Source organism: Sylvia atricapilla, chromosome 2 (genome assembly GCF_009819655.1).
Source record: "Sylvia atricapilla isolate bSylAtr1 chromosome 2, bSylAtr1.pri, whole genome shotgun sequence".
In the NCBI taxonomy this organism is placed as follows: domain Eukaryota; kingdom Metazoa; phylum Chordata; class Aves; order Passeriformes; family Sylviidae; genus Sylvia; species Sylvia atricapilla.
Window position 1 is genome coordinate 111,076,051 of NC_089141.1, and position 60,948 is coordinate 111,136,998.

Sequence of the window (60,948 nt, forward strand, 5' to 3'; positions counted from 1 at the left end):
TAAATTAATGTTTTTTTAACTATGTGAGACATAGCCTACATTCAATTGCTTGTGGACTTGGAGTAAGCTGAATATCTTCCACATGCTGTACAGGAGCTTGTAAATCTCTTAAGGTAAAACTCAGGGAAAATTGATATTGTCTTTCCTCTTTTCTGGGTCATCTTCCCAGAATCAGTGATGGCTGAATGACATTTCCTGTGGATCCCTTCAGTGGGAGGAAGATTCCTGCATTCCCTGAACCATAACTCAGCAACTTTTTAGGTTCAGCCTTTATATTCTGCATTTTTTCAGGTTAAATGTATGACCTTGCCCCCTCATGTCTCATTTTATTCAATAAACCTTAGTGTAAACACTGTTCTGGTGATAGAAAAGTACCTTACATGGACACGTGGCTTCTCTTCCCATCCAAAATACTCTGTGCCCATCAAAAGTGATAGAAACAGAATAACAGAAATAGAAATAATAACATAGAATAATAGAAATAGTGTATATATATAATATAGAATAATAGAAATAATAGAAATACGGCCACAATTAGGGTTTGTCATTTTTGCTGCACCAGCAAAATTAAAAGCTGTTATATAGATTAGTTTTTATTGTGAATTAGGCCAGTTTATGTGTCTCATGTAGTAAAGCAGATGGCTGAATATTATTCCTTTTGATAAGATTATGTCAGCATTGCCAATAAAACAATAAAATCAACCTGTAGAAGCAGTGCACGTGTACACATTTGGTCTACAATTCTTCAAATTTCATGCATCTCTTACCAAAAAAATGACAAATATTTCTGGGGATGAGATTTCTGTAGGTGTTTAAATTTGATGGCTGCCAAGCCTTTCAGATTTGTCCCATCAAAGAGTTGATTTGCAACATTACAGAGCAAATGTTGTTTTGTATTTTGCATTACAAAGCAAACATTTCAAGGGAATGAAAGATGAAGAACTAGGGAAGGGTGTTTTTAAACTTCTTAATATTTTGATTTAATTTACAGCAATTTGGAGGCTGAGTTACACACCTTTTAGTCAAGGCATGGAGGCCAGGACAAGTAACTCGCCAAACTGTGTTTGATGTGATTTAATCTTCACTGAATGTTTCAGGAAGAACTCTCAGAGCTCCCAGCCAGCATTTCCCTTGTCCTTTCCATCCTGTAGCTGGATCTGCTCCTGCCCTGACACGAGGCAGCCTCAGACCAGGAGGAGACAAGGAGTAGGAGCATTCCCTCGTTGGACTGCTCTGAGAGTAAGATGAAATTGCACCCTGAGCTGCTGCTGCTGGGTAGTGAACAAGAATGGGAATGACAAGAGGAGCTTTGTACTCTTGACATTCTGTAGTTTGCTGCACGTCAGGGGGAGCTATTTTAAGTGTCAGAACATGAAACTGAGGGTATGATCAGAATGTGAAAAGTAGCCTCTAATTTCTAAGTGAGTTTCATGTCTGTGTCAGGGTAACTGTTAATTATTTGTCTAGAGCCTAGGGTAAAATAGACTGCAGAATATTCAAACTGAGAGTAGGTTTAGATTCAATATTAGAAATAAATTCTTTACTGTGAGGGTGGTGAGGCACTGGCACAGGTTGCCCCATCTTTGGAAGTGTCCAAGGCCAGGTTGGGAGCTCTGAGCAGTCTGGTCTAGTGGGAGGTGACCCTGCCCATAGCAGAGGGGTTAGAACTCGATGGTCTTCAAAGTCCCTTCCCAAACCATTCTGTCATTCTGGGATTAGAAAATTTCTTTTTCTCTCCCTGATTCCTTCTTTTATACATCTGGAGGATAAATAGGTAGAAATTAGTCCATCAATTTCACACACCAGTAAGCATGTTATTTATCTGATTTTATGCCTGGCTTCATACCAGTGAGTCTCTCTGTGCTGCTGACCTATTGGAAATGAGAAACGTTTGTCTTCATGGAGAAAGTTCACAGTGCTGTCTGCAGTGGGAAATAGCAATAGCACTGAGAGATCATTTCATTAAATCCAAGATGACAACATCACCAAACTTGCAATAAGAGATTTAAGTATTTAGATAGGAAGATTATAGAAATGCAAACAATATTCCTATGTGGGTTTGCAACTTTTACCTACAGGTTTTGGGGGTATATAGGGGGATGTATAAATCTGTATGTGCTGTGGGAGAGTCTGTGTTGCAAAGGCTTTTGATGGGAGAAGAGACATTTTATAAACTGTTGTCAAGCTCAAATCATAAAATGCAGCAGTCCTTAAGTAGAAGCTTAAACACCGTAGTTTCTTTTTTCATCTGGATTTGTGATGAGTAAGGGAACTTTCTACTCTTCTGGTGTCTGAAACAGCACCAGAATTGTCAGAATCATCAGGTCCTCAGGAAAGCACTCAAATGGATGCAACATTCTTGCATTTTCTAGGAGACGCCTCAGAAAGTCAGTTGTATTTTTTATTTTTTGGCTGACTCTTATAATCCCCATTTCTTTGCTTTCTTTAGTGGGTTTGTCCCTGCCATGCTTCTTGTGGGTTTTCCCTGTTTGAACCCCTGCTCAGTCTCTGTCTCTTCTGTGTGTTTCCTCCTCCATCCTTGTATTCTCTGCTTCCAGCTGCAATTGCACAGCCCTGGCACCTCCTTGCTGCAATATTGCACCTCATGGAGGGTTTCAGGACATCGCCTTTCCCATCCACTGACCCCCCAGCATAATGTTAATGGAGCTGTAGCTGACAGTGATTTCCTTATGGAAGTCAGAAGACAACAGCAACATCTTTTCGTTGCTCATGTATTTGAGGGTGTAGCTGTTACACTGAAACCACACATAAATATCTGCCTGATTCTGTCTGTAAAGTTTCAGCTGTAAAGTTGGTGGCTCTGTTGTTTCTAAAGGTGATGGAACAACCTCCTGACAGAGAATGTGCAGGTGCATGGCTTCTTTTGCTGGAGCCCTGATGCTCATTTCACCTCTCAGTGAGCTGATTAAGCTCGCTATCCTAGAAAACAGCAAGCATCTAAAAAAATCTGGAATGATTCTATTTGTTTGTTTCCTGCTTAATTTGAGGGAGTTTAATCAACTCACTGGGACATCTCATGGGGAGCAGAGTTGGTGAAAGGAAGGGGAGAGTAGCACAGGGCTGGGAGGAGGAGCTGTGAGAGCAAGGAACAGGAAAGGAAGGGGAACTACCACTTCAAAGGGAGGCTGCTGTTGAAGATGAAGAAACTGTTGGGCCTAAGATTAAGCTTTTTTACCCTTCCCTCATGAAGAGCTTTCATGGGATTTCATTCATTTTACAAAAGTTGTTTTGAAATAGTAAAGGCATCTTTTTCTATCCTTGTTCAAAATATCAAATAAAAACAATTTTATACCAAATATGGTACTGAGGCTTTTGAAATCTAGTTTTCTGAGATCAGTGGAGGGCTGTTGAAGGAGAGGATTAGAGAACCAGAACCATCACAGACTGGAACATCTCTCTTATGAGGGAAGGCTCAGGGAGCTGGGCCTGTTCAGCCTGGAGCAGGGATGAGGGGTCCTCATTAATTTGTAAAAATATCTAAAGGGGAGATGTCAAGAGGATGGACCAGGCTCTGCTTGGTGGTGCCCAGAAATGGGATAAGAGGTGACAGGCAGAAATGATGCTCAGGAAATTCCACCTGAACATGAGGAAGAACTTCTTCCCTGTGCAGTGATGAGAACTGGGACAGATTGTCCAGAGAGGATGTGGAGTGTCCCTCACTGGAGATATTCCAGAACCATCTGGACACAATCCTGTGCTCAGGGGTGGCTCTGCTTGATCAGGGAGATTGGACCAGCTGACCCACTGTGGTCCCTTCCAGCCTGACCCATCTTGTGATTCTGTGAAGGCTGACGTTAAAATCTCTTCTAGGCCTCTCAAAGGTTCCTGCTGCACTGGCCCTTCCTGGGTGTGGAGTCTAAATTTAATCTCTGTTCCTCCCGAGGACCAGCAGCTGCTGTGGCATGAGGCACCTGCATACAGACAGTGGGAGATTTTCTGATGTGCTCCTGCTGTTTCCATGATGTCACCTGAACATCATGGAAGAAAACTTTGTTTCCAGTTCAGTAGCGAAGGTGGCTGGGAAAAAACGGTTAGAGAGAATAAAAGCAGATTATCTGGAGGAAAGATCTTGGGTAGCTAATCACAAAACAATCTCCAGCTGACAAGTAGGAGTACCCAAACACCTGGAACCAAATCTGGTATTACAGGAGACTGCCAGAGCTGTGCATCTACACACAGGGAAGCTTTTGTGTGGGGCTAAGCACAGACAGCCAAGCACTGGCCTTGGGGAACCAGTTCTTGTCCTCCAATGGCTGTTCCTATTGCTGCCTCTTCAGTTAGGCCACTGTAAAAACTGACCAGCATTTGAAAAGAAAGAATGTTGGGGGTTTATTTATTGTCTGTTCTGCTACGTCATACAGACCTGCAAATATTTGTACTGGCACAGCTGAAGGAGGAGTGACCTGCAGTGTGCAGGTAAGATGAGCACCAGAGAGCAGGAATGACTTGCATCAACTTTGGTACTGAAAAGTGTTCAGGTAGTGAAATTTTAACACACTATACTCTGACTCAAGTATTCTTTGGGTTCATTTTTTTTTTCTACTTTAGAATATTTCAGGCTTTCACATGATCTGGGTAAATGTCTTGAAATGGTTCTGCAAAACAGTTCTGGTGTGTTTCTTGCTATCGTGTGTTTAATTTCTGCCTGTTGTGTCTAAAGGCTATTAAGCTGAAAGTCAAGCGCTTGAATTAGGAAATACCAGGATTAAAGCTGCCTTTGGAGGATTGATTTGGTCCTTTGCCAGTTGTGTAGGTTGCAGCCTTGGTCACTGTTAAAGTGACAGAGGCACTGGAACCTCCTTCACTGTGCTCTGAGCGTGACAGGGAGGGATGTTTGTTTGCTGTGTTTAATGGGATGAATTGAAGATGTTGTAGGAGTGAAGAAGGAAACTGTGGCCAGAAGGATGGGTCTGGTTGGATTCTGCTTTAGTCCTGCAGATTTTACACCACTCTCTACTGGTTACACTTCACCACTGTGTTAGGTGGGCAGAGGGACACATAGTAATTACATGGTGTTTATTCTGCCAGTGTTAAAAACACAAGGGCAAAGCAGATTAAAATGAAAGATCTTAAAATATTTCAAAACACTTGACTAATACTCTCTTATTTCCACTGTGTCCTTGAAGTGTGGGTTATGCAGCAGCTTCTGTTGGGTGTCTCTACAACACAGTTAAAGTGTCCTAAGCTGTGTTGGTCTGCTACCTCTATTTACCTTCTGCAACTTGCATCCCAGAGGAATCACTTGAGTTTGCAAACTCACTTTCTTCCAGGTGAAGAGAAAGGAAAAGTGGCCCTCCTGGAGCACTTTTAACTCTGTAAGTGTTAATGAGTGCTCAGACCATGAAACTGGATTAGGGCCAGTCACACTCTGCCACTTTGAATTGCAGTGGCATCCACAAAGGAGGAGGGTAATGAACCATCATCCTCACACCCCCACCTCCATCCTCCCAGTATCCTGAAGTAAAACATAGAAAGCAAAACAAACCAGATTGCTTTCTCAAATTAAGATTGACTGCACTGCTTTTTATAGATGGAGGTGTGGGGGAATTATGCATTATAGCTATCCAAGGTGAATTAAGGATAAATTAGTGTTTATGAAATGGCACTACAAGGCACTGAAATACTCAGTAAAGACTGATCTGGTGAGGGAACAGCATTCTGGTTTTGCTGTTGCCATGTCCCTATGAACTCCTGGTATTTTTAGGTGTATAACTGGTAGCTCAGGCTTTGATGTAATCAGTGCCCTGAGACACTGCATACAGCATCCTTTTAGTCATTTCTCAATAATACCAATTTAGACTTTGATCACTTATTTATACCCATTTGTTTTAAGATTTGCCATCCTCATTTATTAACCATGGGGTTATAGCTTCTTAGTATTGGTTTGGGGTTTTTTTTAATAAACTTTACAGTTTTGCTTGTAAGCTGATGAACAGTGGAACCTTTCTGTTGTAATTGCATACATCATGTACAAATGAAAAAGTAGTCTCCAATCAGCTGTAAAAATAAGAGAAATACTTTTAACAGACACCTCATTGATTTGTTTGCAGCCACCATGGAGGTAGTGTAGAGAGTGTCTGTGAAAAAAATAAGATAATTTAATGTTGATTTCTCTGTGTTCTTGTGCACAGATATATAAATTGCAACTGCTGCCACAGAAGTTCTTTGTTTAACTTAAAACCTGGTTATCTTCTTTCGTTAAGCTCTCCTCAGGAGCAGTATATTGAGTTATCAGGACATCCTGCAGTATGGAGTGGGCTGTGTTTTGAAGCATATGGATCATGGAGATTTCTGCACTGCAGCTTAATTTGTGCTTATTGTACTCTTGGATGCAGCCAAGGGTAACTGTTCCTCAGATGTATGGGTTGTGGGCATAAAGTGCTCTTATGCTAATGAATGAAATGGGGATTTCAGCTCTCTGATTGCTTTTTATCCTGAGCGCAGCAGTGCAGGGATACTTCAGTGAAAACTGACATTTCCCAGAAACCAGATCCTGCCAGTGCAGTTTTAAGTGACATGTACAGTTAGAAGTAGATATTAACAGCTCTTATTAAGCATAAGTAAACATGATGAATTTAGATTACAGACAATAATCCCGTTTCCTTTTCCCATCCCAGTATAATGCCCTTTCCATCATCCTATTAAAAGTGACAACAAAACCCCCTTAATTTGTCTAGTCAGCAGGAGACTGTCAGAGTTGCTTAGCCTCAGAAAGGTGAGTTGCTATAACTAAGCTTTAGATACCTGATCCAAGAGTTTATCAGTCCAGTTGTCAAGATAGATCTTCATAAAGCTGAAGGAGAAAAAGAGATGATGAAGAGTGAAGTGATTGAACTGTTCCTCCCTGTGGAGAAGTGTATTACCGGAGTAATACAAGTGTATTACGGAGCACAGCCCATCCATCCATCCATCCATCCATCCGTCCCTCCTCCAGTTAGTTAAGTGTAATGTTCTTGGTGTAGGATTAGCAATTAAAAGGATATTTGAAAGTGGACAGATGAGCTGGTTCTTCCTGTGCCTGTGCTTTTTTGGAGCTACCAGTGGTGTTTTCATTCCCAAACCTTTCCTCCACACAAGCTTTTTCATTAATCACTGATGGTGGTTTAGCCAGTTTAAAAAGTACAGGAGATGTGTTTACTTTGTGTCTAATAGTTCATTTAAGGCAACCTACAGCTTTGTTGTTCTTTTTCAGGGACATCAGAATCATGGAGGGGCTCTTGCATTACATAAATCCAGCACATGCCATTTCCCTCCTGAGCACCCTGAACGAGGAGCGTCTCAAGGGACAGCTGTGTGACGTTGTGCTCATCGTAGGAGACCAGAAATTCCGAGCTCATAAGAATGTTCTGGCTGCCAGCAGTGAATACTTCCAGACTCTGTTCACAAATAAGGAGAATGAGTCTCAGTCAGTGTTTCAGCTCGACTTTTGTGAGCCAGATGCTTTTGATAATGTGTTGAACTACATTTATTCTTCATCCTTGTTCATTGAGAAAGGCAGCCTCGCAGCTGTGCAAGAACTGGGCTACAGTCTTGGAATATCTTTTCTTACAAACATTGTTTCCAAGAGTCCTCAAGCTCCTTTTCCTTCTTGTCCTATTAAAAAAATACTCTATCAGGATGAAGATGAAAGTAGTTCTCAGAAGAGAAGTGTGATTGTCTGTCAGAACAGAACTGAAGCACAAGCGAAAAGCGTAAATCAAACACAACATGACTTAAGCCATACTCCTAAACCTTCACCCTCCGTGGCTGTCAAAGCCAGCAGCAGACCACAGGTAACAAAACCAACTGAAACTCTTCACAACTTATCATTGACTGAAAGGAGGTGGCTGAAGGAAGGCCCTGTGAGCTATACAAAGGTTCATGAAGCTTCTGGAACTGTGGAGGATCAGAGCAGAGGTGCTTTAGTGAAGAGGAGCATGGTGCTGCCTCAGATGTCTTTAGCTGAGAAGGAAATGGCAGGCGGCGAGCCGGGGAGCAGCGCTCAGCTTCTGAGAGGAAAGGTTGCAGAGATGTCGTTGAAAAGACCACGTCCACCAGTCTTGTCTCTGCGTGGGGCAGCAGAATCCACGTTTTTGTTGCGAGAGGCAGGAAAAGGAGACGGTCAAGGGGAAGACAGGAATTTGCTCTACTACTCCAAATTAGGGCTGGTAATCCCATCTAGTGGGTCTGGCCCAGAAAACCAAAGTATTGACAGAAGTGGGCCCCTTGTAAAGAGTCTCCTTCGAAGGTCACTGTCCATGGACAGCCAGGTTCCTATTTACTCACCTTCCGTTGACCTAAAACCTGCACAGGTATCCTCATGCTCCTCACCGGGAACTAATGATTCCCAGAAGACATTTAATGTTGCATCCCAAAAGTCATCCTCGAAGGAGTCGTCGGAGAAGTCAGCCTTGGATGAGAAGCCACAGGTCATACACCCACATCGCCTTAGGTCTTTCAGTGCCTCTCAGTCAACGGATCGGGAGGTGGCTTCCCCTCTCTCGGAGGTGAGGATCAAAACCGAGCCCAGCAGTCCCCTCTCGGATCCTGCTGAAATCATCCGAGTTACGGTGGGTGATGCTTCAGCATTGGCAAACAAAGACTTTGCTTTTAAAGCTGAGGATGACCGTAAGGAACCAGGCAGACTTCCAGTGAAAAGGAGGTTCCAAGATGATAGGAAGCTACCATTCAAGAAGTTGAAGGTGGATGAGCAGGGTTCTCCTGGCTCAGAGGAGAACTTTGAGGAAGGCTCGAGCCCCACGCACCTTGATGCCGATTTCCCTGATTCTGATGTCAGCAAAGACGAATACAGCGAGATGGAAGAAGCAAGACCAAATAAAAAATTTAAATGTAAACACTGCCTTAAAATTTTCAGATCAACAGCAGGTCTTCATCGCCATGTTAACATGTATCACAATCCAGAGAAGCCCTATGCTTGTGACATATGCCACAAGAGATTCCACACCAATTTCAAAGTGTGGACGCACTGCCAGACACAACATGGAATCGTGAAGAATCCCTCACCAGCTTCCAGCTCACACGCCCTTCTGGATGAAAAATTCCAAAGAAAACTGATCGATATAGTGAGGGAGAGAGAAATCAAAAAAGCTCTGATTGTGAAACTAAGACGTGGCAAGCAGAGCTTTCAGGGCCAGTCTGCTTCACAAGCACAACAAGTCATCAAAAGGAATTTAAGGTCAAGAACCAAAGGAGCCTATATTTGTACCTACTGTGGGAAAGCTTATCGTTTCCTCTCCCAGTTCAAACAGCACATAAAAATGCACCCTGGGGAGAAACCCATTGGAGGGAACAAGGCTCCTAAGCAGAAAGATCACATTCATATTGAAAACCCCGTGGAAAACAAGGAGGTTTATCAGTGCCGTCTCTGCAATGCCAAGCTCTCCTCACTTATTGAACAGGGAAACCACGAGCGACTCTGTAGAAACGCCACCGTCTGTCCTTACTGCAGCCTTAGGTTTTCTTCTCCAGAGCTGAAGCACGAGCATGAAAGCAAGTGTGAGTACAAGAAGCTGACTTGCCTGGAGTGTATGCGCACCTTCAAATCATCCTTCAGTATCTGGCGTCATCAGGTCGAGGTTCACAATCAGAACACAATGGCTCCGTCAGAGAACTTTTCTTTGCCTCTCATGGATCACAATGGGGACATCACCAGTTCGTCACGGCTGCCTCCGCAGTCGGAATCCAATAAAATGAACAATTTTGTCGCTGCAAAGGAGGACGGCGTGTTCAGTGATTCGTCAGAACAAATCAATTTTGATTCTGAAGACTCTTCATGCCTGCCTGAAGACTTGAGTGTTTCCAAGCAGTTTAAAATCCAGATCAAAGAAGAGCCTGCGGATGATATAGAGGACGAGGTCACCGAAACGAGCAGGGAACCTAAGGACGTAGTCTCCAAGAAAGATCCCAGCTTGTGGCCCTGTGAAAAGTGTGGGAAGATTTTCACCTTGCGCAAACAGCTGGAGCGTCACCAGGAGCTGCTGTGCTCCGTGAAGCCGTTCATCTGCCACGTGTGCAACAAGGCCTTCCGAACGAATTTCCGCCTCTGGAGCCACTTCCAGTCCCACATGTCCCAGGCTGCAGAGGAGTCCACGAATAAAGAGCCTGAGATATGTCCACCAGCTAATTCCCCATCACCCCCACCCTTACCCCCACCGCCTCCACTCCCCAAAATCCAGCCTTTGGAGCCCGACAGCCCCACGGGCTTGCCGGAAAGCTCCGGTACTACTGAGAAGCTGTTCGTGCCGCAGGAGTCGGACACGCTCTTCTACCACGCCCCGCCGCTCTCCGCCATCACCTTCAAGAGACAGTACATGTGCAAACTCTGCCACAGGACTTTCAAGACAGCTTTCAGTCTCTGGAGTCATGAACAGACACACAATTAGCTTTAACAGAACCCTTGTAGAGCTGGTTTTGCGGGGGGGCTGTGTTCAGGTTCTCAGAGGCCTGCCACACAGACTACAAATTTAAGAGGATCAAAGCGATGATGATGGAAAATCTGGAATTTGTGATGCTGCTTGGGTTTGGAGATTAGGGAAGACTGTAACTCGGTTAGTAGGTAGAAAGCAGAGTTATTTAAAATACTGTGGTCTGGGATCTAATAGGAACAGAATAAATTGTATTTTATTTCATTTGACACTGAAATACAATTACATCTGGATTGTATGCATGGATCTTCATCCCGTGATGTTGGTGTGTGCGTGTGTATTATATATACAGTTATATATTAAATGAAAGAGAAACAACAATTTGGATTCTAACTGTGAGCTTATAGTAGTGAAATACTGTAACCAACGTCATAATTTGTTTTTCAAAAAGAAACCAACACACACAAGCTCCATGTAAGTGGTTGCCATGCACTGGCAGTTTGGGAGGAAGTGGATGGAGTGTCTTGCTGTATTGACTTAGGTCTTAGAAACCTTTAGCAATAACAAATAAACCTCAAGTTTGAGTAATCCTGATGTTATTGGATACGAATGTTTGCTATTTTAAGGGAACATAGAATTGTTTTGTTGTTGTATGGAACTTGTGCAAATTAAAATAGGATCTAAAATCAGCAATATTATTACTAAGATTTTATATAAGAAGTAGCAGCAAGCCTGCTTTCAGCCATTTAATTATAACTTTCTAAGGAAAAATGAGAGAGGGGGTACTTTGCTTTATATAATGTCCCAAAGACTAATTTCCTATGGATACTTGGGTAGCTGAAGTCATTGTGTAACAGCCATCATAATGCAAATGGTACTGTTTATAACATGAGCTGAGGTTGAATGGATGTCAGACAAGTTTCATAGTTTTGTTTCCACTATTTGTACAACTGTTTGTAATTTTAACTACAAAGGAATGTATAACTATTAAATCAACAAGAGAGAGCTCGTTGAGGGACAGGAGATGAGTTGTGTTTCTAAACACAAATAATAAGCTCGGCCACGAGTACAAAGAGATGTTTTAACAAAACCTAAAAATGTAAATATTTATATAGACACCTGTATAAATGAAGAAGTATGTATTTGGAATTTGTATTAAGCATACATATCCAGCTCAAAGCAGAGGAGAAAATCACACTACAATCACTGCATTTTATGGATACAACACATATAGAGTAGTTCTTTCTGCCGCTTTCATATGTGACTGTGTTGCAATTTTCCAATTTGTTGAAAATTGTGGTAATGATGGGCTGCAGATATTCTGTGTGGTTCCATTATTTTACCTCAAATGGCAACTGGAGCATTTAGTGTAAGTAGGATCACACATATTTACCAGGAGCTATAGTAAGGGTCCAATTTTTTTCTGTAAGTCAAGGAAATACTTACCCAGAAGTAGGAAGTGAACCAACAGCGAGAAATTCTTCTGCTAGGATTTAAACTTAGTGGAGGGGTGGTGGGTTAGAGTGAACATTAATGATGCAAACTGTGTTTATGATCCTGACCAACTTCCCCTCCCTGCAGGGTTGGGAGAAGGGGGATGAAATTCCACACTGCTGAGTCAGAGCCCAGTCTGTGTCCACTGAAACCAGCACTGAGTTTGGTCACCAATTTCAGGGGGGGGCAGGAGTGAGGCTTGAATTCCCTGTGTAACCATGTGTGTCACTGTTTTTTTCAGTATCCCAAGTTCAAAAGGTAGACTTGCAAGCTGAGATTCAGCAAAATCAAGCACAAGTGTAACTCTAAGAATCTGAGGATGGGCACCCTTAGGCACACACCAGATTTTTCTCCGTGAAAGCCAGGTGTGCCAACTTTTTTTTCCCCCAACAGCTATTTAATTAGTTTTCCTGTAAGTGAAGTTTAAAAGAATTAACTCAGGATGGACCCCTGGTTTTTTTCAGCTGCGAAAATAATTTCAGTGTTAGTTTCAAGCCTCTTCTGCTTCGTTTTTACTACAATCTAAAATTGCTACTAGACACCTCTGAAAGTAACATGTTGTTCTTTTTTGTCCTCTTTCAGGCAAACTGTGGCTGAGTATGATTAGGCTAATTTGCTTGAGTATCAGTTAAACTCTTCCAGTGGCATTGCAGTTTAAACAAGGTACTTGCTTAATAGTGGCATTTCCAGTTACTGACTTGTTTTTATTCCACCTAATACGACTAAAAATTTCTTTCTTACCAGAAATAATTTCAGAATAAAACGGTTATTGCACTTAAACCTGGTTTTAAAAATCAGAGAAACATAAAGCCTTGCTAAGTACCCTTTATATATATATTTAAGAAATCTGTGTGTATAAAATATGAACGTGTTTTTGTAGAACGGTTCCTAAGTTTTCCCCGGTGGTTCCTCTGCACAACAGCCTGAAAGTTGAGCTATAGCCTTTGAAAATTCAGTGTGCTTTCTGAAGGAAGGTGGCAGCCAGCTCAGCTGGGTCACAGCCATCTCACTTCCAGCTGGGATTCTGCTCTGTGCTATGGTCATAAATTCCACACGCTTTAAATCAAGCCCTCGTGCAACGTCTTTGAAGAAACTCTGACCTTTTTCCTAGTGTACTAGGTATTCTAAAGAATCCATAAAATATTTTTGGTCTAAGTAGCCTCCTAAGTTTTTCTTCAGTTGCTTTGGTTTTGTTTTTTTTTTAAATTTTGTTTTCCACTTTGCGCGTGTTCTGTGTGATTTTTTTAAATTTTTTTTTTTTTTTTTTTTTTTTTTTTTTTTTTTTTTTTTTTTTTTTTTTTTTTTTTTTTTTTTTACATTTGGTTCCTGTTGTTTAGTAAATGAATTCAGGATCTCTAAAATTTAAATATGAGATGTTTATATAGCAGTTCTGGTTTTCTATTAGCTTTTATACAGTATCTTAAAAAGCCCTTGATAGAAGTGTTTATTTTGGAGGATACGGAATAAATATGCTTCCACTTATATAACTTTAATATATGTCTTAAAATTTAAATTATGGGGGAAAAAAAATGTTAGTTGCTTGTTTATAAATAAAGGTCTTTTGCAGAGTGTCTAGTTTGGCCACAGCCAAAATAAAAGGCAAATTTATTAATACAAAAGCCTGTCTTCATCATATTTTGTTTAATTTTATAGCTGTGTATTGAAGTGACACAAAGTTAGAGGTCTTGTTAAATATAAGAAAGTGTTTTGCTTTTTTTTCTAAAATTTGTGACAGGAATGTGCAGATGTTTTAATATATAGATTAGAATCTATAATTCTGTCCTTTTTTTTGCTATTTTTATAACCTATCAGATAAATCTCAGAGAACTATCCTGCTTCAGTGGGAGTGGAAACTAGTGTCGCATTTCAGGGGAGCAGCGTTGAGCCATGAAATGTATTTGGGTTTGGGACTTCTTTTCCTTTCAGGCACTGTGTTGGCAAAGCCTCTAAGCCTATCCTAAGTCCATTAAGATCAGTCTTAATATTTTTTAAAATTGTTCTGTGCAAGTTCTTTGCTAAATTGGGACCATGACCAGCCTTGAAAGTGAGCAATGGCAGCAGAAAACACAAACCAATAATGAAATTGTTTTTAGTTGTGGGTTTTTTGGAAAGGGAGAGCGAAACACCCCGTGGCAGGTGATGGAGGAGATAAACCTGGTGACCCCAGAGCTTGTCTGGACTGTTTCAAAAATGAAGTGTTGTGTTACCTGTGACCCCAAACAGCTGTAAGAGGCTTGGCCTGCGTTTCCTTTGTAGGCAGGAACGTCCAGGAGGGTTTTTTTTTCCTGATCTTGTTTTTTTTCCCCCAAGTGGGACATGTGGGTTTGCTCCAAAGCTCTGCGTGTTCTCTGTTGCTTTTCCAGGCTTCCAGTGTTAAAACGAGTTCCTCCCATGGGATAAGGACAGACTATGCCTAATTTCTTGGCTCTAACAGTGAGGGTGCAAATATCTGGCATGAGCCTGTAATCTGGCATGTGCCTATACTGTTTGATAAAATTGTTTACATTTTCCTACCAGAAGATTTAGATAAAATCAAAACAAGCTTAAGGGGTTGTTTTTTGTTGGAGTTTTTTTTTGTTTGTTTTGGTTGGGGTTTTTTAAGTGTTGCTGTTATTGAATCAGTGTTAAAATCTTTTTTTTTTTTTTTCTGTTGTTGCTGAACACAGCCTGATAGTATTTTTAATGTTATTGATTGTTGTTTATTTAAAATGACTTGTGAAAAACTGTACTGTAACTGCTCTACCAAAAGGGACACTATCAAGAGAAAGGCTGGATACAGAAAATGGCCATACCTATATTAGGAATACTTAATGGTAATAAATAATACTGAAGAATTTAAAAACTAATCGAGTCATAACACTTGAGCTGCTTGGGTATGAAAACCCTATTATGGGCAGTCTCAGTTGTTGTGAGGATGTCTAAAAAATGTAACTGAATTCTGTGGGTTGAGCTGATTTTTCATGTTGTTTTTCATCTCGCTATTCCAGAATAAAGGACTTGATCCTCTATTTCCTTTTCCAGTCCCTCAGTGGTACACATGACCTTTTAAAGACACAAGCTTCCCACTATTGCAGCAGCAGCTTTAATTCAAACCTGTACAGAAAACCAGAACAAACCCTCTTTTGCAGCATTAAGTGCAAAATACCCATAAAGTACATCTCTTAAGGCTTATTCTTGACAGTGTCCCTTTTTAAAAAGCAGGAAAATGGGATCACTTTAAGTGCTTGGGTACAGGGGAATAGTTTCCTACTAGAAATTGGAATTATCCAATATATTTTCTAGAGAGTTTTCTGGTTAGTTACACCAAATCACTTGTCATTTTAAAGGATTATAGAGGTAAGACAAGCAACTCTGGGTTTATAATCCTGTATACCTTATACATTCTGTATCTGTTCAATACACCAGGATGGGTTTTTACTTTTTTTAGGACTGAGACTTAATAGCTTAAGGCAAGTTTTTCTTTAATGTAATGTAAATCCATTGCTGCTTTGTACAACTTTTTCTACTGTGTGTTTTCTTTACTTAGATCTTGACTAAGAGATGTTGACGTCCAATAAACTTACACTTTGTTTCTTTTGAGTCTGCTGTGTCTTCTACTGGAATCTCTTGGCACAGGGTGATGTTATTGTGTCTGCGGGGTAGGAAGTGAGTTTGTAAAAAAGAGCATCTTTTGTTCTGTTTGTTGGATGGAAGTGCTGCTACTTGTACGTTCCTAAAATAACGGGGGTTGTTTGGTTTGTTTTAGTAAATGCCTCACTGAGCCTTTTACTGGAAAATACAGGAAAACCAACTGCTCCAGACAGTCTCTGAAAGAGCACAGCCCAAATCCTGCAATCAGTGATTTGTGGAAGGAGGTGTCTCCATCTCAGACTGGACTGAGCCAGCTGTTTGAAAAGGCACAGCAGTGTTTCTGGTGTTTTGCAGTGCTCTCATCCAAAGCAGTTTTGCTGCATGAATTTCCCTCTTCAAACCCCCCTGTGTGGGGATGTAGTGTGTGGGTTCCCATAAAGCAGAGAATGATCTTTTTATCTTTTGGGAATGAGGTTTAATCAGTTAATCTCTTCACACTGAGTGTGACCTGTCTTTGAGAATACTCAGGCCAGTTTTCTCAGGTTCCTGGACCCCACATTTGCTGTCTTCTGCCATTTTTGCCTTGTGCAAAAACCGGTGGGTTGGACCCACTGAGCATTTTCACCCACATGTAACAGAGAAGACAAAGCTCTCAAAAGTTGATGTCCCACAAGGTTCATGCAAATCCCTGTCTGGGTGTCAAGGAATGGTCTCAGTGGGACACCCCATATCCAGTGGGAAGGATAATCACACAAGATGTGCTGAGCACTCACCTGCACTTTTTACCCCAGCACTTGTCACTGTGTGTGTGCACTGACCTCTCAGATGGCTCAGGTGGAACACGGGGCAGAGCTCAAGGACCAGCTCTGCCAAGTGGTTGGATCAGGGGTGAAAAGGACACTCTGAGCTTGGAGGATTTGGGCCTCTTCTCGAAAATGGGGACAAAGGGCTCGTGGCCTGTCCCTGTGTGGGGTATCCCTGCCCTTCACAGGTATGGGGAGCTGTGGAAAAGGCAAAGAGAGGGTGGAGAGCTGCTCTCTGACCCATTCACAGTCACAAATCCCCAAAGATTTGGCGCTCTCTTTCTCCTCTTGCATAGGAACTCCTTGAGCTCTTCCTGCATGCAGTTAATATTGACACACAGACCTCTCTCCTGGACTGTTTCAGCACACACTAACCTCTGCTAGAATGGTTCCTAGAAAATGCTCCAGAGAACAAAAAGCCTGTGTTCGACATAAAACTCCAGGAACAAATCAAAACTGCTCAAAGTTACTGATAATGCCATGAGCATTGCACCTGGTTTTGTGGTTATTTTTGTTCTAATTCCAGCTGTCCCCTTCTAAGACAGTTGGGCTGCAAACAAATCCAGCAGTGTTTACTTTTCCATTCATAGGATATTTCCATCTATCATTCAATATACAAACACAGGAGCATCCTTACTATTAAAGCCAACTATTAGGGATAATATTTCTGTTTCCAGTCCTAAAATACTCTGGCAATAAAAATTTTCAAAGTGCTGGCTGCAATGAAGTAACGTACACAACTTTTATTTCCCTTTCATTTTCCGTATGTTGAAAGAGCACATTGAAAGTCAGTTTCTGCTGACAAAGAGTTTGCTTTAAATTGCCTCTGCAGTTTTGATAACATTTATAATGTCTTGTCAGTCCAGGACCTGGGATGGATTCAACTCTTCAGTTTCATGGAGCCCTGGTTTTAGTCATCAGCTTGAGCTGGTAGTTGAGGGCTCAGGCTCTCACCCAGCCATGTGCATCTCTCCAGTGAAGTCCACTGGTGTTAAAAACCTGCTGGGATTGCTGCCATCCAGGGATGCTTCTGCTGGAAGGAAGAGACCATGCTGCGGTTTGCCGGCTCTGCGGGCAGGTGGCTGAAAGAACAAAGGGCAATGAGCCAGAAGAAGAGGTCAGAGAAAGAATGATGACAACAGCAGAAGAATGTGAGATACAGAAGACAGCATGCTGTGACTCTGCCAAAAACAACAGAAAAAAAAAAATCCAGTCTTTATTTTAAGGTGTCATTTGTGATTAATGTGGCCCCTTTTGGTTCCCACGTATTTCTTTCTTCCCTAATGAATGAGGTGTTCCCGGGGTGTGACACCTCTGACCCTTTTTGGCTGACAGAAACTGTATCCTTTGCTCTTGTCATCCATTCATTCACGCTATAAAGTTTATGAAACAGTTTAAGGGGAAAAAAAAACAAAAACAAAAAACAAAAAAACAAAAAAAAAAAAAAAAAAAAAAAACAACAAAAAAAAAAAAAAACAAAACAAAAAAAAAAAAAAAAAAAAAAAAAAAAAAAACACAAAACAAAACAAAAAAAAAAAACACTACCCAAAAGATATTTAATAATATTTCCTCTGCAGTCTTGCATATGGGGGACGTTGTAGTGCTCTTGGAACAGGCTTTGAAGACTGCACATCCTGAGGGTTTCCCCAGGTGTGACAACTACAGCTGTGCAATATTTTCTGCTGCTGCTTTACTCGTCAATCATCTCAGCAGCCAAATGCCACGAGAAGAAAACTTCCCTTTCTTAGCTCACATTCAGGTTACCTGTTTCAGGAGAGTTTTGACAGAGGTCTGTAAAGGCATGTAAATGCCTTTTTTAAAAGCATGAGGAAAAAAAACCTGTAAAAATACCAAATTCTAAGTCTGGAGATGATTCACAAATTCTAAAGTGCAATTTGAATTTGGATTTTTTTTTTACCAAGTATTTACTGCAAGGCTTAAGAGAGGGAGAATCACACAGAATCTTTGTTTTATGGAGATGATCCTAATAATCTACTCTGTGCCTCTAATGCTGTGTACAGGCATCAAGGAGGCGACAGAAGCAAAAGACTTCACCATCACACTCGAAAAGCATCGCACTGAAGGTACAGCCCTCTCTATATGCACAAGTCCTTGGATTTTCTCATCTGTGCAGCATTTTCACTGTTCCTCTGGAGGAAGGCGTTTTTCAAAGCCTGTTGGTTTCCTACAAAATTCCTTGAAGTGCTTCTGCTCTCGATCTAAAACGTGAAGATGTCTTTTGCCACTTACCAAGTCCTTTCTTCTTTCTGACGTCCCACATTCCCAAAGCCAGCCGGTCTGAGCGTCCTCAAGCGTTTCTCTGAGGGGCACACGGGTGTTTGTAGTGCCTGGGGGAAGCGCACATCCCTGGGAAGTCCCAGCATCGGCACCTCAGGGGATCCTGGCGCTCTCTGGTGGAGAGAAAAGAACCGGATCCAGCAGTGAAAATAAAGGGAAAAAAATAATAATAAAGGCAGCTTGGCGTGTTTTATTTTCTAAAGACTCAAGGTATTTCACTGAAGTTTTGGTCAATATATTTTCGAAGAGTCGTCATCATCATAGACGACTATATAATAATAGTCCCAAAAATAGTTTTCCTTTTTGTCCATTGTAGTGCCAGGTACATTCCAAGCAAAATGTCTGTTGTTATGCTTAGTCCCTTTTGCAAAATTGTGACCACTCAGGAACAGATTAATTAATTACCAGATATGGAATCACAGAACGGTTTGGGTTGGAAGAAACCTTAAAAACCATCCAGTTCCACCCCCTGCCATGGGCAGGGACACCTTCCACTGTCCCAGGCTGCTCCAACCCCAATGTCCAACCTGGCCTTGGGCACTGCCAGGGATCCAGGGGCAGCCACAGCTTCTCTTGGCACCCTGTGCCAGGGCCTGCCCACCCTACCAGGGAAGAATTTCTTCTTAAAATCTCATCTGAACCTGCTGTCTTTCAGCTTGAAGCCAGATTTGGGGGAAGAGAAAAGTGTGATCCTACAGGGAAAAGCAAAATTTTTATAATAATGATACTTATAAATTATGACACTTATAAAATCAGCGAGTGGTATGCAGGTGGGCTATGGTTAATATAAGCACCCTGGTGCCATTATTTGTCTGTTTTCACATGTTCTTTTTCCATGTGTTCTGGTTTTGGGTTAAAGCACAACTCCAAGATAGGCTGCATTATTGGTGCATGAAGGTCTTCAAAAGTGAATAAAAGTATCCAGGGTGAACCAACTTAGATCAATTCAAATAGAATTGAGACACGATTCTGCAGCTTTGCTTTATATCTAAAGACATAAATCAAAATTATGATTGGTCAAAAATAAAACATTGTGACCCATCTGCTATGAAACTTAGCCAATTTGTCAGCAATTATATTCCTAAGGCATGGTTGTTTTTTCAAGACATTTTTAGGACCAGACCTGTATTTTAATAACAAACCAAATTTCTGAGCTAATGAAACACTCAGCTTCTGGCAGTGTGTCTTCTTAAGCAATTAAGAGATGTAGGCATTTGGGCTAGAAAAAACTAAATGACCTTAAATGAATTGCAGTTTTTCTACTATGAGCTCATGGTGGACACGTTACTTTTTCTTCTTCAGAGATTGGTGTTTGGATAGATCAGATGTCTCCTGATTTTGCAAATGAGCTGAAAAAAAAGAGCAGTTAGGTGGAGGTCTAATGATGTCATCACCTCTGAGCTTTTTTTTGTATGGAGCAAGACTCCTTCATTAAGAAGAGGATGTTCTCTGGAAGACACAAGGTTGGAGGGTTATTCCAGACCAAGAGCCAGATATGTGCCGGCCTCCTCATCCCCACACCAGCTCCAAATTATGGAAACTTTCTTGGTGGCACATCCCTGGTGCCAGCCACCTCCCAAGGAGGCTTCTGGGCATCCCACCTGGCCTTTGCTCCACGTCTTTGCACGCCCTGCTCCTCGGAGAGCTGTCACAAAGAATCACAAGGTGGGATGGGATGTGTCACACATGCTGAGTCTCACCTAGAAAGGGGCTACAGAAAACAGACTGGAGAGTGCATATGAGGGCAGGACAACATGGGGGACCAGTGTTCTGGCTGTGGCTTTGTGCCTCTCCCAGCCCCATAACTCCTGAGCAAACCTGCCACAGTCAGCAGGCAGAAGGACAGAGCTGTTACCTGTCTGGGAGAAAGGCTGAAATGCTACGTGTGAAAGGGGAAGTGGTCCCCTCTTCCATGAGGAGCAACATGCTGAGGGATCACATTTCAGGAATGAAGATTTCCAGGTCTGCAGGGCTGTCAGTGAGGAGTGTGCAGTGCTGCCACCACAGGCTGAAGTTAGAGAACCTCAATAAACACATGGTTCTAGCCACCTCAGAGGTAAAGATGGAATCTTTAATCGTGGAATCCTGGAATGCTGCAAAGAGCTCTGCTGGCCAAAGCGTAGTTTTGACAAACTAAGCATATTTGACACTGTTACACTCTCCTGACAAAAGCGCTTGTTTCAAACCTCAGACTCTATGTCTGGCCTCTCATGAACCTTCTCTTCCTTTCTTGTGTAGAAAATAGACTCTGGAGCACAGAGGCAGGGAATCAGTGGGAAAAGTTTGTATTGATTTTATCTCTTTGTAATGTATTTGGGTTTGTACTTGTTATTTTAATTGCAGTCACTGAACATACTCTTTTTTCTTTTTTAAATTGTTATGTTCCCAGCCTTAACAAATAACTATGATTAAATTTATTACCTATGAATAGCCATAAGCTTTGATGCTTATTTCTATAACATGGGACTTGGAGTAATCTCAGATCCAACACTTTGCAGTGCTGGGAGTGGCTGGGACAGCAGCACTAATCTGAGGACTTTGAAGGTCTCCTCTGACTTCCATGAATCCAGGACTCAGGGATTGCCCCAGGCCAGGTGCAGTACCTGGGCCTTGGCCTTGTTCAGCCTCATGAGGTTCTCGTGGTCCCACTTGTCCAGCTTGTCCATGTCCCTCTGCATGGCTCCGTCCTTCCATGGTGTCCCTGCTCTGCTCAGCTTCCCGTCCCCTGAACGTGCTGAGGTGAGCTGGAGCCACTGTCTGTGCCATTGGGGAAGCCATGCAAGAGCCCTGGGGACAAGGCAGAGCCCTGAGGGACATCCCTCATCCCCAACCCCTTGCTCAGCTCTTCAACAGACCAGGTCCTCAGTGAGCACTTGGTGGGGACAATGGGCGTATCAGAGACTGAGGAAGAACAGTGGGAATGTGAGGTGGATCATGAGCTTTCCCAGTGAGGAGATGTTAGGAGGTACCAAGAGGTCTCCAACTGGGAAGAATCTCTTAGAGCTCTCTCAGGGAGATGTCGGTAGCTGTGGAGAACTCTCTGGCTGCGATGAGGAGAGCAGGAGCTCTCCCAGGGAGAAGCCCTTTGCTACCAAGAATTTTCCAGCTGGGAAGAATGATGGAGCGAGGGCTGTGCCAAGGAGGAGTTGGTAACTCCCCAGAACCGTCTGACTGGAAGGACTCTCTGTTGGCCAAGAGCTTCCCAAAGACAAATTCCACTGGCCAAGAGCTGTCCCAAGGCAATGGCAGCAGACCCTCAGTGCAGTCCACTCAGGAAGATGATGGTGACAAAGATCTTGCTCAGGACAACCGGGAACACGTGAGCGTTCACAGCATCCAGGTCAAACCCTTGCTACGGGAGAAGGACGTGGGACAAACTGAGCTGCTTTGAGCTGAGTGAAGAAGAAGAAGACAGGCAGCAAAGACTGGGAGTTTTGCAGAAGACGGGCTGCCTGTCCCTCGGGAGGCCTGGGCTGGGCAGGGGGCAGCTGAGCCGTGCCCCAAGTGCTGCTCTGTGCCTCGGCTCCGCACCCGGCCGCCCAGGGAGCCTCAGAGGAGCAGCTTCTCCCACCTTCCAGGAGCACACACAAGGTGAAGTTTACAGAACAGAGTTTACACAACAGAGCAATGGGGAGAGTAACGTGAGGAGATTTGTATAAACAGATCAATGGAGCCTTGAAGAATGGGGATTCCCCTGAGGGGCAGTCCAGACAGGGGCTGGTGTCAGGGAGAATTGACAGGGAACGTTTGGGAATGGGGACAGGTATCAGGGAAAACAGACAAGCCAATGGGTGGACACAGCCCAGGCTAAACCACCACCCCAGGGAGGGTGAAAGGGAACAAACCATATGGTATTAAAATACAAAATTACACACAGCAACACTGCCCGGTGTCCTGAGGGATTCTCTAACCCTAAACAAAACTTGTTAGCCCATCTACAAACTATATTAATATCCATGCTTGGTTTCCAATAATAAAGATCCTCTCCTAAGCTTATAGTAACAACTTCAAGCGAGCTTAAAAATAACCATTTCTTCCACTTTTTTTTTTTTTTTTTTTTTTTTTAATAATGAGCAAATATCAGTCATTCACTAGATATTTTTTTAAAACTAGGTGTGCTCTTGAGCACCTAAGAATTAATTAGTCTTTGTGACAAAAAGGTCAGGCTCATATTACCTGGAGGGCACTAAAAGAAACAGTCTGGATTTGACCTCTTCTAAACATTTCCTTTTACATTGATAGAAGTATTTAATATAATCTTGTTCTAATATTTAATCTGAACCTCCTCTGGTGAAATGGAAGACCATTTTTTTCTCTCATGCTGAAAGGATTACATGCTGGTCCTTTGGGACTGTGCCCATGAGGAGTGGGCACACATGTGAGGTGTTTCTCCAGGGACATCTCTGCAGGACCGTGAGACAAATGATTCTTGAAAAGCAATGAAGGTTGAATTTAGGAAATAGTACTAGTAAGAAAAAAAGACTACAACCTCCCCACTCACAAAAATAAAACCAAACCAAACCAAACCAAAAAACCCAAAAAAACCCAAAAAAACCCCCCAAAAAACCCCACATAAAACCCAAAACAAACAAAAAATAAAACCACAACAACCCCACCAAAAAAAAAAAAAAAAAAAAAACCAAAACCAAAACCAAAAAAACACCAAAAAAAACCCAAAACAAAAAATAATAAGAATAGGAAAAATATTAAGAGTAAAAATAAGAAGATGATGAAGAAATAACAGTAGTAAATAAGAACAAGAAAAGGAATAAGGATAGTAAGTTGAGCGAGAATTATGAGAAGGAGAAATAGTAGTAGTAGTAATAATAAAAATGATAATAGGAAGAAGAAGAAGAAAAATAAATAGCAGTAGTAGTAAATAATAATAATAGTAATAATAATATGAAACAGTTATAGAAGTAAATAATGGAATCAAATTAAAATAAACATCCACACATCATCTAAAACTACAGAATAAAGGGAAGAACCTTAAGGTCCTCTAGTTCCAACTACTGGTCTTCTGCTCTCTCGGAGACATCTTTCCTATTTCTACCTCTCCACCTCCTCTTTCTTGGTAAATAAAATCCATATTAATAAATAAAACTCATATGTTGTCCTCGCGTGGTCTCCTTTGCACCTTCATTCGGGCAGAGGCATCTCTCCCTCGTGGGCTCCTAACACCTGCACAGGGGCCCTTCCAGCCACAAGCATTCCGGGATTCTGCCAGCTCCTCATTCCCTTTTCTCCTTGCCTCCGCTTCGAGCTGACAATGTGTTTGAAAATGTCCAGCAAAGAAGCTTTTGCTGTCAGCTCTGGGAGACCACACGGCTCCGGGACCTTGTCACCTGCACAGCTCCTGGAGAGGCACGGCAGAACTAGCACCCCGAGAGCCTGGGGAATTCCCCTCCGTGTCCATGGCACACACGGCAATGGTCTGCAATTCCACTTTCCAGCAAGGAAAAAGATGTTCCTGCCCTTTAAATCAAAGCTGCGGAGCAAGATCTTACAATGACATTGCACGTCCAGCTTTCGTAACTTAAGGGTTGTTTTAACATGTGGATTTCGGGGGGAAAAAAACCGGCGAGAGTCTTTGGCTGAGAGTTGCCAAGGGTAAAGAGAGACACTAGGAGAGAATCAGAGCAGGCATCTGTCCCATACCCACGCTGAACCCCTCTACCCCCGGGAAACTGGCTGTCCCCTCCGTGTCCCCCTGCCCTCCGAGACACCACTCACTCCAAGCCCTTTTACCCCGAGGCCACCGGGCACCACCCTGACCTCCCCTGCCTTCGGGGGCACAAGGAGCTCACCCTGGGCCGCTTTACCCCCGGGTACCAGCTGCCCATCCCCAGCCTCTCCATCCCCTTTCCTCCAGAGGACATCATGAGCCTGTCACATCGCCGGGAGCACCAGATGCTCAGCCCGAGCCCCTCTCACCCCTGGGGGCACCAGCTGCCCACCCCAAGCCCGTATACCCCATTCTGCCCGCGGGCCACCAGGGCCCATCCCCGCCACGCCCCAGGACACGGCGGGCCGAGGCGGCCCGGTTACGGCCCGGTTACGGCCCGGCCACGCTGGCCGGGAGCCGCCGGGGCCGGGGCCGGGAGCCGCCGGGGCCGGGGCCGGGAGCCGCCGGGGCCGGGGCCGGGAGCCGCCGGGGCCGGGGCCGGGAGCCGCCGGGGCCGGGGCCGGGAGCCGCCGGGGCCGGGGCCAGGCCGCTCTCCACCGCCCCGGGGCGGGGACTGTGCCGTGGGCGGGCGGGGCAGCGCGTCCCAGGGCAGAGCCGGTGCCTTGCGCCGGCGCCCGCGGGTCGAGCGAGCGCAGCGCGGGGCTGCGGCCGCTGCTGCCGGCCGCGCCTTGGAGGGGTCGGCGGTGGCGGCCCCATTATGGTCAGCCATGGCGTGGCTGCCGGGCGGGCTGGCCGAGCTGCGCTGGGGCGCGCTGGTCGCCCTCTTCGTGGCGGCGCTGGCCACGCTGGCCGTGTACCTGGTGCAGTACGCGCTGCTGGCGCTGAGGAGGGGCCGCCCGCCGCCGCCGGCCGCCGCCGCCCCGGCGCAGCGGGACGAGCTGCTGCAGGAGGGCGGCTCGGCGCTGGCCTGGGCGCTGTCGCGGGGCGGCTGGAGGCGGCAGTGGCGGCGGGCCTGGGTGGCGGCGCTCCGAGCCGAGGCGGCGGAGCGGGCGGTGAGTGCCGGGATGCGGGTGATGGATGGGCGGCAGGCGAGGGAAGGGACGGGGGATGCCCGGCGGGATGGGGCCGGCACCTCCCGGCCGGGAGACATCGCTCCGGGACGCGGCTCCGGGCGCTGGAGCGGCTGTGGCAACGCCGGGACTTGGCGCAGGGATGTACCGGGTGTGTTGCTGACCCTCCGTGTGTGTGTGTGTATTTATTTACACGTGTGCGTTCGGTGGTGCCTGGCAGGGATTGCAGGAGGGAGCCGGCCGGAGGCACGGAGTGGGCGCACTCGTGGGAGCGGGGGAAGGATGGGGAGGAAGGAAAACCCCGACCCCCGCAGCCCCTGGCAGGGGTTCTCTCCGCTGATAACATTGTTCGGCCGTGGGGAGGAGGAAACAATGGAAACTTCCTGGCCTGGGCCTGCGGCCCGTCCTTCGGCAAATAATTCCCAGAGCTGGGCTCCCCCCGTCATGCCTCAGGCCCTGGGAAACCCGCGTGTGTGTGGTGGAATTCCAGCGGCTGGCGGCCTCCCAGCCCGCTGGATGGTGGCTGGGATGCTCCGGCTTTGGTCAGTGCCTGTAAACCTCGGGGAGGATGCACAAACCGTGGTGTTGTTTCTTCCCATCCCAACCTGCCCTTCCTGGAAAAGGCGCGGTGTGGCATCCTGCGCGCTGGTGTGTGTTGGTATGCCCGCCGAGGCGAGGAGGTTAAGCGAGGCTGTGGCAAGCTGATTTCCTTGTCCTGAGGACTGAACTCCTGTTGTGTCAGTGCAGAATGCTGAGGATAAACTCTAGGAAGTGGCATGTCCCCGGGTCTCTGAATTTGCGTGCCTCTTAGACCTAAGAGGTTCCTTCTTACGTGTCAGGGAGCAGGCTGGGGAAGAAGGAAGAGTGAGGCAACATGTGCGTGTGAAAGATAAGGGATAAAAATTAACACTTTCCAAATATCACTGTATGTTGGGCAGCAGAAAGAAAATATTTTGTCTGCCTTTTCAAATTGCACAGTGTGGTTGAGAAAGGAGTGAGTTGTGCTAAGAAATGAAGGTTGCTTTGCTCTGCACTTGTGGAAGAGAAGGGTCCAGACAGCTTGAGCACAGGTTCTGGGAACCGAAAATAACCAGACACAAGTGTCAGCTTCCCATCCCTGAGCAGGGGACAAAGCCCCTTGGACGAGGAGATGCTCACCCTTCCCTGCCCAGGTGAGCAGCTGGAGCCAGGAGTTCAGCGCCTGGCACTGCAGCGTGGCGTCGCTCCTGCCGTCAGCCTCCCAAAACAATGTCAGCAGCACCAAGCTGATGAAATTCCTGCCTGCAAAACAACCTCGGGTGATGAGGGAAGCGGGGCTGAGTGCTCAGTGTGGGTAGCAGGTGAAGAATGCAGTGCTGGTGCTTCTGAAGGTATGACCTCAGTGCCCAAAGGCTGCCTTCGCCGTCCTGTCTCTGTGAAGATGGAGTGGCTGTCATCACTGTCTGCCTTCCCTGATGAGGAGGGCTGGGCAGGGGAAGGCTTCTTTCCTCACCTCTGCAAGATGATATTTGGGGTTTTTTAGTTTTGGCAGAGCCTACTGCAGCTGTATTAGTGGGCCAAACCAAACACGCCTTTTTCAAACTACAGCGCTGATAAATCTTTGCTGAAGAACAGCAGTTTCGCTGAGCCCTGGTGCTGTTGATGGACTTGGCTCTGCACTGTGTACCTTGATATTCTACTACAGGGAAAGATGAGTTATGATTAGGCTCATAGTTATGTCCTAAGTACATGTTTTCAGGCTCTGCCCTGTATTATGTAGTGAGGTGTCATGCAATTAATACATGGAAGTTTTGTCGTGCATTTGCAATGCCAGGAACTTGACTGGCAGTGCATTTTTATAGCTTGTTCTCAGGTGATGGGTTCATCACCTAACAATGCTTCTTTTTTTCTTGTTCCTTAGGATTCTCAGTTGCTCACATTTGAGGAAGATGACCCAGCAGAACCACTGGAGCTAGCAGTTAAAGAAGTTACCAGTATTGTAAAGTCAGCTGGAGAGAAGGTAAGCTTTGAATTTGTTGCCTTTCAGTGCACTTTGGGTCAAGAAATGTTTTATTACTGTCAGTGGAAGTTTTATTTGTCAACAGATCTGTACCCTTGACCTGTGTTTGTCAAGACAGGTAAGAGACTCCCTCTCTAAAGAACCTCTGCAGACTCCCTGCATTGATTCACTTCTTTTGCACCTTGTGAGCAGAATGTGCTCCAGGGCTTCCCCAAAGTCCACAATAAACCAGGGTTATGCCAGATTTGTAGCTAGGCCCTCAATGAGCTCATGGAGCAGCCCTCTCCCCCACTTCCACAGTCCTGATGATGCTTTCCCATCCTGTTGCTGAAGTGTGCAGTGGGAACTTCATCGAGCAGGAAGAAATTTGTCTCCTGGGACAGGCAAACATCTTTGTCTGCCTCTTGCTGTTTGTGTGGCTGATGACAGGTTTGTTTCCTAAGTGGGAGCTGAGTAAGGATCTGTGGGACAGGTGCAGAGTCCTCAGGGTGAAGTCCTGACTCTGCTGAACCCTGTATTCAGTGAGGAGCAAGTGATTTCTTTCCTCCCCTTCCACTGCAAATACAGGGAAGGTGGTTCAGTGCCTGTGAAATGAAAATAAGGCAGAACGTGGCTCTTGGAACAATAAAAATGCATTAAAAGGGGAAAAAAAATTCTGTGTTATGTTTATTAGCTATGATAGCTCCTGCATTTTTGTCCTAGTGACTCTGAGTACTGGTTGCATTAGGCACCTGCATCGAATTAGCCTAATGCTTTGCTTTTAGTTTTGCTTTGTTATTTTGCTTTGCTCAGTCTGATTTAGATGCTAAGCAGCTCTGCTATGATTCCTTTGAAAACTATGCATGCTTATCTGCCTGATACACAACTGAGAGGCACACCCTGGCTGGTGGCAGCTGGGGATTGTTGACATGTCAAGCTGTTTGTGTACTTGTTTTCTCCCTTTTTAAAAAAGGAGATTTTATTTATTTCGGTCCCATGGTCAGTGGGGCTGGAGAGACTGGCCTTTGTAGGGCTGTGGGGTTGGCACAAGTGTTACTCTGTGCCACTGGAAGATGCCACCATGGGAAATCGTAAGGAGAGGGCACTGCCAGGTCTGAAAGTGATGTGCTGTGTCATGTGTGAAGCCAGGACTCGAGGGAGAGCTGCTGCAAATAAAAGCTGGCAAATAAGAGCTCAAAAAACCTGGTGTCTTGCAGTGCAGTGTCTGAAATGTTGCTGGAAGGGACAAGCAGGGCTGGGTTGAGCCATTCCAGCATTTTAATCGAGGTGTTACAGTGCAGACAGAAATCTGACATGGTTTCAAAACAGCTTAGACCAATAGAAGCACGTTTTAAAATTTATTGGAATAAAACAGGTTTGCTTTCAAACACTGGGTTCTTCTGAACTGTGTCAAAACCCAATTTCAATAGTCTTGTGCACAGCTGCTGGAAAAAGTTCTCTGAGTCATTCTTACTCCTTCAGTTAAGGTACAACCTGAATATTTATTTGAATTATAGGGTATAATAACCTTAGAGTGGCAGTCTGGTAGCTACTTTTCCTACTCCTTTAAATGCATACTTTGCTCAAAACACCTCAGGAGTTCTCTTATATCATAACTATGTCTTATATTTCCTGAGGTAATACCAAAGGTGTTTGGTTTTCTGGAGGGTTTTTTTTAGGTGGTTTTTTTTTTGGTGTGTTTTCTTTTTCCCTTGTCCTCTTCAAACTCTTAATGTTTGCATGTGAAATCGAAATCTCTCTCTGCAGCTTGCCCAGACTCAAAAGTTCTGACAGAGATTGGTGTGTGCTGCTCAGTGCAGTGCTGCAGACATGGCTGGAATGCTGCTGCTTCCCAAGCTGTGGTGATGGGAACAGAGCTGCTCTGTGGCTGAAGGTTACACCACACTGCCCCTTGATAAAGCCCTTGTTTATGTGGTGCCTTCACTCCAATTCTGGGCCAGAGCCTAAATATATAGAATGAGGTGGCCTGTTTTCATTGTGTGGCATTGGTTGTTTTGTTTTAATTAAGTAAACATTAGAAATATTCTTGGTCTTAGCTTTTTCTGCCAGCCTTTCCATTAGTGCAGTCTATTTCCAGAGGACTTGAACTTCACAACAGAAACAGCGACAAAAAAGGCAACAAAAAAGAGGATTCTCTTGCTGGGGACTTGGCACAGAGGGATTGGATGGAGCAGGCTGTGACAGAAGTCTCCCTTCTTTTTCTGCTTCATGCTCAAATGGAAAGGGGTAAAATTCTCTCAGAGTGCCATTCCTTTAATATCACTGTTGCATTCCTAACTGGGACCATTCCTAGTTACGTACGTGTGTTTATTTCTGATTATTTTTGGTGGGGTGAACTACCCTGACTGTGAAGTACAGTTCCTGTTGTCTTTTAACTCCCCGTTTTGCTTCAAAAGCCATCCCAAATATTTGCTGTTTTAATGACTGGGGTTTTTTTTTACAAGCCTGGATGGAATTGTGGCCTGTAGAGATTTTTTTCCTTGGCTTTTTTTTTTTTTAGTTTTTGCACTAATATAATCCCTTCTTCTTAAAGTGTTTACTCTTCTTCCATGGTGCTTGCTGTCAGTAAATGTCTTATGAAGGGATTATATTTCCTTCCAGCTTTTGTTTAGCTTGCCTACATTAGTTGCTCCCTAAATCTCCTTTTACAATGCTATCCTGGCTCCTAAGTCTCTCCTATGCACCCATTCTCAGCAGCAGCCCCAATTAAATCCATATTTTTGAACTTGATGGCTGAAGGGCCACGCAGCCCTACAGGTAAGGTCTCACAGAGGCAGCTTCTTTTTGTTTCTGGAAATACTTTCCTGAGGGGTTTTGGGCTGCAATCTGCCTCTCCTGTGGCTGTTTCATGCTTGTTGCATCAAGGTCTCTCTCCCTGTGGTGCTGCCCTTGTGTAAGCAGTAGTTAATTCTTACACACACACACACTAAGAGTTCTGTATTGCATTCCTCTCCTACCTTTCAAGGTCTTTTAGCTCTCCTGTGTGATGATCTTATCTTCCTTTTTGTTGCTGCTTCCCAGCTTGCTTTCCTGAGCATCACCTTTTCTCTCAGGTTTCTCCTGAGGTATTTTGGACTTTAACTGTGCAGTAGGTTTGGTGTCTGAAAGAATCTCTGGTGTCCTGTTTCCAGCTTTCACCTCCCTGCTCGTTGGACTGTCCTCTCCCTTTCAAACATCCCAGTCCACCCTAATGGGGGAATGATGGAGTAGAAGCTGAATTGTTAGTGGGGCCAGCCTACAGAGGTAAACAAGACAAGGTTATGATTTAACCTTCTTCAGAACTGCGTGCCTTGTCAAGGGAAGACTTCAGGGTGGGGTTTGTTTGCTCTTCACTGGAGGTGATCCTGGCTTTGGCACTGCCTGGCTTCCAGCTGCTGCTGCAGATGTGTGTGGGCCTCCTACAGCCTTGTGCCACGTCTGCCAGCTTGGCACAGGGAAGCCTCAGCACCCTGAGGTGCTGAGCTGTCTCTGCAAATGAATTACTCTCCAAGATACCAGAGCACAAACTGGCAAACCCCTCCCGGGGTTTCCTGTCCCCTCTTGGTCTCCGTGTCTTCAGCTGTGCTGTGTCTCAGATGGTTTGGAAAGGCTTGCATGACAGTGAGGCCAAACTAGCAATTCTATTTCTGGTATTGATTTGTATTCCTCTTTTTTGAAATGTAAGTACTGCTTCCTGTCTTTGCACTGTTTGAAGTTCATTTGAACTTTATTAGGTGGATTGAAAATCCTTCCTAATGTCCTGTCTCCTTGTACTCCCTGCTTGTTTATTTTATTCCCTCACTCCCCATTTTTTCCACCTATTTGAATTTGAATGTGTTGGTCTCAAAGGAGTGGATAAATTCACATGTTCCATCAACTTCTGCTTTGTTTCTGTTGCTGACATGGAAACTCTCTCTCCTGCACTGAGTGCATCCCTCACCCTGCCTTTTCCCTGTGGTGTTTACTACCATTGGGAAAACTGGTCTGAGGTTTTCACTGTATTTACAGGCAAATTCAGTTTGATACTGGCTCCTGAAAGTCCACACCTGCCTGTGCCTCGTTTAGACATTGCATTTATCACCTCCCCTTCATTTGCTCTGGTCACTTGGTTAATTGTTTGGGTAAAGAAGTAGCTGGGGAGAAGCTGGAGGGAACTCCCTCCAGAAATGAAGGAATTTGCTCTGGTAACCAAGAAGATCATGTAATTCATCTGGACAGCTGAGTGCTAATGACTGTCAAAAGGCAGAAGTTTTTGACTTGAAAAATTTTCTTGTGGTGAGGTTTTAAGCTGAGCACACAAAACTGTCTGTGTGGCCATTGACGAGATGAGTTTTCCATGCCAAAAGTAAGAGCCTTCTCATAGTAGTACCCTGTGAGAGACACAGGAAATTTTGAGGGTCCTGAATCTTACTGTGAGATCAAGACAACTTTCACTGGGTGGCTGCCTCATGGTTAATTCTGACTTTCTCGTGAAAATGTTAAATATTTGTATTACTTCCATACTACTGAGTAACCTCAAGTAACCTGCTCTTTCTGGAAGTAAATACCAAGTGCAGTAAAACTAATTTCCTTCTAGAAAACAAACAAAAAAGGCAATCAAGGCCCATTCAGCTGGGGGTTTTACAAACAAATGTGGTGTGGTCAGGGCCTGGGGAAGGTGAGGGAAATGTTCCCCATCAGGGCTGTCAGAACTTCCCTCTAAAGTGGGAAGGGAAGCTCAGGGAGGGAACCTGCTGCTGCACTTGGGGAGAGGAGGGAAGAGTAAAGAAAGGGAATGTGTAATGCACAAATTAATGGAGTGCCAGTGCCAAAACTCAAACCTTCAAGGCAAGAGGACAGCACGTGTGAGGAGCACCATGGTGCTTCTTGAGATGAAGCAGCTTCTGCTGCTACTTCAGGAAGGGAAAAGGGATTTTGAAACCTGCCCAGAGGAACTGCAAAGGGAAAAAGTCTGTTTATAGAGAGGGATGGCAAAGCAGGGGAAGGGTTTTAATAGCTGTGAGTACACAAGTTTGGACACTTGACTTTCTCAGAAGAAAGTCTTGCTCAAACTGCGGTGCTTTTTCAGTCTCCTTTGTTCCTGTAGTCATTTCTCTGGAAGAGAATTGTTTGCAGGATAATTGTACTCAGAGTTTTAGATGGGTGTGAGCAAGTTGTGTCACAGCATCTGCAGCTCAGTGGAGCTGGGTGCCAGCATTTTGCACGGGGGGAACTGAGCCCAACAAATTCTGGGAGTTTTGGCCACTGCAGCTCATCCCATCTTGAGGATGTCAGGTCAGGGATGAAGAGGAGAGGCTGGAAACAGCAGGAATATCAGGAATAACCCTGGCAGTGGGGTGATTCAATACCAGCTGCATGTGGGGAGGGATGGCAGAGCACTGAGGAGGAGCAGGGACACAAAGGTAGGACTGGGATCTCCTTCCATGGAAGATCCCCAAAGCACATGGAGAGAAGGGTGTTGATGCCAAGGGAGGTGCTGGAGGGAGAAAATACCTTGGTCTTGGTTTCTTTGTGCTGCCACTTCACCTCACCCTAATTAGTTTCTGCTAATTTAGGAGATGTGTCTTGTCCAGATGTAGGCTTAGGAGAGGGAGCTGGGGGTGACCCCTCTGGGAGTTCAGAATCAGCTGGTCCCAGCTGCTGTGCAGGGCTTGGTTTTTAAAGAGCAGTTTGTTGTGAAAGTGACAGGTTTTCTAGCCTCTAAAACACAAAAGGTTGATAACTGAGGATGTCTTTGGTAAGGGGAGTGGGAGAGAGATCAGGGAATAGAAATGAAATTGAAGGAGAACTCTCTTCCTATCAGTCCAGGTTCCTCTGTTGTCTTGTGGACACTTATCCTTCCTCTTTCTCCCCCTGCCAAGCAGAGAGGGGTGCTTGGCCTGGCCCTCCCTTCTCCAGCTCTTCATCTGTGCAGAGAAAATGAATTTGAGGAAGCAGGTTGGAACGAGGCAGGGGAAAAGGAGCAGAGCACGGGAAGCTTCAGTGTTTTCCTTTGTGTGCCTGCCATGGGGGAAGTGGCCTACATATTTCTGCTCGGGTCTGTCAGAATCACCTGCTACACTTCTAAAGGAATGTCACTCAGCAAGGGAAGCAGCAGTTGCAGTCTCTTTAATCACCTTTTCACCACTTGTGGCAGCATCGTAGATGAAAACAAAGCTGCTTTCTCTAAAAATCCTAGCCCAGAATTCCGCTTCTCTCAGTATTCTGACTCCATCATCCATCCTGCTCCCATAACAAAGGGATTCACCTGACATAAAGACATATTATTTTCCATTTACAAACGTGGAACCACTCCTTTTGATGATTGGATTAAAAATTGACAGGTGGCTGTATGTGAATACCACAGTATTTTTAGTAAAGGTGAGGGCAGAGGGGGAGTAGGGCTTGATAGATGGCACTGGCAAAAAATAAATTAATCAAAGAGATTAAAACTCCAAACTCCACTGGTCTGGGCTTTGAAATGAGAGGTAAAAATATATATAAAAAAACTGATCTAGCATCTCTTGACAAAATGCAGAAAGAAAAATGAAAGTTCCATCACCTGGCACTGTCTGTTTCCATCCTTTCCTTGGAATTAAACCAAGTGGCACATGAAATTCATCTACCAACTCTCTGGCCACACTTTTATTTCTTTGAAAAACATTAATCAACCACGTACCTGGCAACCTTGGCTCTTGGACATCCTGAAATTCCAGATGAATGGCTCTGCATTGCATATACAGCAAGTCCAACTTGTTCTGAATGCATTGAACATCCTATGGATGTGTGGAAAAAAACATGTATGGATAGTAAAACACTGCATTTAGGATACGGAACTGTCAGCAGTTTTTGCATCAGACCTGTCCTTTTTTCCTCCTCTTCCCTCAAAAAAGAGGAAGGAACCTTTTCCTTTTCACTTTCCTTAAATACTTACTGTATCAATGCATTACTTTGAATGAAAGGAGTGATTCTGTGTTTTGTCTCAGCTACAAGTAAAACGAGCAGCTGGAAGCAGCTGGGCTCTTTGTTCTTGTCAGCTATTAAAAATCCTTTATATTATACCATGTTGGTGTTGTTTATGTGGGATTAAAGTCAGAAATCACTTCTGAAAGAATCTGGACTTTGGGAAGGGGGAGAGGTGAGGAAAACTCATTTGTCCACTTCTAAATTATCATTTGCAAAGACATAACCTGAAAAGGCAAATCTTACTGCTTGTGGGTGTGGTTGGGATTTTTATTTGTCATATCCACCTCCCCACCCTCTGCTCCTTTGTAATTAAGTCTCTGCCTTAATGGATCTACTCAGGCTCTTGATAAAGCCCTGGCCATCCTTAAAATGTACCCCAGAGAGCCCAGGGAGATGAAATGTATTTAAGGAGAGACTGATAAGGATCTTCCAGGAGGTTCATGATTCCTTTCAAAGCTTTCAGCTTCAATTCCAGTGCCCCTAAGTGGAGCAGTAAGTGCACAAACACGATTTAATAGCACCACGCAGAGTTTTTGTCAGACAAACCTTGCAGGGAATTATTTGTCTGTGCACTGCATTGACCTGGTTCCCTGTGCCTGAGTCAGGGTAAGGAGCCGTGGGGACAGTAACCACAGAGGGACAGTGACAAGCAGCTCTCCTCTACCAGCACAGCTGTTTGCAAAGCAAACATGCCTCTGTGGTGTGATGAATAATTTCTGACTTCCACCCCATGGGCTTTCCTGTGCCGCCAGGAACCCTCCAGGAATTTCTGCACACTCCAGGAATTTTGCGTGGCAGCTCAGTCGGTTTGCAGAGAGGAGGGAGCAAAAACTGTCCATTGTTTACAAACTCAGTGTGATAACAAATTAAATTGCTGCTCATAAAAGTGTACTGCAGTCAAGTGGCACTCAGACTTTTCTCAGACATTTGGCTATGTCACCACGTTTCAGGGTCATTCTTGGTTTGGTCAAAGGCTTGAATAAATTCTTAAAGGCTCCTGCTCCTTCTTATCCCACTGGGAACTGGAATTACTCAGATGGAATCCTCTGCTGTAGCAGCCCATTTGTACCGAGGTTTCACATTTGTAGGATGCCACTAAACTAAAGATTGTGTGGTAAATCAGCTGCCCCTTGTAGGCTACTTAGCTGGAGCAGAAGGGGAAAAAGAACAAGCATCTTTGCCCTCTTGGAGCTTTTAATAAAAGATCTGTGAAATGGAAAGGAGTCCTTGTCTGGCAAGGAGTCACTTCTCAATTAGGCAACAATACAGAAGAAATTTCGGGAAATGCTGTAATTTGCAGGTATTAAATTTCATGTACAGATTTGAACACTTGAACTATGTGATTCTGGAAGAATGTGCAGAAGGAGGTGGGAACGTGAATGACATTGCTTAGAAATTTCCCACCTGTGCAACTTAGCATAAGTCTGTTCACTTAAATTCATTCTTATTTTCTTTCTTACCTTAACCAGACCTTCTGAAGACTAATTAGTTTTTCCCTTCATTTCCCCTCCTTCTTTTCCTCTCTCCAGGTGGTTTCTTGCAATGTTGTGGGAGATTCTGTTAAATTCCTCGTTGCTGTCTCAGCCTCTCCACCCGCAGCTGCTGAAGCTCAGTCATATTTTGTGAAGCTGTCCCCAGTCCACCTGCAGGTAAAGTCTGAAGTGTTGTTCTCTCTTCCTTTCCTTTTGTTTGCCCTCTGGGGCAAGTGGTAAATACAGAAATTAAGCTGCCTCTTCAGGAGACTGTGGACAAATAACATGTTGGGTAGGCTACTTGGATATCTAGAACAATTCCCTATTTTAATTGTCCTGCACTCTCAAAACTTAAACAGCTTCTGCCTCCTTAGAGTGTCCCTTTGAAGTTACCTCCTCAGAAACTGGTGTTATTCTTCCTGTGCTGAGTCTTAGCACGGAGGTCGACCTACAATTTCCTTACAGGACACCACAACACTTCTACAATAATTTTTTTTCCCTCTCCACAGCTTCAGCTGTACGTGAAAGACAAAGGAGACGATGTCAAAGTTGAGTGGTTGCTCATTAACACCAATGAAATCAACTTTGAAATCCAGCCAGCAGTGCAGGAGGTTGGTCAATAAGTTTTATTTGTTGTAATGGTAAAGCAGATGGGTCTGCATCCCCTTGGTCCAAAATGTGGTGTCCAAAAGCATCTGCCATGGATCATCTGTCAAGCCCCTACATCTCTGAAATCCAGCAGCACCTATCAAGATCACTGAAACACGTCTGTATTTGGCAGACAAATGACTTTTCAAACATCTTTCATCCAAATTCATGGTGTGAAAAATGTCTGTTCCTAAGTACCTTCTCTCAGAACACTTCACAAATGATAAAAAACCCCAGTTGTAATGGTATTTCCATCAAAGCAATTATAACGTTGCTCCTTCCCTAATTTAAATCAGTTTTGAAATCTGGCAACAATAGATCAGAAACAGCTGTGAAAAATACAGTTACTTAAAGAAATGATGGATGATCTAAAAATATTTTGATGCTTTTGGAATTGCACTTGGTCTTTGTATATGAGCACTGATTCATTGGGACCTTCCCTGCAAGAGTTTCATCTTGACTGGGGTTCTCTTCTGCCTTTGACTCTTGACAGTTTTTTATTTTTGGCACAAATGTGATGGTTTAACTGTGTTAAGTGTGGGGGAGGACTTGTTTGTGTTTTGTGAAGTTGATTTCTTGACTGAAGGCCTTGTTAAAAAATAAATTTATTGTAGAGCTGCTTCTAAAAACCTGTACTGAGAAAGCTACAATCATAATAATTTATTACCACAGCTTTTGTCCATAGAAATGTGAAACTCATAACTAAAGAGAGACAAGCCTTTTGAAGTGTGTTTTAATGTAGGTTTTACCATGCACACACAGCATGTAAATGACCTTTATATGCTGGGGTGGCATGTTGGTTATCCACATTTGAACACTCATTAAGTGTTAAATCCTTCCTGACAAACACAGATGACTCTGCTGCAGTCTCTGGACTTCACAATCAGCTTTTTGAGAGGTGCCCAAGTCCAGCTTTGCAGAGTTGCACCTGTTCTGCTTTGCCTGCGTTTTCAGAATGAGCCTGTTAAGTTCTTCAGTCGTTAGAGGGCTTTATTTTCACTTTGAAGTTTGTATTAGCACTTAGGGAAGAGGAGAGGCAATAAAGAAAGGGCTAAAAACCTGTGAGCAAGCTCCACATCAGAGATTGCTGCAGCTCCTAAACTTCAATGTCAGCTTTTGGGTCTTGTTTTCTTCCTCTTTCAGGAGCAATACTGTGTGTACAAATAAACACCTTTAATTACTTGTGATTATCTCCACAGAGGTTTTGACATCACGCTGGGTATAATAACCCGTTTTCTCTTGGTAATGGCTGGGTGAACCTGACTTGTGTTGGGCAACCTGGCTGACTGGTAGGGTTTGGATTTACACAAGGTGACTTGGTGTGCTCATGTGCCCCAGGCTGGCTGTGGTGTTCACCCCAAAGTGAAACTCCCATTTTGGGGTGGCAGTTAAGCCATTATGGCTTGTCTTGTGGAGGGAGTTGTGGCAGGGAGTTACTTTCCTAAAAAAGGATGGCTAAAAATGAGGCAGAGCTGACAGGAGGCTCTTTAATCAATCTTTTTTTCCAAATAACTATGGAAACAACAGCAAATACCTGTGAACAGAAGTCCAGTGACTGAGGTTGCTGTTGTTACTGTGAAATAACAGATGTCACATTAGGCTGATGGCAAAGCACGAGAGGCAACTGGGATTTTACAATTTAGGTAAGAGCAGAGGAGGGAAATTAGCTCAAAGCAATGAATACTAACCACAATTTATCTGCTTCTTTAAGTAACTTAAGTAATGAAATTGCTGTTTCTGAGGCTTTAAAAAGCCTAATTTACTGTGATCTTTTTTAAAGCAAATGAGTTATTATGTGTTTCCTTGGTGGTTATTTGAGGGCACATAAATGCTGCAGGTTTTTGTGGGACTGGCCAATGCTGTTGTATGTTTTGAACATGTCATCAAAGGCCAGTTGGGTAAGAAGGCAGTAAAACAGGATTTCTGTACACAGCATACCTGGGATTTTTTGTGAAACCCCCTAACTGTTCCTGTAACACCCGGGGAGCTGGGAAAGGGCTGTTCCTCCCACTCTGACCTGTTGAGCAAGGTGCACATCAGTGAAGTTTCTCCGTGTGATATCAGATGAGAAAAGATGGATGGGTCCTCTGTTTTTAGGTCAGATCTTTGTCTCCTGCTTCTGTCTTTCCTTTAGAAAAGAAACCTCACTGAGATTGCAGGGCTGTTGGGTTTCAGACTATCCTTTCTGGGACAGCTTGATTTAAAAATCTATATCCTGTAGGTAACTGAGCAGAAGAAATTTCCTGAGGAGCATGCTGTGAGAAGCAGGCATTCCCCAGGAGCACAGAGAGGGCAGGGGCAGTTCACTCTCTTCATACACCTTAGAATTAATCATGTGAAGCTGCATGTGTGTACACAAAATCTGTGCTGTGACCCCTCAGAGGTTGTGATGCTGAGCACAGATGTCCATGAGATTTTTTTATGGGCAAACTACAGCTCAGTGCCCCAGAGCAGCACGACTCTTTCTATACACTGCACTTCTCAGCAAGATAGGAGACCTCCAGGAGATGCTGTAATATTTGTTTTCAGTGCAGCACAGGATTAGCTTCTTCTCAGCTGTTGCAAGCTGGCATAACTCCCATTAACTCAGTGGAACGATCTGCTTATCTGATGACCTGATCTGCTCTCTCAGGGGAGTACAGAGCAGTGCAGAGTCTTTAAAACACCATCATAGGATAAAAACTCGGTGAAGGAACTTCTGGGTTTGTGGATACCAGCTGTGCCTTCCTAACTCTCAGAACAGCATGAATTTTTCAGTGTTTAATTCTAGCTTTCCTTTAATGCATAGTGGAGAAATTTAAGTAATTCTTTGCCTGATCTGTTGTTAAATTGTTGTTGGCAACAGAAACCACGTGTCTCTCTTTGACAAAGGTATTGTTTGATGGCTTTGGTGGTTTAGATATATACCAAATTAATTTTTGCCTCAACTTCTTTTGAGTTTGGAGAGGCCTGATTGTTTGTTTCCTCATAGGGACAGACAGCAGGGACATGTGCAATATCTGAAACGCTCAGAGATGTCTTGAAGAACCTCTTCAGCTCAGCTTCTCCATCTGTAGTGTTGAGTGTGAGGCCTGCAGATACAAAGGAGGTTCAGGTAAGCCTCATTCCTTCCAAAATCCTTTGAGACGTGTCCTTCTGCTTAGTGCTTTTATTACACATTCATGACTCCCAAATGAGTAAATTTAACAGTGTCCAGTGACAAGGACCAGCTGGGACACGTGTTTAGAGCAGCAGAGCCCGTGGCAGTGCGGGCTTTGTGGTCACACCTCCCCTGTTGGCTCCTTGTTGGTGTTCCAGCCCAGCCCTGCTGCCCTGTGTGACCCAAGGCTTTGCTGCTGGCATGGGCACAGTGCCCGTTGTGCTGGTTGCCTTTTGCAGAATGTACAGACCACGAGCCTTCTCTCTCAGGGCACGAGTCCTCCCAAACCTCCCCGGGCTCACGACCTGAAGCTGCTGGTGAGGAACATCGCGGCGGAGCTGAGCGATCTCCGTGCTGCAGGTAACACAGCCCCAGTGCTGCTGCTGCTCCCCTGGGGCAGCCCTGGCCTTGGTTGGGTTTTTATACTTTCCTTTCAGGTGAGAGAATGTGGAAGTTCTGGGTTACAGCCTGCTCTCAAAAGGAGGTTTAACAAATTGCTGTTAAATTGTTCTGGGAAATTGGCTTTGTAGAATCCCAGAATGGTTTGGGTTGGAAGGGACCTTAAAGCTCATCTCATTCCACCCTCTGCCATGGGTAGGGTCACCTTCCACTATCCCAGGTTGCTCAAAGCCCCATCCAGTCTGGCCTTGAGCATTCCCAGGGAGGGAGCAGCCACAGCTTCTCTGGACAACCTGTACCAGTGCTGAATTAATGTATATTTTAGTTTATTTGAGTAATTAAACATCTTTTTCTTCTTGTACAGAAATCCGTCATTGCTGAAAACAGATTGAAATGACCACGTGTATAAAGCTGGCTGATTATTTGCTGGCTTTCAGTTTTAATTTTTAAAAGTTCTCACTTTGGCTGTACCCAAGATGAGGGGCTCAAATCCAACTCTCCATTAGCTGCTGGCAATGACATTGGCTTGATTCAATGTTACCTTCTTATTTTTTTACTTCTGAGTGATTTGCAGATGTAGCTCCAACTCTCCTCCTCTATTAGAAACTCCTGAAAGATTTTTTTGTTGTTGTTGTCATAGACATTTTCCCCTGATGAAGTACCTCTGCAGGTAAAGGAAGAAGGTGCCTCTTGCAAGTGGAGAATGAAGCCAAAAAAGAGGTCACTGCTTAGTGAAGTTAGTGTTGGGTTTGGAAAGCAGCAGCAGGCCTGTCTTGAAAGTACTCAGACTTCTCCAGGTGCAGGCACATCTCTGTCACTGATGGAGCCATGAGCAGGCACAGCTCAGATTCTGTCAGAGGAAATACAGATTTGGAGGCTCTGTTATTTATGGCCACTGAACAATTCTGTAACAGTATTTTTAATGGAAGCTCGTGGCTGCTAAATTGGGCAAGGCAGTAGTTTTACATAAATATATCCTACTTGCTGTTCTCCTTTTTTTCAGTTAGATGTAATAGGGCTTCTGCCCTTGAGTCTTGCATAATGCTGCTTCACTCATCCTGGTTGGAAGTGATCCCCCTAAAAATCTCTGCAGAGCTTTAAAAAAAAAATAAATAAAGCAATGCTGAAACTCTTGGCTGGGAAATGTCCTACTGCAATAAAATTATGCTGGCAACTGCAGCCCAGTGCAGTGCAAAGTGTCCCAGCCCATGGCAGGAGCTTCAGAATGAAATGATCTTTAAGGTCCTTTTCACCCCAAACCATTCTGTGATTTGTTATTACTCTACAATTTCGTAGTGCAAAGTAAAGTTTTCCAAAAGACTGCGTCATTTTGCCGTGCTTTAGAAGTGATGAGATGAGATGAGATGAGATGAGATGAGATGAGAATACCTTTGTGTGCATGGAACAGAAGATTCTGTTCTTCTGAGAATCACTGCACCTTCCCTAAAAATGAGAGGGAAAAGCACAATTCATGTGCTTGGCTCCCAACAGATGTTGGGAGGCAAAATCCCATTTGCTATTGTAACAGGAGATGGAGGGAATTCTGCTGTCTCCCCAGCAGCTCCTGCAGTGTAAATATTTGGAACTGAGTATGAGAAGTAAAGCTTCATAATGGGGTTTAACTAGTACACTCGAAATCCAGTGGGAATCCTGCCCAGCTGGAAAGCTGCTGGCTTCTGGACATAACTTGCTGACTTTTAATTAATATTCCCTTCTCTTTTCCTGCCCTTGCCTTGCAATAATGAATTATCCTGTTGGAACTCAGGCTGCATGGGACTGTGCAGTATTTCAGGCTAACCTGCACTGGGGGCTGTGCTGATGAGACCATGGATGCTGACAGGGTTTATAGGAGCTCTGCCTTTCCTGGAGGTATATTAGCTCAGCTGGTGAATACCCAGCAGCAGAACTGATCTCTGCTTATGGGCTGTGCCTGTTTTTATCTCCTTAGTTTGTGTATGTAAACAAAATCACTCTAGATTTTGTATTACATGCTCTACAGGGTATCATTTTGGGCAAAAAGTGTTTTCTGCTGGTAAGGAAGAAGTAGTGAATTGTTATCAGCAGGGTGTTCAGGGCAGAAAAACTGCAATACCCTGTCGGGTGCAGTTGTTTTGTGGCTCAGGCGTAGTTCCAGGCAGGGCTGTGCAGGTCCCTGCCCTGGGCTGGGGATGTGGCAGCAGGAGCAGGCTGCAGGGACACATGGCTGGGTGAGCAGAAACCAGCCCAGGTCCATCAGCTCAGGCTCAGCCCCTGGGAAAGCAGCTCAGCTGCTTACTGTGGGGTCAGCTTGGATCCCAAATAAGCTGTGTGTACACAGTGCTTTGTCTCCTCTAATCACCTTGCCAGGCCCAGGCTGCCTCTGTGCCTGAGATGGGGCTGATCCAGGGCCCCAAAGCATTCCCAGAGAACAACTGAGAGCTGCTCATGGCAAACACGAACCCAGATTCTTCTGGAGAACTGGGGGCAGCATCTTCTGTTTGCTTTGCACACAGTCAGTACTGAGCTTTTTGTTGCTTTCCTTGATGTGTTGGAAGTCTGGGATTAAATTATTCTTCATGCTGTGAAAGCCATAGTAAAGAAACTGTTTTGAAACAATTTTAAGAGGAACAAATCTGGCAAACTATTTCCCCTTGGAGCAGCAGTATAACTACTCTTAATATGCCAATTTGCAGCACTATCAGATTCCGAGATCAAGACAGAGATAAGTCTGCAGCAGTGCTTTAAAACTTCTTAAAAACCACAGTGCACAAACCACTGTGAATTAGCACTGCTGTCATCAGTCACTTGCCAGCAGAAAAAGCTTATTTTCATGTCCAAATAAACCACTGTGCCCAGGAGGAACTTAAAAACTTCTGGTTTTTTTTTAACAGCTGAAAGCAACTTTACTCCCTCTCCACCTCACACCTACACCATCACCTGCTCACTCTTTCTTTTTTTTTTTTTTTTTTTTTTTTGTCTCCCCATCTTCTTGGCTGGTTTTATGCCTGCACTCTGTTGCCTCATGGCAGGATTTAAATTGGGCTGTCACGTTTCACAGTGTGTAGGGTGGCTCATAAGACAGCAGTGATGCAACAGTGACCTTTGCCATGAATGTAGCCAGGGAAGGCATTTATTCTGTGGGAGGGTGAGAAAGTGTCTGCAAAAGTCTGTTCAGAAGTGCAGTGTGCAAGGAATGGGGGTTTGTTTTCAGCTAGTGGCCCCTTGGTGACAGAGCATTAATTAATAACTGGCTGTTGATTTTTCTTGCCCTTACAGGCAGCACAGACCTTGTGTGTATAGTTCAGTTGAATGACCCTATGCAGAAGTTTTCCAGCTCTGTAGCCAAAAATGCTGCACATCCCTTTTGGAAGGAAGAGTTTATCTTGTAAGTAACTTACCTACTGAGAATGCTTTTACACTAAAAGCACTTTTTTTTTTTTTTCCTTGAACTGTGTGAGAGAAGAATGGCATTTTGAAATAGGTCCATTCTTGGGCTTTTTTCTGTGTGGCCTCAGAGAAATTTGGAGCTGGTAGGGACTTCAGAATATCTAATTACATGGATGTGAGACACAGGTCTCTAGGTGTTGCATGGTAGGTACATGATACAGCAGTCTCAGGCATAATAAATCCCCTCATGCTTTCCTACAGTGCCAGAAAAGAAGTGTTTGCAGGGTTTTGAAGTCACTTTGCTGTAAAAACTGCATTTGAAGGAATCTAATATCTCTCCATTCCCTCCTCTAAGTGGGAACAGCAAATGTGTAAAAACAATTGACCATCTAAAATACTGGTGGCCAAGACTAAAAACAGAGTGTAAAACTTAACTAAATTTTCTTTCTCCTGTAGAGCAAGAAAAGGGACTTTCAGGCAGCCTACACAGTATTCTGTGGTTCACAGAGCTGCTGTAAATAAGGTCAAAAGGGAGCAGTTCTAAAACTGCTTTTATTTTCACTTTCTAACAGCAGACCAGAACTGGTGCATGAGTTTAGGAAAGGGGAGAGTCACTGATTAACTTTGTTTTCTGAAGATTCACCAAGTGTTTCAGCCGGTGGGTCTGTGATTCACTTCAGCCATCTGTTGGTGGAACAGTGCTCAGTGTGGCAGAGCAGGCAAGTTCCCAGCAGTTTGGGACAGGAAGTTTGTAAGAATAATACTCGTTTCCAACTGAAAAGGCTGAGAGAGGGCAGGCAGGATGTGATTAACTTGACTGGAATTTGGCCTTGACACTAGGAGTAGTGCTGGGGTTTCCACACTGCTTTTCAGAAGTGCATGAGGTAAGCTTGGGGGCTTTTACAGATAAATGAGTAGGATTTTGGCAGAGGTTTTTGAACTTCTTTCAAGTTCCCACACACAAACCTCTGTTCTTTTCTTTCTCCTGAGCCAAAAATATCCTCCACTCTGAACACCACTGCACTGACCACTGTGTCAGGCTCTGCAGCAGCAGTGCCATCAAGGTGCTCCTTTCCAAGTTTTGGGGTGCAGGAAAGGTGGGAGTGGCTGGAGAAATCTTAAAATGTGATGCATAGATGATGTGCCACAGCATCTAATGGAGGTGGGGTGTCTGCAGCCAGGATTAAACCATCCTGAAACAGACACACAGCAAAATGAAATACATGCTTGCATGCCCTCAGGGTTTTTGGCAGAAGGCCTGCTGAGAAGGTTATAAAGAGTTTTGCTGGAGGGCTCCTCTGTAGGTGCCCAGTTTGCTTCACTGTCTCAGTCAGAGGAAAAGTTTGTATCTGTTGTCCAGTCCATCTTAGAAAGTACCACGGGTGTAACTCTGAGAGTAGTTCACCTGGGTTTTGTCACACTGAAACTCATTCTTGTTGGCTTGCAACATCCTTGACTCATGTTTTGGAAAAGTGATACTGACTCTCTTCATTTAAAGCTGTAGCTACTTTTGTTTTCTTGCATCTGTCCTGTTTTTGCAGGACACTTTCCTGCTTTGATAGGGATGTTGATTGAGCCTGTTCCAGCATCTTGACTTGCAGATTTGATCCTGCCAGGAGAAAAAAGCTTTTTGGTGTTGTGGTGCAGCAGTCAGACTAAAAACCATCTTCAGCTTGGAGGGCAGTGTTTGTCAGCTCCTAAGGAGAAGAAAAGCCTCTGAAATGCAAGAAATTGAACCTGTGCAAAAGCAGGGGAGGGACTCAGGCCATGGCTTTCTGACTGTGATCCCTTTAGTCACTCTTACTCACCTGCAAGGTGCAGTGTTTGCCTTGGAGAGGGCTGAGAAAAGCTGGGGAAAAGGGAAAACCTACATGGAAAGGAAAACCTGCTTGGCCTGCAAAGACCTAACGTGGTTTTGTTTCCTTCCCAGTGAACTAAGTGCCAAATCAAAAGCATTGCAACTGCAAATAGCAGAAGATGGAAAGTTGGAGAGTAAGTATTGAGACTGAGTTATTTTGCATGATCAGCATGTGAGCTTTGCTCAGAAGTCTCCTTTTATTTCTGGATGGCCACAGCAATACTGTAGAAACACTGATGTGAGATCCATCACTAATCCTGGGTGGAAGGAGAATACACTGACCAGGTGCCTCTCTTGTGGTCTGGGTTAAGGTTACAGAGAATCTTTCAGTTTCTTTCTAGATTGTCAACATATTGAGTCTTCCAGGTGCTGATATCCTTTATTTTTCCATCTTCTAAACATCTGACAGATCCACTCTGAACCTTTTTGGTTTCAAGTTAAGCTTTTGAGTTCTTTCTGTGGCTGAAGGGGAATCATGGGTGTTAATTAATTAAAATCCTTCCTTTTCAAGTCCCAGAGATTGCCTAACAATTCAGGTATGAAATCACAATCAGGTGTAAAACACTCCAATTCTGATTATGTTGGATTAAATATAAAACATGAGGCCTCAAACATTTTTACAGCTCGATTCTGTTGTTTCAGAATTCTTCTTAATTTGGGTATACAAAGTTGTGCAATACCTTGCTTATGAAACGTGATTGTTGGAGGGATTGGAAAGTCAAAAACTTTAAAAAATTTCTCTGATATGCATGCTATTTTTTATTAATAAAAATACTTATGTAGAGTCAGTAAACTTATGTTTTTCTTGGACAAAGTAGTAGTCTTGACTCTACCTAAGCATCTTTAGTCTTTCAGAAAACACCAGGAATGTTCTACATGCTAACTTTCTGCCTGGTTTCCTGAAGAAAAAGGTCCCACTGGATTGCACTGACAATTGTCTTCCTCCCCTTCTGCCCCTCCATACCTACTGAGCTGTCCTTCTCCAAAAAACTTCAATGGAAGACTCAAAGTAGAACCATATGAATGAGCAGAGAGCTGAGTTATGTGAATATAATGTAGATCCCTGCCTGTAGAACACATGTGTAGGCAAGAGTTTAATATACCTGTTACACCTGTTCAAGTTGTAAGTGTTGGAAAAAATAGTTTAATACAAATTCTCAGCACATGTTCTGTGGTAACCTGACTCCAAAAGGCCAGTGAAGTGTAGGAATTTATTATTTTTAAACATTCTGCTTTGCACACAAAACTAGGATTTCATCTCTGAAATCATGCAGTACCTTTGCTAATTATTTGATAATTTGTTCTGCTCTAGTGGAGCTGATAAAATCAAGGGAGGAACAAGAGAATTGCTGAAGTTTTACTGAAGTTCAAATTAAGAAACACTATTTATGTGATGCACCAATTAACCAGGGTTCCAGATTGTCCTCTGGAATGAAAGATGCAGAAACTCGTTATGGAGATTTTCCAAGAACCTCATAGTTGTTTTGTTTTTCCCTAGACATTCTGCATATATAGGGAAAAATAATGGACAGAAAAAAAAAGTAAATACGTAATATTTTTTGGTTCCATTCTTTCCTGTTGCACAGTATTAGACCAGGCTGAGAAATAGTCATAAAATAAAAAAAAAAGCTGTCAAATGCCACTTCTCTGCCCCATGGTGTGGAACCAGCTATTGCAGGTTTTTTGCCTGATTTTTTTCTCCTCCCTGCCCGTATTCTCTCCCTTACTCATCCTGGCAGCTTACATCTGGGCTGACCTTGCTGATTTTATTCTTCCAGGTCCTTTATCTGGGAAGGTGACTGTACCTCTGGACCTGTTCAGGAAACAACCCTCTGGCCAGCACAGCTTTGCACTGAGCAGTGGGGCCAGGGAGAGCAGCTCAGAGCCAGGGCTGGGATCCATCACTGCAGAGGTACTGCTGCCCTGGGGGGTTTGGGCTGGAGCTTTGCCTTCAGAAAGGGCTCATCTCATGCTTGGGAGTGCTCATCTCATGCTTGGACTTGTGGCTGAGGCAGAGCAGCTTGTTCTGATTGCAGGGAATTTGTGTCTTATCGAAAGAATTAACTCTTGAGTTTGGCTCAGCAAAAAGCAGCTAGAAGTAGTGTCCTCCTTGCCTGACTCTGCTTCTGAGGTGGTGTTTTTGTGTCTTTCTCTTAGTTCTCTTTTATAGAGCCCAGTGAGCTGAAGACAAGGCAGGTCTCCTCTCCAGTGCTGGCCACCAAGATCGAGAAGGATCGCACTGTGATGCCCTGTGGGACTGTGGTCACCACTGTCACTGCTGTGAGAACCAAACCTCGCCTGGAAGGGAGATCATCCCCCCTGAGCACAGGTCAGCACCTCCACATCTCCCTGGGCTCCCTGCATGGGCATCAGGAGAGGCTCTGGGGAGTGGGATGTCAGGGAAGTGCTGTTTTCCAGACCTCTCTGATGGTGGTGGGTTGGGGTTGTTGTTTGTATTCTTCAGAATCAGGGGTTTAATTTTCATGAAAACTTGTTCTCTTGCAAAGGGGAACAGTTTCTTTTAGTTCATGCTGTAAATCTTCACCATCTGTGATAATGTAGGTTTTGGATGGCTTTTCACATGACAAATATATCAGACTCTCAGAGGTTTTGCTGATAACAAACCATCCTGTGCCTTCTAACCCTGATCTGTATTATCATCTCTGATGGAGGGTGGTGTTACCTGGTGACAAAATACTTTCCAGCATGTCCTCCAGGAGCAGATTTTCCACTTTTTTCTTGAGAAAATTATAAAAGTAAAACCTGGGAGCAGTCTTGGTGTGAAGCATCACAAAGATCTGTGCTCTTCTAAGTTGTTAAAGCAAATCTTTAATTTAAGTGGGTGTTGTCTAATGTATTACAGTAGAATGTTTAAAAACATTCTTTAGTGTTTTAAATGTTTTAAAAAATTCTCACACTTCACTGGCCTTTGGGGTCAGGTTTACCACAGAACATGTGTTGAGAATTTCTGTTAAAACAGTTTTCTCAAACACTTAGGATTTGAACAGGCATAACTGGTATAATAAATACTTATTAACTTAATAAAAAATGTTTTGACCTGTTCAAATAACCAAAAAACTTGGTCCTCAGATTCTCCTGTGAAAACTCCAGTTAAAGTGAAGGTGACTGAAAAGGATTTCACTGTTGAAGCCCTCCATTCTCATGGTGCTCCAGTCAGCAAAACTTTGTCATCTTCAGATACAGGTAATAAGAATGTTTGTAGCTGCTGAGGAGAGCATTTCCCTGTTGTGCACGTGGGATGAATGTGATCCTGTTCAAATGACAGCCAGCCCATGTGGCTGCTGCCTGTCAGCACCACTGGGGTGTTTATGTTACCAAGCACTGTGGTTTGGGCCATGGCAGCCTTGCAGCTAAAGTCTGGTTTTAATTGGCAATTTCAATTACTGGGTTTGAATAAATAACAATGAGCTGTGGTTTGGAGAGGGGAGGAGACTGCAGAAAAGCCAAAAGTGAGGCTTTTCTCTTACTTTTGAATGAAAGATGCCTCCTTTCATAAAGGCACATGCTGCTCTAAATTAAAACCCTGTGACATGTACCTGTAAGTCCTCTGTGTCTGAAGAGAAGGCAGAGGCTGGACTGATGTAAGGAAGACTCAATTCCCTTCCTAGCCCAATTTTTGGGCTTGCTGTGCCCATTTGTCCACCTTCCTAAGTCACTTGGATACAGGTGAAGTTCCTTCATAGTGACAGGTGACATTGACAATAATTATAAATTCACTTTGAATTGTGTATGAACCCGATTTTATATCTGGGGACTTTCCCTTTTCAAGTTGCAGCTCTAAACCTTCAGCACACTTTTCAGCCCTGTGTGTGGTCACCACTGTCCCTTTCAGTGGCTCTGTGGGCAGGAGCAGTGGCAGATGTGATCCAGTGTGGCTGCCAGTGGCACCTGGTGTTGGCTTTGTACAGGTCTGAGTGGGGAGTGGGCACTCTGGAGATGATCTGGGCTGCTCCTGGCACAGTCAGGAGGTTTCTGAGAGACAAATTGTATTGGCCTACAAATATGGGGAAGGGCAAGAAGCAGTAACCATGAATAGCTGTAACAACACCTGGATCTTTTCCTGTCTCTAGGATAAGAAATACTCTGACACCATGAAGCAGTGTGGTATTACTGCATCAATTTGGGAAATGTTAAGGTAGTGCAAGACTTCTGAGTTGGTTTATGATATTAAAGACACAAAAACACTTACTGGAAAATTCACCTGGAGACAGCTTATTATTCCACATTGTTGTGGACAGTGTTTTTCCTGGGAGTGCAGGGGGATTTCTGTGATGTGTTTATACAGTATTGCAGGAAGAATTACTCATTAGAACAAAAGCCAAATGAAAGAAATACAAAGAAGCCTTTGGCAGTACTTTAGGTAAAAGTTATTGCAAACATCATGGCAAAATATCAGCGAGCAGTGTGGGAAACATGCTGTGTCTGTGTCACAGTTCTGAGTGATGACAACAAGAAGAATTAATGCAGGAGCTGGGGAGATGGAAAAAGTCAAGGTTTGAGATGAGTGTGCAGACATGTATTAATTCTGAGCCCCATCTTTTATTACATTACTGTCACAGTAACCAAAGGCACTGCTCAGTTCAGTTACACTGGTGCTATTCTTGCCTCTGTTCTTTTTGTTGTTTGTTGTTAAAACTCTTGCCAGAAAAGTCCACCTCAGACAATTAAACATGGGGATTTTTGTCTTGTTGACTTCCTTAGCCTTGTCTGTTCCTGAGCTTGATGAATTTGATCAATGTGTGTTTGTGTCCTAGATGCCAGAAAGGGCCATGCTTATAAATAAACTAAAGAGCATTTTATAAAGAAGATTTTATATCCCTGTGCAGTGGCTGGAGTGGAAAAGGGGGTGAACTTTACAGGATTTGGAGGCAACTGCTTTGTCTTCCTCACCCTATGACAGGAAATGCTGAGCAGGGAAGTCTGGAAAAGGAGCAAAATAACAAAAACTCTACCTGAGGAAGTAACATCACGTGCCAGCTTTGTACCATGTCAGGACTATGGTTCCTCATGACTGAAAACTCATGATGTCCCCACTGTCACCACAGGGTAGCAATGCATTGAAATAATGGGCTGCTTTGTCCAGGCTTCCAGAACCTCCTTTGTTCTCATGGGAAGGGTTTGTAAGTGCCTTTTTGGTACTTTTTCTCCAAAAACAGGTGACAGGAGGGAAAGACAGGACCTGATCTCTGGGTGGCGAATTGCAAAGTTTATGGTGTTCATGCCATTTCTGTGAATTCTAAGTTAAGGACAGCAAACTCTGGCTGCCTCTGCTCTGTTTTCTCCTGTTTTTCCTTCTCCCCTCTGAAATGATCCTTTCTTTTCAGAGCTGCTGGTACTGAATGGCACCGACCCTGTGGCAGAAGCTGCCATTCGGCAGCTGAGCGAGTCTGCAAAGCAGAAGCTGAAGTCTCCTCGGAAGAAAAGCACCATTATCATATCAGGGGTGTCCAAGGTAGAGCAGAAAACAGCACTCAGAGTTCCTGCTGAGTTCTGTAAAGCCTTTTCTGCACTGACTGCAGCATTAACATGGCTTCTGCTGCCTCTGCAGAGTCCAGTTTTGTGTGCCAGGTTGTTTTTCTGTCACTGTTTTAAGTAAAGGCAAATCAGGGTGTTGGGTTGTGATTGTTAGATTTGACAGCCTGACTAAAATGCATGGTGTCCTTGGGTAAGGAGTGGTGTTTAGGATTTGGGAAAATCAGTTGAGGTGAGAAGAGAGGATAATCCTTCTCTGTGTTTCACCAATGTAGGGGAGATCCTCTGAGAAAATTGTGAAAGATTTTTTTACTTTTTTTCAAAGCTGTTAAAACCCTCTGAAAAACCTCTGGTTCTCTGGTCTCTGTTCCAGAGGGAGGGAAAACAATGAGACAAGATGAAATGCTTTGGTGTTAATTTTCTTAGAAGGACCAGAAGATTTTCTGTGCATGCTGACACTTCATTACAGCAGCACATATAGGGAGGGGAGTCCTGTTATTTTTAGTGGGGCCAGGGATAGGTAGAAGGCATTTAATTAATTGATTTTTTTTCACTCATTTGGCCTTTGCAACATGACAAAAAACTTTGCTAAATGCTCCTCTTCTTTTAGTAGAGCTAAGGAAGCTTCAGGTGGCTTGCTGATGGTCCTGAGCAATACAAGTATAAAGAGCTAAAATCACTCTTGCAGGGAAGTTTGTTTTTCTCCAGCAGGATGACTTGTGTCAGTGTTGTCTCTTATTTCCACTGGGCAGACCTCTTTATCTCAGGACAGCGAAGCTTCACTGATGATGGACTATGCTGCAGCCATGGACAGCTCCTGCAGGGAAGCAGATCCACCCACTGTGGAGGAAGCTGTTAAAAAAATCACCTCTGATAAAAAGGAGCCATTGGATGCTTCAGAAAGAGTCCCTGGTACAGAGCAACAGCAAAGCACCCACAAGGCCTGGGCTTTGGAGAATGGCAGCCAGCAGTGGGACACCAGCACTCTCTTAGACCAGACCTCTGAAGAAATATCTGGGAGCTCATTAAGTGTTTCAGAAACTGGGAGCATGAAAAAATCTAAAGGTACGTGATCCTCACTTCCACTTCAGCAGCTGCTTTCTCTGTGTAATTGGCTGCAGTAGTTCATCCTTTCTTATTGATTTTTCTTGTCCTTCAAACTCTTTGTGATTGTGGTGTTGGTTGAAGCTGTTTTACTTGCAGCTCTCTGAGCAGTTTACCCTCCCCTCCACGAGGAAACAGCTCATCCTTAGAAGCTGGCAGCTCGTTACACCCAACTCAGTTATTTGGGAGAGAAATCACTAATCACATTATCAATTCCTCAAGGAGATCTGTGTCTTTGTAACCTCAGGCTTGCCCTTTCTTGGCAGCCCCATTACCAAGGTGAAGATGGCAGGGATCCACAGTTGCTGTCCAATACATTCCTCTTCTCCTTCTCATCTCTGAGCACAAAGCTCCTCTGCCCTCACTAAAGTTCAGGGAAACACCACAGGTGAAGCAGAAACTGCCTGGTGAACAGATTGCCCCTTTTCAGTCATTTCATTAAGGCATAATCTCCTAAAGAAAACAGAATAAAAGTTAATTTAATAAGTAAATAAGGCAGCAGGTCATTTTGCTTAGGTAGTTTCACACCTGAATAGCTGCAATTTGAAAACGTCTCAGGGTTCTTTGTGTTTCCTTGGTAAATCCAGTAACCTCTGAGCACTGGTTTGTGGTAAACACTGGGGCTATCAGGAAGCCTTACAACAGGCACACAGGTTGCACCTTAAAGTTGGAAAAACCACTGTGCTTTTCACTCATATCCATCCCTCTCTGCTTGATTATTTTCTGTCCTTTCCTCGCCCAGAGATGCTGGGAAATGGCTCAGTACAAATCCTCCCCATTTGCCTGGATTGTCCCCGTCTCCCACAGGGCAGAAACTGGAGCTCTTTGTCAGGACCCTCCCTTAGAGCCCAGAGTTCTCTGCCCTTCCCACAGGAGAGATCAGGAGGGGACAGCAACAATCCCTGTCACACACATGCTCAGGAAAGTCCTGGGTGTGTTTGGGGTGAGGGGACTTGGCTCATTTTGGAGCCTGGAAGAGTTTAGGAAGCTGTGCGAGAAGTTGCAAAACCTCTGGATTCTTCTTCAGCATGTTGTTGTTCCAAAACAAGCAAGTGGAAGTTTGTATGTGAGTTTTTGTCAGGTTTTGGGTTTCTCTGTGCAAAGAGATGAGGTTCACAGAGATTTTCACACAATTCAGTGGAAGACTGCTAAAAACTGCAAAGTGTCTCTGAGAGAGTTGTATCATCTTGAAAAAATACTTGAAAAAAAACTGGCTCAAATCCCTTTCATTATACACAGATGTCTTTGTGGAAGTCTTGAATCTCTGCTTTGTCACAGCTGAGTAGCTTTTATGGAGTAAGATAGAAAACATTTCAACACCCCTGCCTTCAGTGAGCTGTGAATAGTTCAAGGCTTCTGTTTGTCAAATGCTTCCCTTTAAAAAAAAAAAAAACAAACAACAAAAAAACCCACCACAAATGAAACCGAAAATGCAACAACAAGAAAAACCAAACACAGCAAAAAACCCAAACAAACCCCCTTCTGCTTTGAGAAGCCTTTTGTGTGTGTTAATGTCTAAAAGTTAGCAGGTTTTTTTTTACTCTTGCTTATTTTTGTTTGTTTTTTTACCTCTCTGACTTCCTCTTTCTTACCCGTTCCCTTTTATAAACTTAAGATGACTACTATGCCAGCCAGAATTAATTACCTACACAGTAAGTTGCTTTTCTCTCTCTCTTTTTTTTTAATCCCTAAGAGAATGTAGCTTTACAATGAGACCCTCATTGTAAAAACCGAAGCAAAAATTAGTTTGACACCCATTTTCTTCTTTCCCCATCCATTCCTTTTCTCCTTCCAAAATTACCTTCCTGTGCTCAGGTGTCTTGGCAGAGCAGTCTGCTGTGACAGATCATCCTTTGGTGGTTGTGCTGACCAGGAGGGTCACACAGAGAGGGCAGCAGGGAAGGCTTGGAGGGATGTTCCACATTCCCAATCCCTCTCCATCCTGCCCATTGCTGCAGTGATCTGGTAATCAATCAAAACCTGCTCATGCAAACCATGTGTGACCCCCATAACTGGCTATACATACAAACAAAACTCCTTTTAAAACCTACTGCTTAGAGATTTTTAGATGAAGATTTTCTAGCCTAATTTACAGAGCTACAAGGTATTTACCAAATCATCAGCTTTTTACAGACCCACCGGTATGAAAACTGTTTTGGAAGTTGGGAAGGAATGGAAAGCGATCTCTATTCATATCCCTGTAGATGTGGAAGGAAATCTTCCTCCATTAGCACCACTGAGATCCAGAAGTGATCCCACCCCCACAAGCATTTTCAGAACACCCCACGTTAGTGCAGCGAGTTCCTGCAGTGCTCTCTGCTCCTCTCCTGCTGCTGCGGGCACGGCTGGCACGTGCATCCTGTTCAACTGGAGGCATAAGCATGCAAACAGCACATGAACCAGCACATAAACCAGCATGAGCACTGCCAGCCTGCTGCCCTGCCCTGCCTCCTCCCAGGGCTGCATGTCTCCACAGCAGCCACAGCCACTGGCAGGCAGCACCAAGCTGGCTGCAGACTGCTGGGCATGTCCAAGCTTCCAGGCAGCAGAGACTGAACACCAGGGAGCTCTTGTGTCAGGGGGCTGCTGCTTGTGCTGAGTCTGTGCTGCTCTCAAGGAAGCTCTGCCCACGGATTTTTTCAGCTGCAGGGAGTTGTCCCAGGCCACCAGCACAATTTTTGGAGCCTTCTTAGTCAGGTGCTGTTTCCTGGTGTAGAAAACCAGTCTGAATGATAGACTGGATGGGACTAAAAATGTGCTGAGGGGTAAAGCCTTGTGTCCTAGTGCTGCTGGGCAGAACAGCTGCCTGCTCAAACAGGAGCTGCTCTGCATCACCCCAGCCTCTGCACATCAGCAGCTGTCAGTGTCCTGGGGTGGAACACTGCGCTTTTGTGCTGCTGACAGCAGCTTGAAGTGGTGTTGCCTTGCCAAAAAGATCAATTAGAGGCTGATGGGAGAGCAGTCAAGTTTCAAATCCACGAGTTCTGGTTGCTTTCTGGCTGATTTCTGCTTCCCATCTCACTGTGCCCTGTGAGGGGACTCTCAGCAGCTGCCAGAAAAAACATGTTTGAATATCCTCCAAGATGCTGAGTGCTTAACCCTTAAAGTATACAGTAAAACCCCCCAAGTACATGTTTATGACTGCTTTGGTGTGTACAAAGCAGCATCTGGCTGCCATGAAATACCTGTTCTACAGCTGTCACTGTGTGCAAAGTGACACAGAGGCTTTGTCAGGTCCTCAGGGGACAAACATTTCATTCTAGCTGTGGCAGCGTCCCATGAAAGAACTGCACTGGGTGTTGCTTTTTGTGTGCATTTGCAGTGGGAGGAAAGGCAGAATCAAGACCATGCCATGACAGGAATTAGTAGCAGAACTGAGAAAGGATCAGGAAACCTGATAGTGGTGCAGGGAGGAGGCATAGAAGCTTTGCCAGGGAGGTGACTGTCCCCACATCCAAGTCTGACTGCCAGAAGCTGTTGTGCTGGCTTGTCATCTGGGTCCTCCTCTGTTCCTTCTTGTGCTGGCTCCTGCCACCTGGGACAACAGCCCAGCCAATTCCACACAAAACTGATGCTGTTTTAACTCAGAACTGGTGTCCCAACCAGGCTGAGTGTTGCTGGTAGCCTGGAGCAGTGTCCCTGCCAGCTGCACACCGGGCACTCATGGAGAGGGAGGGTGGAATTTGGCAGAATGGCTGCAAAAACAACCCAAGCTTGCAAAGAGAGGAGTAGAGACAGATAGCTGCTGTTGGCAGCATGAGTCCCTGGTGAGATGACAGCTGCAATTGCCTTGGCTGCATGCTGGGTTTGACATGGGGTCAAGGGAAGGAACACGGCAAAATAAAGCAACTTAATTTACCACAGGAGGGGTTTGGGCAGACTTCTGAACCTGTTGGAAGCAGATGTAATGTTATTTTTAATCTGCTTGAAGTGCATTGCTATTCCTCACAGGGTTTTAGAATAGCAAATGCTTTGTGAGTGTTACTCTGGGTGGTGCTGCTGAATTTGTATAGAGCACCTGCTGCCTGGCTTGTACAGAACCACTGCACACTCGGTTACTGCCAGGTACTGTTGTCCTGCACCTCAAATTAAAATTTGCTTCACTGTGGTGCCTCACAGGCTGATCTTCACCTCCTTTGATCTCTGAGACAACAAAGAGTAACAATATTTCCTCTCTTTCATTCTTTTTATAAATTCCTCTCTGGTTTACTGGTTGGAAAGATTGGATGTGCCTCTTTGAGATGTGAGAGCCCAGGGTACAACCCACAGCAGCCGCTGTGCATGTGTGTCTGACCACTAGCGTGGCCTCCAGGAGAGCATTTGGGACTAACTGTAAGGAAGGAGACTTAAATCCAAGGAACAGCTTTTCTCACTGGTGCTGCAGTTAAAGCTGAGTTTCAAGAGGACAGCAGCCTGTTCTGTCTAAAGTGTCCTGCACCTTTCTCCTCCCGCAGGTGGGATTTTGAAGAAAAGCGCGAAGCTGTTTTTCCGCCGGCAGCACCACCAGAAGGACCCGGGCATGAGCCAGTCCCACAACGACCTGGTGTTCCTGCAGCAGCCTCTGGCTGAGGAGGGCCGCAAGAAGGGGGGGACACTCTCACGGATTCTGAGCAAGAAGCTCCTTTCCAGGAACAAGAGCAAGAGCAAACTGAACGGTGCTTCGGGAGAGCCCTACCTATAAACCCAAACCCTCTCCGCTGGGATGGAGACCTGCTCACCAGCTGAGCACTTGTTTACAGAGCAGCACTCGAGAGTACAAATACGGCTGATGACTTGCATAAAAGGATGTTCACTATTAACAGTGGTCTTTTTGGTTTATTTTGGGTTTTTTTCCAAAAGGCTTTTTCTCTCTGATGAGGAAGTCGCTCCTCCAAATACGAGCAGTGCTCAATTTGTCCTGACAGCTTTTGGAGGAGTGGGTGGTTTCTTGTGGAAGAGGAGGGAGGATGGGGAATATGGTGCAGGTGGGGGCAAAGAAGGCACCTGAGGTCCTGGGGTGCACTGGGAAGAGCATTTCCAGCAGGTAATGCCCCTGTGCCCAGCCCTGGAGGCACCTCTGGGTGCTGTGCCCAGCCCTGGATCCTCAGCCCAGCAGGGACAGGAGCTCCTGGAGCTGAGGAAGGGCCTGGAGCATCTCGGTGCCCAGGAGAGGCTGAGGGAGCTGGGGCTGCTCAGCCTGGAGAGGAGCCCCAGGGAGAGGGGCCCTCCGTGTCCCTGGGTGTCCCTGGGTGTCCCTGGGTGTCCCCATGTCTGTCCCTGTGTGTCCCTGTGTCCCCATGTCTGTCCCTATGTCCCCATGTCTGTCCCTGTGTGCAGGGAGGGCAGAGCAGCCCCAGGCTCTGCTCCAGGCCCAGCGATGGCCCCAGAGCCCCGGGCAGGGACTGAGCCCAGCAATTCCCCTGCACAGGAGCACAACTTCTTCGTTGTGCAGAGACCACACACTGGGACCGACTGCCCAGAGAAGCTGTGAAATCTCCTCCAGAACTGTTTGGACACAATCCAGTGCCCTGTGCTCTGGGATGGCCCTGCTGGAGCAGGGAGGTGGCACCAGATGACCCCACTGTGACTTCCAGCCTGACCCTGTAGGGAGGACCCAAAAGCGATCACCTGATTGACATCACCGGGGAGCTCAGAACTGAAACATCACACCCAGTTTATGTGACTGAACCTCTCCAGAGAGAGAAGACACCACTGTGCTCCCTCACTGCAGCAGTAGCAACTGACTTTTCTAGTCAGACTGAAAAGGGGGGAAAAGAGGCCCAGATGCAGTTTGTGTTGTAATTTGGAAGCGGGTGAGCGTTCAGAAGCAGAAGGAAAACGCTGACTCAGCTGTCCTACTGTAATAACTGCAGCCTGCTATAATCACTGCTCAGCCCCTGTAGGTGGAGAGATGCCTTTGACAGTAGCCATAAATCAAAAAATTATGCAAATACCAATACTAGCATATTGTTTAATGTTCTGCTTAAAAAAAGTTACACTTAAACAGAACTTATGGGTTGTTTATTTTTTTTTAAATCTACTTGAAGCTACTCACAAAGTATTTGCAAAGTCTTACATGTAGCTCTTCTTCCCTGTGTGAGAAGCTGTAGTGCTGATGCAAAACCTCATCTTAGGGGCTCTAATTCCTTCTCCCAGGTGCTTGTTAGCCAAGTACTTAACCATCATATCAAATGCAAAGCTAGGAGCAGTAAATGGTGACTAGAGCATAGTTAACCCTACAGTGCTTTTCACTGGAAAGCTTGGTTTACTTGCCAAACACTTACTGAGATCTTAAAATACACAGCTGTGAAGAAAGCTTTTGAAAAAATATGAATTCCCTTAGTTCAGTTTCTAGATCTACCAGCGTTGTCATGTGCTGAGTGGTTGGTCAGATGAGTTTTTTAACCTTTTTTCCTTGCTAAATATTGCAGCTGGTTCCTTTGGTCTAAAATGAAAAACTGATGGGAGTAAAGGCACGGTTCTCATTTTGGCTGTGAAGAAGATGAAAATGTCAGTATTTCACAGGTTCCATCTTTCATGCTTTACCTGTACTTTTCCATCATCTACATTCCTGCTGAGGACAAAGGACCAAGCCTGTTCCCTTCAGCCAAGAAAAATACCCATTCATTCCAACTAAATTACTGACGTGAATGGATGATAGACCTTGTGCCTACTTTGCCAACAGTGATTTTTCCCCTGGCCCCTTTCCTCCCTTTAAGCTATCCAACACTTTGGCAGATATTTGGGCTTTCAACTCAAAGCATTCATCAAAAATAGAAAGTTACTGAAGAATAGAAACCCATTTCAAATTTCTGATGGACGCAAAGTTCCCTGTTAATTCAGTATCAAAGTAGAGGGGGTTTGATTTCTTTTTTTACCAAGAAAATATTGGAAATGAATTGTCTAAATCTTTTAACTGTTTAAAAATGCTGTTTATGTGTAACCTCCTAAGATCACTGTGGTAGTACAGTAGACCAGACTATCAAATAGTTGTACATTTAAGCATGCTGCTTGTTATGAAAACACTTGAAGGCATTTTAATGTTCTGTATTTTGAAAATTGGGTACAAAGGAATCCTCTGGAGCTGTATTATGCTTGGAAATCCCAGTTCAGTAATACAGATTTGCCCAGCCTGAGTGTGCCTGAACAGTTTTATTTCTAATTTAATACAAAGTAGAAGTTTTGTTTCTTCATTTGTTCTACAGTGGTTCATGCTGTGAGCACTAAAACCCCTGATGTCATGTTCCCTCAACAGACACTTTTTCTCTTGATTTTACCAGGAACTCTCTGTGTTATGGGGTAGGGTGGGGGTCAAGTCCCTGCCATTTTTAAATGCTCAGTCTTTGTTGCTGAAGGATAAAACCACAACTAGTCCTTAAATTCAAGGAATCCAAATGAAACTGAGCTCCATGTGCAGCACATCCATACAGTAAAACCAGAGAACGGTGGAATTGGGAATGTAGAGGCAGTACATAACACTACTTGAAGTTTTCTTAAATTACTGAGCTGGGATTTCAATTTACAGAAGCTTTAGCATGCACTGTAGAACAGGGTGAAATAACACTGAGAAACTTGCAGGATACAGCACTAGCATTTGCTTGTAACTTACTCCAGAGAATGGATACACATGAAAAAAATGGTTCATCTTAAGGTCTTGATGATCACTTGAATGCTTGTCTGGATGGTGGGAATGAAGAACATTCTTTACTGCAAACTCTGTGAAGGTTTGGGCTCACATGTGTTAAGAGAGAATGAATTCTTCAGATGCCAAGATCAAGGAATTCGGTGTAAAAAGGGAATCTGGTTTTTTTATTTGCCTTCACTCCTCAGGAAAATAAACATTGTTTGTTTTGATGTTGGATCTCTGAATCTGGCGGGTGTATTCCTCACCTCTCCTTACTCCTCTGCAAATAATTTATGTCCTGCTGTAAAAACAAGCTAAGGCACTAAACACAAGGGGAAAATTGAGTTGCCCAGTTGTGACAACCCCAAAGACCCACAATAATGAATCCCATCCCCTCCTTAGGTTGTCATTTAAGATCAGGAGATCTGAGGATGTACATTTTTTGTGTGTTTGGGTCAGTGAGAGCTGGACCCTCACAACCTGCAGGATCCACGCTGCAGTTTGTGGTCAGAAAGACTCAGTTTGTCAACTGGCACAAATAACACCTTGATGTGTCCTGTGCAGTTTTTGTGAAGGGTGCCAGAGGGAATCACCTTCTATGTTATGTAATTTAATCCATTGTTCAAATGCCTAGTTATTAAAATTACAAAGAATTTTAATAACTACCCTCTTGAACAGTAGATAAAATCTTTACATGATATTATTATACTGAAAACTTCTTGTTTACTGCCTCAAAATTTAATGACATCAGAACAGTAGATTGGAAACAACCTGTGAAATATTCATTCCTTTTGTCCCTTTTCTCACATTTTTGTGCTTCTGGGTCTTCTGTACAGCAAAGAAAGCATTATTTCATGAAAGGTATTATTTCATGAGGACTAAGAGATGAAGGCTTGCTTTTTCCTTTCTAAAGATTTTTTTCTGCCCATACCTGCAGCTTCTTAATTTGTGTCTGTAGTTTGTTTTGCCTTATGGTGTTTAAATTTGCCTCGATGGAGACAAGCCCTATCCTCACCAAGATTTGTCTCAGCTTTAGTGTGAATTTTGACTGAGTAAATAGTACAAGAATTAAATTGCTCTTTGTAGATAAAAACAATAAAACTACCGAATATCTCCAATAGGAATACAAGCTAAATTTCTTAAAATGATTGAGATCCCTTTCAAAATCACTTTAAAGAGGAGGGAAAGACTTTATCCCTAGGTCGTTTCATATCCTGCTTGCCCCAGGAAGAAATTAGAGTCATTTCATTCCTAACAATATATGAAAGCTGGGAATCTGAGGCAGAAGGAATGCCAGGGTGGAAAAAAGTTCATTTTGAAAGCAAAATACCTTTGCCAAATTTCTTCAGCTTTATGGACAGGTCATACATTGTGCAGGCACAAATACTGGGTTTTATTCTTATGCTTTCTGACAGATTTTCTTTTTCCTTGCTCTTTCTTTGGGAGACAGGTTGGGGCTCCAGGCCATCCAGACCTTGTACTGTCTTGCTCTTGAGAGAACTGGATTTACAGTGCTGCTTTTTTGATGAAATTGGCTGGTAATTACTCCAGCTTTGGGGATCAGTGGAATTTTACAGCATTTCCTGGTACTGCATCTCCTTGCTGCTTCTGGGTGTTTTTTCAAGTGAAAACTTTCTGCTGTGTATTTCTTGCAGTTCTGTTGTTCTTGATGTGCAAAACATCATAGGAAAAAAAAA

The 60,948-nt window shown here is 44.2% G+C and overlaps 2 protein-coding genes and 1 long non-coding RNA gene across 4 annotated transcripts; all 3 read left to right on the forward strand.

Annotated features, from left to right (window-relative positions):
- The first annotated feature begins 6,180 nt into the window (after positions 1–6,180).
- ZBTB21 (zinc finger and BTB domain containing 21) lies at positions 6,181–15,458 on the forward strand. Its single transcript, XM_066314149.1, has 2 exons — positions 6,181–6,736; positions 7,214–15,458. Exon 2 carries the CDS (start codon positions 7,227–7,229, stop codon positions 10,401–10,403), a length of 3,177 nt encoding a protein of 1,058 aa, XP_066170246.1. The 5' UTR covers positions 6,181–6,736; positions 7,214–7,226; the 3' UTR covers positions 10,404–15,458.
- Positions 15,459–24,808: 9,350 nt separating this feature from the next.
- Positions 24,809–56,447, forward strand: C2CD2 (C2 calcium dependent domain containing 2). 2 transcript variants are annotated; one of them, XM_066314140.1, is made up of 14 exons: positions 24,809–25,228; positions 27,147–27,245; positions 35,699–35,818; positions 36,151–36,252; positions 39,261–39,383; positions 39,668–39,788; positions 43,083–43,191; positions 45,124–45,185; positions 46,830–46,963; positions 47,209–47,380; positions 48,142–48,255; positions 50,397–50,524; positions 51,297–51,609; positions 56,103–56,447. In XM_066314140.1, exons 1-14 carry the CDS (start codon positions 24,944–24,946, stop codon positions 56,327–56,329), a joined length of 2,109 nt encoding a protein of 702 aa, XP_066170237.1. In that variant the 5' UTR covers positions 24,809–24,943; the 3' UTR covers positions 56,330–56,447. The 2 variants fall into 2 exon arrangements, with proteins under 2 accessions (XP_066170237.1, XP_066170238.1); XM_066314141.1 differs by having other exon boundaries at positions 39,698–39,788.
- A 450-nt stretch (positions 56,448–56,897) lies between these two features.
- LOC136358196 (uncharacterized) lies at positions 56,898–59,488 on the forward strand. The gene is made up of 2 exons (XR_010743024.1): positions 56,898–59,038; positions 59,091–59,488. It is a non-coding gene; the product is annotated as an uncharacterized lncRNA (long non-coding RNA).
- Positions 59,489–60,948: the final 1,460 nt, after the last annotated feature.

Bases quoted from the DNA above. Each gene is read 5' to 3' on its own strand.
- C2CD2 (XM_066314140.1), top strand. From the start codon at position 24,944: ATGGCGTGGCTGCCGGGCGGGCTGGCCGAGCTGCGCTGGGGCGCGCTG. The intron at 27,246-35,698 runs GTAAGCTTTGAA...TCCTCTCTCCAG, and splicing joins TAAAGTCAGCTGGAGAGAAG to GTGGTTTCTTGCAATGTTGT. The intron at 45,186-46,829 runs GTAAGTATTGAG...TTATTCTTCCAG, and splicing joins AGAAGATGGAAAGTTGGAGA to GTCCTTTATCTGGGAAGGTG.
- ZBTB21 (XM_066314149.1), top strand. From the start codon at position 7,227: ATGGAGGGGCTCTTGCATTACATAAATCCAGCACATGCCATTTCCCTC.